Source organism: Primulina tabacum, chromosome 10, assembly GCF_025594145.1.
Source record: "Primulina tabacum isolate GXHZ01 chromosome 10, ASM2559414v2, whole genome shotgun sequence".
Classification (NCBI taxonomy): domain Eukaryota; kingdom Viridiplantae; phylum Streptophyta; class Magnoliopsida; order Lamiales; family Gesneriaceae; genus Primulina; species Primulina tabacum.
The window spans coordinates 6,833,693-6,896,513 of NC_134559.1; the positions used below are offsets into that span (position 1 = coordinate 6,833,693).

General features: G+C 32.9%; 5 protein-coding genes and 1 long non-coding RNA gene across 7 annotated transcripts; 2 read left to right on the plus strand and 4 right to left on the minus strand.

Moving 5' to 3' along the window:
- Positions 1-1,832: 1,832 nt before the first annotated feature.
- Positions 1,833-11,872, minus strand: LOC142504789 (ABC transporter G family member 32-like). The gene is made up of 24 exons (XM_075617596.1): positions 11,196-11,872; positions 9,891-10,011; positions 9,722-9,810; positions 9,556-9,640; positions 9,307-9,466; positions 9,167-9,243; positions 8,471-8,524; positions 7,904-7,994; positions 7,520-7,821; positions 7,165-7,446; positions 6,651-6,967; positions 6,411-6,571; positions 6,212-6,315; positions 5,828-5,987; positions 5,581-5,703; positions 5,346-5,437; positions 4,932-5,264; positions 4,577-4,867; positions 4,168-4,251; positions 3,939-4,072; positions 3,620-3,847; positions 3,176-3,347; positions 2,680-2,934; positions 1,833-2,367 (listed from the first exon to the last, which is right to left on the minus strand). Exons 1-24 carry the CDS (start codon positions 11,468-11,470, stop codon positions 2,095-2,097), a joined length of 4,263 nt encoding a protein of 1,420 aa, XP_075473711.1. The 5' UTR covers positions 11,471-11,872; the 3' UTR covers positions 1,833-2,094.
- A 1,798-nt stretch (positions 11,873-13,670) lies between these two features.
- On the minus strand, positions 13,671-15,078 carry LOC142505721 (peroxidase 5-like). The gene is made up of 2 exons (XM_075618825.1): positions 14,826-15,078; positions 13,671-14,674 (listed from the first exon to the last, which is right to left on the minus strand). The coding sequence occupies exons 1-2, from the start codon at positions 15,069-15,071 to the stop codon at positions 13,922-13,924; spliced, it is 999 nt and encodes a 332-aa protein (XP_075474940.1). The 5' UTR covers positions 15,072-15,078; the 3' UTR covers positions 13,671-13,921.
- Positions 15,079-18,775: 3,697 nt separating this feature from the next.
- On the minus strand, positions 18,776-19,996 carry LOC142504870 (peroxidase 5-like). Its single transcript, XM_075617714.1, has 2 exons — positions 19,760-19,996; positions 18,776-19,608 (listed from the first exon to the last, which is right to left on the minus strand). The coding sequence occupies exons 1-2, from the start codon at positions 19,994-19,996 to the stop codon at positions 18,856-18,858; spliced, it is 990 nt and encodes a 329-aa protein (XP_075473829.1). The 3' UTR covers positions 18,776-18,855.
- A 4,134-nt stretch (positions 19,997-24,130) lies between these two features.
- Positions 24,131-25,360, minus strand: LOC142505790 (peroxidase 5-like). The gene is made up of 2 exons (XM_075618899.1): positions 25,116-25,360; positions 24,131-24,964 (listed from the first exon to the last, which is right to left on the minus strand). Exons 1-2 carry the CDS (start codon positions 25,350-25,352, stop codon positions 24,212-24,214), a joined length of 990 nt encoding a protein of 329 aa, XP_075475014.1. The 5' UTR covers positions 25,353-25,360; the 3' UTR covers positions 24,131-24,211.
- A 20,733-nt stretch (positions 25,361-46,093) lies between these two features.
- On the plus strand, positions 46,094-48,123 carry LOC142505525 (RNA-binding protein involved in heterochromatin assembly dri1-like). 2 transcript variants are annotated; one of them, XM_075618541.1, is made up of 4 exons: positions 46,094-46,229; positions 46,551-46,883; positions 47,451-47,521; positions 47,966-48,123. In XM_075618541.1, the coding sequence occupies exons 2-4, from the start codon at positions 46,558-46,560 to the stop codon at positions 47,977-47,979; spliced, it is 411 nt and encodes a 136-aa protein (XP_075474656.1). In that variant the 5' UTR covers positions 46,094-46,229; positions 46,551-46,557; the 3' UTR covers positions 47,980-48,123. The 2 variants fall into 2 exon arrangements, with proteins under 2 accessions (XP_075474656.1, XP_075474657.1); XM_075618542.1 differs by having other exon boundaries at positions 46,148-46,263.
- A 3,201-nt stretch (positions 48,124-51,324) lies between these two features.
- Positions 51,325-52,513, plus strand: LOC142504735 (uncharacterized). The gene is made up of 3 exons (XR_012804337.1): positions 51,325-51,964; positions 52,232-52,300; positions 52,399-52,513. It is a non-coding gene; the product is annotated as an uncharacterized LOC142504735 (long non-coding RNA).
- Positions 52,514-62,821: the final 10,308 nt, after the last annotated feature.

Consider the following 62,821-nt stretch of genomic DNA (forward strand, 5'->3'; position numbering starts at 1 on the left):
AAAATAATATTTTTTCATTAATCGAGTACGGTTGAAAGACGGTCTCATATGAGTTTTTGTATTATCAAAATTATAAAAAAGTAGTGATTGTGCAACCTAAAAATTTTAAATGAGTATGTTTCTTGTAAGATCATATTACGAGTCTTTATCTGTGTAACGAGTCGACCCAACTCATACATAACATTAAAAGTAATATTTTTGACATTAAAAATAATATTTTTTATGAGTTGAAATAAATAGTCGATGACTTACAGTTCATCTAACAATTTCTGACAAATTTCTCCTTAACAATTTCTGACAAATTAATACAAAATAAAAGCGAAATAATATTTGAAAAAATTTGGCCTCTACCTCACTTTTCTAATCTATCAACTCAATAAATAGTCGATGCCTTACAGTTCATCTAACTCCAAGTTCCAAGTTCAAAACGAGTTCTAAGGTTCGAAACTTAATTGTAATTGTAACGGTAACAATCTCCTCCTCCAACAAAAAAAAAAAAAAAAACCTAACTACTATGTCCAACTTCTATCCAAAGTGACAATAAAAACAAGTAGTTAAAAAAATAAACATAATTTTGGAAAAATAATAAATGTTTAAATGGAGAGTAATTTAAATTTACAATAATATTTTAGTTGAGATTTTGAGGAGAAGCCCATGAAAGAAAGTTAAGGAGTGAAATTTTTTGGGTTTTTAAAATTCGGTTATAAACATACAAATAGATCATTTTAATTTTCTAAAATATATTAATTTGACATAGACTAAAATGTAAATTACAGACTCGAGAAACCTTGGTCAAATATTTTATTTATTTATTCTTCTTTTACTAAAACAAATAGGATCTAATTAATGTATGAGACAATGACTATTTTGATTAATGTCATCGGTTACATTTTCCCAAAAAATTATGCAATTTGGAAGCCGAGATGAACGAGTCAAAAGGACAATTAGTTCAATCACTCTACACAACCTTTTTTTTCTTCTTTTGTCGAGGAGCGGAAGCGATTTATCATTGGAATTCTCGTAAGAGCCCGGGTCATAGATGACCCAGTATATTAAATGGATAGTCCAAATCAGGGTCAATCTGCTTCTTCTAAAGCCGGGCAGGTGGATGCCCGGGACAAATTCTCTCCGGACTACCAGAAGCCCGAGCTCTCATATAAGCTCCCGATGATGTTTACCTGGGTACCTCGATAACAGTGCCGCACTCGAGTGCGAGAGCAGGTAAAATCTTACCTCGATAAGCGTTCCTGACAAAATCCTACTGACGTAACACGATGGAAAAAGTAGGACGGCGTGACAAAAAGTCAACATCTAAAATTACAAGTGACAAGTAAGCATTGAAAACAATGTACTCATCACTTTCTTTCCTATAATAAATAGTATGTATGATTTACATTTCAAGGGGTAAGATATTCTGGTTTCCAAGCTCTTGGCATTCACGTATATTCACATATATACACAACCTTTTATCCATTCATCTTAACCTGCCGACTTAAGCATCGGAGTGACCACTTCACACTCCTCCGGTGCCCATTCAGGAGTTCATTTCCTTGTTTGCATCTTACAGTTGAAACCATAATCCTTGCTCATTTTCCTAAACAAATTCTTATCAGATCCGATGGATTGTCCCCACCATGCTCACCCAATTCATCCGGATCACATCTATCATAATTAAATTTCAAAACCCAAACTTTATCTCAAACTTGAGACATTAGTATCAGATTAACATACAAATTTGAAATTAAAAGTATGAGTGATATTTGTTGAAATATAATCGAAATTGTGATAAATTCAATCATATGGTGAATAGTAACATTCAGACACACACTAAGTACAACAAAATCATATATATTATTTATCTTAATCTAATGTTAAAACATATTCATCAACACAAATCTATATCATCCTCGTGGTCAAGGAACAATTTCACTGTATTTATGGATGGGAGAGTAAGAAATGTTGCGTCTTTTGCAACAACAGGAAAAATAAAACTACAAATTTATTACAATGCAAGAGTAAAAAGAATAAAAAAGATATACCGACGTATGTAATATTTACCGGTTCGATCGATCGATCAATAACCAACTGACCAGTTTATCTCTTCTGGAAGTTAAAAGCTTTGATAGCATAAGCAAAAATCACAGCAAATAACAAGCAGAACCCGACCACCATAACTCCCGCTATGCCGACGAAATCGTGCCTAAAACCAAAGACATCCTTGACTAATAGCCTTGTTGATATTAACTGGATTCCATCAGAAAGCTTCACCAATTTCTCACTGTCAGCATATTGAGAAGCTAGGAGGCCATACAGACTCCACGCAACGGGGTTCGCCCAATAATACCATCGCCACCATATCGGAATTCTCTGTAGCAGTAGTAAAAGGATATTCACATTCAGAATATTGGGAAAGGAGGGCAACTCAGGTTTGGTCTATGTCTATATTACACTTCGAAAAACAGTTCTTGTGAGGTATGTACATAAAAACATGAGTAAGTCTTACATGAAATACATACGAAACTCGGACATCCAATATTAAATGTTATACAAGAAGTGTTTCTCTCCCCACATTGTGTTTGATCATAAGTTGGTTAACTAAGCAAACTGACTTCCAAGTTTTGACAGATTAAATAAAAGTAAAAGAACGTAATTTTGATCGAATCGGCGTTACTTTGTTACCTTATGAGGTATCATGAATCCACTAAAGAGATTCCAAAGCATGTAAAATGGGGCTGCAATAATGGCCGCAAGGTTGTGGTTGGGTGTGACAGCAGTTGTCATCATGCCATAAAAGGTGAAATACAACATTGTGAAGTACATGAAGAACAAGTACCACAAAAATTTGGAAACAGCCCACTCAAAGGAAGCCATTGAATAGAAAATTGCACAGTAAATAATCGTCTGGGCGAATACGTAAGGAAACTCGAGAGCAACCTGCAGGAGAGATTGACTTATTAAACAACGCCTTCTAGTTTTATTTTTTTAAAAAAAAGCGTAACAGATTTTATATTTAGACATGATAATTGAAAAACAAAAGTTCTTATATTCTCTAAAGAGAAGTTAAAGGCACAGCAGTACAAGGCCACAGTTTCTGGCTTCATAATTCATGCATTTTACAAATCTATTTTAATATATATTTTTTAAAACTTGTTCTAAATAATAGCGAAAGCAACACCTGAGCGAATGCAAATGGCAAAGCCGAATACATTCCTGCTGCTCTTTCCCTGTATGAAACAAATCTTTCAACAGAAACAACTGGTTGAACGGCAGTGCCATTCGTAATTCCGATGAACAGCACTGCTGCATACATTGATCCCATAGCGTTAAATATGTCTTGCTGTGTGTCCCTACAATACATTAAGAAACATATAATTGGGAAACTATAAGATACAGTAGATATATTTTAGTAACACGGGGAACATTTTAGCGTTAAGTTGCTACACTTAAACAATGATTGTCAAAAAAAAAAAACGATAATATTTTATATTTTATTATCTAAATGAATCTAATCTTGTTGGAGCAACCTTGGCTTTTTTTCTTGAGACATGATCAATATCAAGCAAGCTTGCTCCAGCTGTACTATTTTATACTAATAGAATCACAAGTGTGATGTACAGACCTTTTTGAACCAAATCCCCAACATATGGATCCCAGCATCAATGATATTATTACTGTATAGAAGAAGCGAACTGCGGTGTATTGTGGGTTTCGCCAGTAAGACAGGTTCTGCTTCCAAAGGCAAGCCACAAATTGGTCGAAATATGACACAGAATACTTTGAAGGAAAATTAAGCTCTTTTGAATCGCCACTTGGCTTGCTCAGCCTCTCGACCAACTCTTTATTATATCTAAAACAATAGAGAGACAAGTTTGTGAAAACACTATGAATGCCCACAAAAATTCAAATTCAATGGTAAAACTATTTTCGGTTGGACGCACTGAAATAGTTTTGATCTTCGGTAAATTTCAGCAAAATCAAAACCCAAGCGGCTTTCCTCTATTGGTGATGTAACCTCTAACATCCATGTAGCCGGATTATATCCATTTTTGATCCTTGGTATTCCGTCAATATCCTAACAAAATAAAAGTACAGAGCATGAGTTTGCAATGACAGTTGCATGATACACTATTGTACCAAATTGAAAAGACAAAACACATAATGTCAGACCTCAAAATACTGGATCAAATCGCAAGACTTTGGACCAAGTGGACCGGCATAAATGAGCTCTCCACCCCGTTTCATAAATAAAAGCTGCAGCGTAGGACGACATAATTACAACCAAGGCATAACACCTATCAATATGATCAACAACACAAAATCTACAAGTGAAATGCATCCAATCAATACTAAAAGCTCCTAAAAAAGCCAAAACGAAGAAGGTGACTTTTAGAGCTTCTACTCTTTAAAAAAAAGGTTTGTTAAAAAATAAATGTATTTTAAATGGAACTACCTGATAAAATGTAATTTTTAGATTAAATACTCATGTATATGTATCCTTACTAGCCAAAAGTAGAACGTTTGTACGTAAATAGAGAGACAAAAGTCAGATCTCTGGAGAGATAGAGATAAGTAGAACCTCGTCAAAGGATTCAAAGATGTCAATGCTAGGCTGATGAATCGTACAGACAATTGTTCTTCCAGTGTTCACTATATTCCTCACTGTCCTCATCACAATGGCTGCAGATCTCGCATCTAAGCCTGATGTGGGCTCATCCATGAATACAATAGAAGGGTTGGCTACCAGTTCAACGGCAATAGTAAGGCGCTTTCTTTGCTCTGTTGATAATCCATCAACTCTGGGTAGGCCTACTAACGCTCCTCTCAATGGAATAAGTTCCACAAGTTCCATCACCTCCTCAACAAATGCCTGCAAATGTGACTGATTATTAACTCATAAAAGATTTACAAACAGCAATCACCATTAATTATACCTTTTGTGTTTCCAACTCTATATCTGGGGACAACCGTAGCGAAGCAGAGAACAGAAGTGATTCATGAACAGTTAAGCAGGGAGAATGAATGTCGTTTTGTTCACAGTACCCTGATATTCTGGCAAAAGTCTCTTGTTTTTTTGGATGACCCGATAAACTGATGGTTCCTTCAATAACTCCACCAGTCTTTCTCCCAGCTAATACATCCATAAGGGTGGTTTTTCCAGCACCACTAACTCCAACCAAAGCTGTGAGCACACCAGGCCTAAATGCTCCAGTTATGTTATTCAGTAATTGCAATTTATCCACTGGAACTCCTTGCTGCCTTAGTTCCTGAAATAATTAGGATACAGTCTATTGTAAGAAAAAAAATTGAGATGATGATATTTGATAATTGATGGAGAACATACACACCATGGGCACATCCACGTAGTAATTAATATTGCTGAAAGACATAGAAAGTGGCTGGAAAGGAAGCACCATTCCTTTTTGTTTAAAACTCTTCTCTGAGTTGCCAAGTAAACGAAGGTGAGCAAATGTTAGAATGCTACTTATAAACAAACACAGTGAATAGGCAGAAAACGTGAAGTGCAAGTAAAGTGAGGCCTGTCCACCAGGCACGTAAACTGAGAAACTTGAATAATCTTACTAGCAAATGAGCCAGAATGCTGTAGAAAGTCTCTAAGACGGATGACAATAGGTTCTCCTTTCCGCGTCTTCTCTCTCTCATGGAGTTCTTCTTTAGAGACAACAGCTTGACGCTTCCCAAGAGCTTAAGGGTATTTTAAAATAAAGCAGAACAAAAAGAAACTTTAATATCATTATTCTATAGAAGGATGGTGCTTAAAAGATAAATCAAGATGTGATTTAGAGTATTAAAGGAGGTTAGAGCTCACGGTTCAGGTTCCAGAGGAAAATGGTAAAAAGGATATTGAATAAGCCTATGTAACCGATCAATGCACCTACACCAATCCAGTACCAGTAATTTTCTGGGAACACACTTCTAGCATTGAGTAATGCTTTGCCTAGTGACAAATTCGAATTGTCTCCACTTCTCTACATGAACAAGAGATTCAGTAAATCGGTTGACAGTATATTCAAGATGGAAAAGAATTTATAACATGAACATGCATAATTTAAGTATTTAGTCCATGCTCATGGTATCTCTGTACTCTTCTAAAATTACTTTCTTCAAATTCATTGATATAGAACAGATATAATTGGTATTAGACATCTCAAATACGGGTTATGTTCAAATCCCGACGATAAGAAATAGGTACCTTGTCCCAGGCATGACCAAGGAATTCATTCACAGAAACAGCATCTTGAGCATAAGCTAAAGGCGAAATCCAAAATCCCCAGATCCACCAACTAGGGATCCTATCTATCAAAGTTTATTGAAGAGATGAACTATCAAATTTTGGTCATCTTAAGAAAGGTCAAAACATCTAGATGAGGGAGCCATAGAGTGTTTTTTACCTCTTGAAATTATATATCCCCCAAGAGTCATGACTATCAACATCGCAAAGGATCCAAAAGTATTTGCCACGATCATGTTACGGCCCAAGGAACCCATCACACGGAAAAGAGCAAGAGACATTTGATGCAGAAAGAAGAAAAGCAAGAATTGTCGAAGAAATCTGCATGATTGGATATTAATGGTGGATTGTCAGCATGCTGTTCATCATCATCCATAAAAATTTTAAAAACAAGTCTCACCTTGTAATATTTGGATCAAATCCAACGACATAGTACGTCACTGCCACCCAGAAACCTGATTCTACTAGGGACGTTAGAATGCTCAACAGCCAATAAGGAAATGTAAAAGCCCAACATGGATAGAAGTGTAAGTCCCTGTACTTGTACAGAACTGGAAGCTTGACAACAAGCATGGAAACCTCTGTGAAGCCATTGAAAAGCATAATGATCATGGAAAAGTACAATTCTCCTAAATAAAGGCCCCCGTCATCAATTGTATCATGATGCATGGTATTACGGCAAAAAACACTCATTGTAATCAGAGCAACCAGAAGGAGCTGGAAAAAGCAAGTCCAATACATGTATCAGGTGAACATACGTCATAAAGGATTTCACATATCATCATTGTAGAGAATCAGTAAAAAAAGAACTGAAGATCTAAAGACATGATCAAAGACCATGTTTACTCTCTAACAGTCCGACTGAATATATTTCTACAGATATGCTTGTCAAAAAACTTTAGTAATGACATTACCTGTATAAATTTAAATACATAGATAAACAAATTCCGTTTCATAAGCAGCAACTGCCAGTCGAAACAGATTTTAAGCAGTTCAGTTTTCCTGACACCATAACGAGAAGTCGTCAAGGCTGCCGGATGACTGTAACGCTTATCAAATGGGGTATCCAGCTCTTCAGATAAGTTCTTCCCAATGTTGTATTGGCGAAAAGCTTCAGCAAATTTAGCAACTGGTATGTACCGATACGGAAGATCAAGACGAGCCCAGTATTGCTCTTGGTCCTTCTTTGATACGATCTGCAAAAAAGAAAAATCTTTTGAATAATTAAAATCCCAGGGACCATCAACCTACATATAATCTAACACCCACTTCTTGAAGAAAGTCCGCGAGATTTTTCCTCTCTGGGCAATGAAATCCCATGCATGAAAAGAACTCTGGGGCACCTTCACGATGTCCCTGGTACACCATTTGGCCCTCAGACATGAGAATAATATCATCAAATAGCTCGTATGTCTCAGGTGCTGGTTGAAGCAGAGAAATCACAGTGGTTCCATCAAGCGCGTGGGTCGAATGCTTAAGATACTTGATTATTTGGAATGTAGTGGCACTATCAAGACCTGTTGATATCTCATCCATGAATAACACTCTTGACGGGCTGACCAATAATTCACCTGTCATATGGATATGGTAAATGAGCTTGTGTTTGCATAATCTACAATCATCAACCCAAAGAAATTATAATATCAACAAAACCTGTTGTCAGGCGCTTCTTTTGGCCACCAGATATCCCTTTAAGCATTTCATCTCCAACAAAGGTATCCGCACAAAGGTCCAATCCCAAAATCTTTGAGAGCGAAATGTTTTTAGAATGACCGTTAATAACTAATAAGCATATATGAACTTAAAAAACACACTTTCAAAAGTCAATCATCTTACATTTCGTATGCTATTATTTACAAAAAATTAAATCACGAGTGTCACAGATTAGCAAAATGTGTCCTAAAAAGTTGAAATGTAAAGATAAGGGGATGAAAAGTGGACAGAATTTTATCATAGATCTTGAGGATGGCAGGAGACAGAATAGAAATGTGCAGCGAATGGAAGCAGTAATTACTATACTCGGTAAATCAGCAGCTTTAATGAAGACAAAGTAAAAAAAATTAAATTTCTACAAGCTTATAGCAAGATGTTTCTCCCATTGTCAAAAAAAAAAACTAAATTTCTACAAGCTTATAGTAAGATGTTTCTCCCATTGTCAAAGGATAATATAAATATTTTAGCAAATCCAAACATTATTAATGGTTAACATCAAGAAAATACCTTCAAGATGTACTCCACCGCAAGGCCTGATTCCTTCCCCTCCAAAGACAGCGCCTGAATCATAATAAGAAAGCTACTTTAAATATTTTTTAGGTGGGATTGTTTCAACTCACATTAAGTGACTGCAAAATAAGCTGCTGAAATTGAGAACATTATAAAGTTAAAATATATTTAAAGAAAACAACAAATAACTACTAAATACTCTACCTTCAGCTTTGTGGGTACTTCGAAAGTGGGATTTGTCGAAGTGAACACATAAATAAATATGATCAATGAACTAAAGCGAATGGGGCCAAGTTAAATTGTACAGAATTGTGCATGTAACTAGAGGCTGGAATTTATTATAGAGTGCATCATACGTAAATACTGATGTTAGAAGTTTTAGTTTCATCTGCTCTACGACTCATAGGGTCTCTTAATTAGTAAAAGAAATCTCTTAACTGCTATCTTGAAAGGTATCGAACTGAAGACTATCCAAGAGTGGATAATGAGCAGGAATTATAACGATTGAATATAACATGAAGTGATCGTCGATGTAGGAAAATATATGATGTGTAGGAGGAATTTGAACAAAAGGCAGATCACAGACTGTCTAGGTGAGGCTGTTTTCCTATTGTCTGTTTGATCAGACAGTCTCCCAAGTTTTAGAAATTTATCTCTTAGAAAAGAAAAGCTACATCTTGCATATTCATCTACCTTCATGAATATATCAAGATCTTCATCAGGCTTTATTCCAGCAAGCTTTTCTCTTCTTGAAAGTTCCAGAAGCATATCTGTCACAACTTTCAGGGTCAGCATGTACCTGATCTAATATATAAGAATACTATCTGGCTTACCATATTTATACCCAACTCCTTGACAACGAGATGAAAAGTTGAGGGTTTCTCTAACTGTCATCTCTGGTATGTGCCAATCTTGTTGACTAACATAAGCAGATGTTCTTTGCGGAACAAACTCATTCAACCCATGCCCATTGTACGTTACTTTACCTGACATCTTAAACAGATCAAATTTTTTCTTTCAGAAGTCAATTCCATGTCGGTGAAAGTATTATATATGACGACATTACTAACAAATTAATGTACCTGAAGATCAGAGTTGAGACGTCCAGCAAGGGTGAGAAGAAGAGTCGTCTTTCCAGAGCTTGGAGGACCCAATAATAATGTTAATCTAAAGAGGTTATAAAGCAACAACATTAGACATATGAACAAATCCTCTAGTAGATGAATGGGAAAAAAAACCAGGACATGCCTTCCAGGTCGAATTATCCCACTAACATCATCTAAAATTGTCAGCTTTCTCCTCTTACCAGAATATATCCTCAGCTGTCTAAATAAGGCCTTAAATAGCACAATTAGAAACAAAAGTCAGACAATGAACACGATCATCAGGTACTAATTCAACATTGCGTAAGTCGTACCTCTGTCATATTGATGATAAAATTCGATATTGTGGGCAAAGCTCTGCTACCAAGGTGAACAAATGATTCAACTGTCAAATGCTCAAACCTCACTTCAACTTTCGGGAAATCCAAGTCAACTCTGAAATGCCATAATATAATTCCAGTTGAAATAATAATCAGTTGTGAGCAGTTTCAAGTAGTAAAACTCCACTACTGGTTCCGGTACGCTAACAGTTTATCTCATAAATTGAGCTATTTTCCAACGAAATTGTTCATAAGAACTAAGAAATATGTGAGATCATCCAACATTGTGTAGTGTGCAGTGATAGTTATGAAATACATTAGGCTTCCAAAAGAACCGAAGATTTATTAGCATCTTGTTAATAAAGATCCATTACTATCTTATTATTGAAAAACGGGCACCTGTATAACAGATTTCCATTCAGGATTTGAGTCCAATTTTTTTGTGATGTTGAGGCCTTGCCTTGCCATGCCATGTCGACTGGATTATACACTCTCGTACTCGTTTGAAGGAGCAAAGATAGATTTACTGGTTATATTACGCATGCCTTAATCAACCAGAACATTGAAGAATATATGGAATAGTTATCATTCCTATTGATCGTTCACCCTTAATCTTCTCTTGCTCACAAATGATACATTATGATCCAATAATGATTCATAAAAGGTTAATGGGTCTCCAATCTTCCATATTAATTAGAAATCCAAACAGCAGATACGCGGAAACGAGACTAGCAATTTGATAATCGACACCAGTTTTCAGTAGGATGAAAGCCATCCACCAAACTGTTTACACAGAACCACGATTTGATAATTCTTGATCAATGGAGGAAATCCCATTAAAGTGAGTTGTGACAACTTTAGTTTCCTGAGAATCTAGCACCCAAAATCATATAGTTCAAGAAAATCTTCAATTTGTTATTTGATTATTTTGCAATAAACCTTGGCATCAAATTCTACCAACTACTACTTACAAACTCATGTTTTTCAAAATCTATTGCCCAATTCTGTAAAAACCCAATTAGGAAATTGGACCATAATAAAGAATCAAACGATTATTATTATTATCATAATTCCAAAGAAAATAGCCCAGTCTAATCCTACCACAGTCAGAAAGAACAAATAATCCAATATAAGGTCAACAACCAAATAAGTCAAAAAGAAAAAAATTTGTGTGTGACACTATACCTATTTTATGATGTTTTATTTGAATCATCTATGAATCAAAATCAAAATATCGGGTTCAAGAATCAATTATACAGTTCTTCCCTTTTTTTTAAAAAAAATACTTAGATAATATACCTATCGAAACGGCGTCGCATGCGAGTGAAGAACTTCTCCCAGTCACTATCAACCGACTTAATCAACCGATCCAAGATAACATTTTGCTCTGGAGCTTCGAGCTTGTGCACCTCAACCTCCTTCGAATCCCCCACCACATTGCGGAAAATGCCGAGCCTCACGCGGTTGTAAGTCGGCAACCGCTCTAGCGCCGCCCACCGCAGCGCCTCCTCATCGTCCCCTTCCTCCCTAAATGACTCCGAACGCGCGGCTATATTCTCTGCCGAGTTCCACATCTATCCACAGCTGAAACCAAGAAAATGGGCCAAATGGGAAATGATAATGGCCCTGGCTATATGTAGAGACTTTCACAAAGAAAGTACGTCGGTGTTGAAGAGAGTAAAGGGACTTTACGGCTGGCTCTGTTAGGTGGATTCATTAAATGTCAGTAGAAAAAAGCACATGAGAAATGGGAAAATGCAGTCAAACGAGTTGGTTGAGTAATGCATCGCATTAACGGCTCCTTAAATTCTCTTCTCTCTGCCAATTTACGTAATTATTTACATAATCCAATTTGCTTTCTGATTTCTCCTTCTTTTTGGGTTTTTTCTTGATTCTTTTCAAGAAACTGCCCATCACAAGAGCTCATGCATTCGGGAAACCTTCGCCATCGCAGAATTTAATGTTAGCAGTACCGAGTTGTTGAATTTTAAGGCCTTAAAGGGGCGTGGGGGAAGGGGATCGTGGTTAGGAAGGAGTTGGGAGTAATATTGAATACAGTTAACTGGACAGTGAAGCATTAAATGCAGCTCTACTGGAGGACAAAATGGCGGGCCGCATGCAGCTCATGCATTTCTTTCCTAATTAGGCTCTTTTTAATTTATACTAATTATTCTATACACGTGTGCAGTTTTTTTTATTATTATCGATGAATTAAAGTGAAATTTCACAAATTATGAAGGGACTAAATTGATATTTGAATGTTTGAAATAAAAAAAATAAAAATAAAAATATATGTTGAAATTTTTTAAAAAAAACAAAAAATAAAAGTGTAGTATTAGTATCATATAAGGGTAAAATTGAAAAAAAAATTGTTGTCTTTTCTAGGTAATTACTATTATGTCTTCGATTTTAATAAAATAGAATATATATATATATTATTTACATACTATATTATTGTTAGTTAGTTACTATTATGTCTTCGATTTTAATAAAATAGAATATATATATATATATATTATTTACATACTATATTATTGTTATCTATTGGTTCAATAAACTATTTTTAATTATTTTGAAATAGATGAAGATAGGGATATTTTCCTTCTTTGCATGAACTAGCCATATCTACCAACAACCATGTTCTCAAATTCTCAGATCTTCAAATTTTCAATTTTTTTATCCTTGTATAATTTTTCAATCGTAAAAATTAGCAGTTCCGGGTACATAATAACATATGAATATAATGTGTTGTATATGTTTTTATAATACGAATATTATTGTTTTTTTTTTTTTTGGGCGGAATGAATATTATGTGTTTCATGATGAATTTTTTGCTATCATGAAATAATGAAAAGGCGTCAATAATGTACTTAATGGTATAAAGACAACTAAAATAATGAACGAAGAACCAAAAAAATAAGCACATAGATAACGAAGAACAAAAGGAAGGGGAAAATGATTATAGCATCATTTATATGAGTAAGTCTCTTGTAAGACGATCTCACGAATTTTATCTGTGAGACGGGTCAACCCTATCGATATTCACAATAAAAAGTAATACTCTTAGTATAAAAAGTAATACTTTTTTCATGGATGACCAAAATAAGAGACCCGTCTAACAAAATACGACCCGTGAGACCGTCTCATACAAATTTTTGTCCATCCTTATATATAGTCCGTGTTGTGTAATAATTGTCCCTAGCTAATGAGACAACGATAAAAACGTGGTACTTGAGCTGTAAAATAGTTTAAAATATTTAAGTTATACATTTACTATTCCCTATAAATTAGTAAAATGACAAACGTTCAATCTGACAATTTGTGTATGGACTATGGAACGAGACAAAACTAGAAATATTAATTAGGGGGGCGAAATTATAATTTTTTTAGTAGTAGTTAGCTTTTAAAAACAAAAAAAGGTATATAAATTAAAATATATATTAACTTATAAAATTCAAAATATAAGTAACATAATCAAATATCATAAAAAAACATTCTAGAGGTTGACCTCACTTCTTAATTATTGGTATCTTTCATGGGATCAAGTTCTCTATTCACATTAACTAATTATCTCAGTTGTTTCTCCTATCGGCATTTTGTTTGATTGCAAATATTTATCAATATTTTAACCAATCCATTTTCAATATTCAAATTTGAATAATCAATTTCCTAGTTGAATATCATATAATTAGGTATATTTCTGCAAGGTTATGAACCTATGATATAAATGGTCAATGTTAATGGCGGAATCTGGTTATGAGCAAAAGGCATACGTAAAAACGGTAGAATGTAAATAGATTTCACTTGAGGCCAAATATAAAAGTACAAAACCACTTGAAAATCGACAATGATATCGACTCGGTATTATTCCAGTCCTACAATTGAGTAGAGACCGATGAAAACAGAATTAAAATGCAAAGCAGAAACTGGCATGAACAAAGAATACAAGACAAATAATCAAATCATCAAACAATAAAGCAAATTGCGAATAAATCCTAAAATTGCAGCTCCGAATCTCGGATCAGTTAATTCACAAAATGGCAGTTTCTCCTGATCTGACCCTGAGTTCCAGTGAGCACTTCGATCTTCCCCATCTTCACCATGGCGGCTGCGAACTTCGTAGCCCATGTATGTCCATGTTGAGCATTGTTCAAGACAATTTTCTTGGTTAAAGGGCTGTCATACAAGGTTTGGTCTGTGGTGAAAAGACCCTTGTTCAGTTTCAAACCCACGTAGTACTTGTTGTCCAAAACATTAGGGGTGAAAGAATCGAGATTTACTGCAGGGTTTGCTGTTGTCGTTCCATTAACTGGGGGAGGACAGATTCTTTTCAAGAATGCAGCATATTTAGGGTCGAGGGTCGGGTCGACGGTAGGGTAGAGACGATTCAAGAAGGAAGAGCATTGAGAAATACCGATGGAGTGTGCGCCGGAGAGTGTCACCATTTCATCCAGGGACAGCCCTTTTCTGGCGAAGTTGTCTCTGAGAGCTGAGGCATTGAAGAATGGTGGGGGCAGGTTCAGAAGGGGTTCGAGTATTAAGGAGACGTTCCCGTCACGCCGACCAGATGGGACGTCGTAGTATATGTTCCCGACTTTACAGGCGCTGTCACGAGCTGCGAATGTGAGAATGTCCGCACAAGACACGATACCGGGGCATCGGATCTCCAGTTCGGCTTTGGCCGCATCTATCACCTCGAAGCCGCGCAGGCTTCCCTTATTTGGGATGCTTTCCTGTTCGGAATTTGGTCCATCCAACAGCAGAGAAGCATCACATCCCTGCAATGTACGTAAACATGCATGAGCTGCATAGGATTAGGTTGTAATACAATGATACACAAACACATTTAACATCATGTTTATTTTAACCAATTGAGGACATTTAAAATGAAGATTAATGGTGATTAAGATCTAAGACGAGAAGCCGTACCCGGACGAAACAATCGTGGAAATGCAACCTTATAAGGCCAGCAGCAAGGCCAGGGTTAAGCTTAACGAATTTGCTCACGTACTTCTGCACGACGAATTCTGCCTGAGGACAAGATTTGCTGTAGAAACCCACCCTAAATGGCGACTGCAACTTCGATGACACCGCAGAAACCGAACAAGATAAAATGAGAACGGAAAGAAACGTGATCAGTAATTTGCTACTGTAATATTTAGCCATTTTGTTCATGTATTAATTGAAAATATATATGTATATATATATTTATATATATATATATATATATATATGTATATATATCTCAGGCTCTAATTTAGATAAATACTTCAAGACAAAAATGCGATGCAATATGGAGAATTGATTGCTAGTATTTATAAGCAGCACAGGCGTATGCAAAACATTTTGGTTTTAAAAAAGGACTGACTTGTGTGGATGTCACAAGTTTCAACCATTTTTTATATGCTTAAATCTGAGCTTGATGCCCACTAACATCCAACTTGTCTCTGCTGAATCGTATATTTTATTTTAATTAGACTTATTGGGTACCATTATCTGTAACTAGCTATTATTGTGTATATATATAATAAGTCAACCGATTATTTTTTTATTTTAAAAACTTTGGTATTTTGAATATATCATGCTTGCACATGATTTAGCTTTGACTGCGTAGAGAGGAGGGAAAGTTGGCAAAAATGATTCTATCTTGACCATTTATAAGTGAGTATTTGCGATCACTGAAAAATTGATTCTTATTTTTAATTTTGTTTTAAGAATAAGTTTTTCGTATTTTCTTCCAATTTACCCTAAAGTTTGTATTTGTATCTATGCAATCTATTTAAAATATCAAAGTTTATCGCATGCTGATTTGATTCTTCGAAAGTGATTATATATGATATTTTGGTAAATAAATAATTTTTTGTGAAAAATGTGATATCCAATATTTTTGTATAAATTATTTAATTTAGAATTAAATGAACCGGAAAAAATATATGAAAAATAAATAAATAGGATTTCAAACGAGCACGAATCACTATTTTTTTTAAACGACAATATTTTAGCACATACATAATATATATCATTACAAATCCCATATAAGGCTATTGCGACTGTAATTAATGACATTTAGGACATCTCCGACCTTTGCACCAAAACGGTGCTCCAATGGAGGTTGTGTTACCCACCTATGCGCCGAATTGGTGCAGAGGCACTTTTTTTTTAAATTTTTTAAAATTTTTTGTTTTAATTATTATAAATATGTATTAAATTATTTATTTATTTTTAAAATATAAATATTATTTAAATAATAACAAAATATTTATTTTATTATTTTAATAATGAGATATCTAAACATAAAAATTAAAAATATTTAATCAAATAAATTTATAAATAGATTTTTAAATAATATTTATTTATTTATATTAACTAAAAATATTTAATTAATGGTTTGGTTTAATGATTTATAAATAATATAATAACTCAATACAAATGAAAATTTTTAATGCAATAAAATACAAAGATAACAATTGAAAATGTTAATTCTAACACAAATATAAATACAAAATATAACGATTAATATAAGTAAAATAAAAAATATTTCGAGAATATTTTTTTTGGTGTAAGATTTGAAATAATGGGATGGAGTTGGATATTGAATTTGATGCAAAAATTCAACTATTTTAGTGCAAAACTTGCACTAAAATAGAATTAATGGTTGGAGATGGTCTTCTTTATCATTTCACATCTGATAAATAATTCATTTATAAAATATCGTAAATCTCATTCATTGTTAAAAATAAGCGAATAAGTATCCAGTAAACGAGTTGACTCGATCCATATTTGGAGTAAAAAGTAATATTTTTTATATAAAAAATAATATTTTTTCATGAACCATGTGGATATGATTTGTTTCACAAAATTGACATTTAAAACGATCTCATATTAATTTTCTTGTAAGCCTTAAGTGGTTAATAACAATTGCACTAAGTAAATCGATTGATGAAAGGTGAGTTATCAATTTCAAATCACCACTTTTTTGCGTCAATTTCAATATCAATATCAATAAGAATTTCAATTTTTATATACATATAAAAATATTCTGACAAATTTACGTCCTATCCAATTAATTCAACAAGGATTGCACAAAATAACATCCTAAATTACAAAGGGTTGCAACCCTCTATTCAAAAATCAGCACTTTCTCGAACAAGGGATGATTCAATATAAACATTTCTAAAGTTGATAGGATAATAACCAAATTGATGATGTAAGTTTGTCCGTTTCGATTTTGGTCCTTTGAATAGTTAAAATTTTGTCTCAAAACACTAACTTTGTGTGTGTTTTTTTGGAAGAGGTACATTCTTGTTTCACCATAGTGGACTAGTGGTGACATAACATTATACACTTTAACAAGTTTTTATGTCATATTAGCACTCTAGTTAAATATGCCCAAAATAAAAAATAATAATAATGATTATAAAATTAATGTACCAAGACCAAAATTTATTTATTTAAATGACTAATTTAAATATTTTCCTGGGTTAATAGCTAAAATAGTTTTGTAAGTTTATCTATTTTGTTTTTGCTCAGGTAAGTATTCAATTTTAGGTGTTGATCATGAAAGTTATGTTATGTTTTTGTTTTGAGTCGTTTTTCTATTGAAGGTTGACATGGCGCCAGACACATTAGCATTTTTCGGTGTCGCATCGGCATTTTTCGATGTTATGTCGGATTTTTCGATGTTACACCAGCAATCTATGAAAAAGGACTAAAAATCTAAACATAATCTAACTTACATAATTAAAATCAAAATAGAATACTTATAGGACAATAAAAAATGGACAAACTTACAAGACCAATTTGATTATTTTTTCTAAATTTTATTTAGGTATCATATGCCTACTCATTCCATCATTTCAATATTGTGTATTACTATAAGAGGTGTCAAAAAAGAACTCAACCCGCCAACCCAACAAGAGTCGATACGAAAAAGGGTTAGAGTTGGGGGTTTATTGATTTAGTTCGGATCGAGTTTGACACGAAAGTTGACCAAAAAAAATTTGGTTGGATTGGGTTCGGCTTGATCTGAATTGAGAATCGGGTTACCCATCAACCCGAACTCACCTGAACAACCGACCCATTTATATATTTTTTTCAAGGTTTGACTCGTACTAAATTGTGTAGAACGATGAAAAATGGAGTTTGAAACTTGAAAGTTATTTTGTCATGATGTTTGAATGTTTTTTTTATTGTATATTGATATCATAAAATTTTCATCATGTATATTTATTTTGGGAAATATTTGTATTTTTAAACTAGTGTTTCTTTTGTGGAGTAACTAATAATTTAGATAATTATATTCTTAAATTTAAATAAACCTATGAAACATTTTATCATATTTGTGCGATATTTTTTATTATATTTTTGAATTAAATATTATTATGTTTTTGAATTTTATATTTAATTATTCATTAAACAATAAAAGAAAAATGTTGCATGGTAAAAAATCATATCGGGTTGATAGGTTGCTTTCGGGTTTGGATTGAAATTTTTTTTAATGCCGTTACTTCATCCCAACCCGAACTCCTAATTACCATCATAACAGTGTGATTAATCTACTGTCTATTATCTATCATTTATTAATTATCGTCTTTAAAGTCATATAAAAATAGATTGCCAGATACGTACCTTCTAGAATTTTCATTGATGGCAGGCTCACTTATTTATTTTTTTATTTATTTTGTATAAATTAAATTATGCTGACTTTTTACGTTTGCTCATTGTTTACTCACGAGCCAATATTAATTCTTGTTAAATTAAACCACTTGATGATCACAAAGTCGACAATGATAATGTTTAATTCAGTCGCACAGCTGAGTAAAGACTGAAGATTATTGAAAAAGATTAAAATGTTTAAATGCAAAGTTTCAGGCATGAACAAAGAATACAAGACAAATAATCAAATCATCAAACAATAATGCAAATTGCAAATAAATGCTAAAATAGCAGCTCCGGTCAGTTAATTCACAAAATGGCAGTTTCTCCTGATCTGACCCTGAGTTCCGGTGAGCACTTCGATCTTCCCCATCTTCACCATGGCGGCTGCGAACTTCGTAGCCCATGTATGTCCATGTTGAGCGTTGTTCAAGACAATTTTCTTGGTTAAAGGGCTGTTATACAAGGTTTGGTCCGTGGTGAAAAGACCCTTGTTCAGTTTCAAACCCACGTAGTACTTGTTGTCCAAAACATTAGGGGTGAAAGAATCGAGATTTACTGCAGGGTTTGCTGTTGTCGTTCCATTAACTGGGGGTGGACAGATTCTTTTCAAGAATGCAGCATATTTAGGGTCAAGGGTCGGGTCGACGGTCGGGTAGAGACGATTCAAGAAGGAAGAGCATTGCGAAATGCCGATGGAGTGTGCGCCGGAGAGTGTCACCATTTCATCCAGGGACAGCCCTTTTCTGGCGAAGTTGTCTCTGAGAGCTGATGCATTGAAGAATGGTGGGGGCAAGTTCAGAAGGGGTTCGAGTATTAAGGAGACGTTCCCGTCACGCCGACCAGATGGGACGTCGTAGTATATGTTCCCGACTTTCCATGCGCTGTCACGAGCTGCGAATGTCAGAATGTCCGCACAAGACACGATACCGGGGCATCGGATCTCCAGTTCGGCTTTGGCCGCATCTATCACCTCGAAGCCGCGCAGGCTTCCCTTGTTTGGGATGCTTTCCTGTTCGGAATTTGGTCCATCCAACAGCAGAGAAGCATCACATCCCTGAAATGTACGTAAACATGAATGAGCTGCATAGGATTAGGTTGCAATACAATGATACACACACACATTTAACATCATGTCTATTTTAACCAATTGAGGACATTTAAAATCAAGATTAATGGTGATTAAGATCTAAGACCAGAAGCCGTACCCGGACGAAACAATCGTGGAAATGTAACCTTATAAGGCCAGCAGCAAGGCCAGGGTTAAGCCTGACGAATTTGCTCACGTACTTCTGCACGACGAATTCTGCCTGAGGACAAGATTTGCTGTAGAATCCCACCCTAAATGGCGACTGCAACTTCGATGGCACCGCAGAAACCGAACAAGATAAAACGAGAAAGGAAAGAAACGTGATCAGTAATTTGCTACTGTAATATTTAGCCATTTTGTTCATGTATTAATTGAAAAAAAGATATATATATATATATATATATATATATATATCTCAGGCTCTAATTTAGATAAATACTTCAAGACAAAAATGCGATGAAATATGGAGAATTGATTGCTAGTATTTATAAGCAGAAGAGGCGTATGCAAAACATTTTGGTTTTAAAAAAGGACTGACTTGTGTGGATGTCACAAGTTTCAACCATTTCTTATATGCTTAAATCTGAGCTTGATGCCCACTAACATCCAACTTGTCTCTGCTGAGTCGTATATTTTTATTTTAATTAGACTTATTGGATCTGTCACTATTATTGTGTATATATATAATAAGTCAACCAATTAATTTTTTATTTTAAAAACTTTGGTATTTTGAATATATCATGCTTGCACATTTAGATTTGAGTGCGTATCCAATGGGTGAGTGACATCTTATCGGTGCTCACATAGGTGTGCACGGTAGGTGTGCAGCATATCAAAACTGTATATATATATATATATATATATTGTTTTAATTATTATAAATATGTATTTATTTTTTATTTGTTTTTTAAATATAAATATTATTTAAGTAATAATAAAATATTTTTAATAATGAGATATCTAAAAATAAACATTAAAAATATTTAATAAAATAAATTTATAAATAGGTTTTTAAATAATATTTATTTATTTATATTAATTAAAAATATTTAATTAATGGTTTGATTTAATGATTTATTAATAATATAATAACTCAATACAAATGAAATTTTTTAATGCAATAATATGATTTGTAAAAATACAAAGATAACAACTGAAAATATTAATTCTAACACAAATATAAATACAAAATATAACGATTAATATAAGTAAAATAAAAAGAATATTTCGATAATATTCTTTTTGGTGTAAGATTTGAAATAAATTGGTTGAAGTTGAATGTTGAATTTAATACAAACATTCAACTATTTTAGTGCAAAACTTGCACTAAAATAGAATTAATGGTTGAAGATGGTCTTACTTATCATTTCACATCTTATCAATAATTCATTATAAAATATCGTAAATCTCATTCATTGTTAAAAATAAGCGAGTAGGTATCCAGTAAACAAGTTGACTCTAGCCATATTTGGAGTAAAAAGTAATATTTCTGATATAAAAAATAATATTTTTTCATAAACCATGCAGGTATGATTTCTTTCACAAAATTGAGATTTAAAACGATCTCATATGAATTTTCTTGTAAGCCTTAAGTGGTTAATAACAATTGCACTAAGTAAATCGACTAATGAAAGGTGAATCTAATCAATTTCATTAATATCACCAATTTTCAGCGTCAATGTCAATGTCAATTTCAATTTTTATATACATATAAAAATATTCAGACGACTTTATGTCCTATCCAATTAATTCAACAAGGATTGAACAAAATAACATCCTAAATTACAAAGGGAGCAGCATTCTAATCAAAATCAGCACTTTCTAGAACAAGATAACCAAATTGATCATGTAAGTTTGCCCGTTTCGATTTTGGTCCTTTAGATAGTTAAAATTTGGTCTCGAAACACTAACTTTGTGTGTGTTTTTTGGAAGAGGTACAGTCTTGTTTCAACGGAGTGTTGACATAACATTATACACGTTAACAAGTTTTTATGTCATATTAGCACTCTAGTTAAATAGGCCCAAAATAAAAAATAATAACAATGATTATAAAATTAACGTACCAAGTCCAAAATTTAATTATTTAAAAGACTAATTTGGATATTTTTCTGGGTTAATAGCTAAAATATTTTTGTAAGTTTATCTATTTTAATTTGTTTTTGCTCATGTAAGTATTCAATTTTAGGTGTTGGTCCTCAAAGTTATGTTAAGTTTTTGTTTTGAGTCGTTTTTCTATTGAGGGTTGACATGGCACGAGACACGTTAGCATTTCTCGGTGCCACATTGGCATTTTTAGGTGTTATGTCAGATTTTTCGATGTCACACCAGCACTCCATGAAAAAAGACTAAAAATCTAAACATAATCAAACTTACAGAACCAAAATCAAAATAGAATACTTATAGGACAATACAAAATGGACAAACTTACAAGACCAATTTGATTATTTTTTCTAAATTTGATTTAGGTATCATATGCCTACTCATTCCATCATGTCAATATTGTGTATTACTATCAGGGGTGTCCAAGATGAACTCGACCCGTCAACCCAACAAGAGTCGATATGAAAAATATCGGGTTAGAGTTTGGGTTTTTTGGTTCAGGTCGGATCGAATTTGACACGAAAGCTGACCAAAAAAAATTGGTTGGGTTAGGTTCGGATTAATCTGAATTGAGAATCGGGTTACCCATCAACCCGAACTCATATGACCAACCGATCCATTTATTTATTTTTTTCAAGGTTTGACTCGTACGAAAATATGTAAAACGATGAAAAAGTGGAGTTTGAAACTTGATAGTTACTTTGTGATGTTTGAATGTGTTTTTAATTGTATATTGATATAATAAATTTTTCATCATGTATATTTATTTTGTGAAATATTTGTATTTTTAAACTATTGTTTCTTTTGTGGAGTAACTAATAATTTAGATAATTATATTCTTAAATTTAAATAAACCTATGAAACATTATTATCATATTTGTGCGATGTTTTTTATTATTTTTTTGAATTAAGATATTATTATGTGTTTTTAATTTTATTTGTAGTTATTTATTGTTGTCCAAAATATATGGAAAACAGGACAGATAGCTATGTGTAAAACCAGCAAATCAGTATAGTGAATCAAAACAGTAGTATAATGCTTAATTAAATCAAATCGATGCATGTAGCTTATACAGTTTCCTTAAAACAGATTCGCCCCCCAGTACGTGCTCCGAGGATTCAGCGGACGTCTGTTTCCCAGGATACAATGGGCAAACCAGCAGAGTTGCAGCACAAAGCACTATGCTAGCGAACAAAAGCAGTACCTGAACTTTATCAGTGAACGGAGCAGAAGCAGAACAAGCAGAAGCAATACTGTAGCAGCAGAAGCAGAAGTAGTACTGCAGCAGAAGCAGAAGCAGTACTGTAGCAGAACAGAAGTACTATAGCAGAAGAGCAGCAGTACTATAGCAGAGGTACTACAGTAGCAGAAGAACTGTTGCAGTAAGAGAAAGTGGATTTTTCGGTCTCTTTTTCTGGCCTTGACACATATCCTATTTATACATACCTATACAAGCCATACGAAAGGCCAAAGGTTGTCATAAAGATGCCTTTAAGATGGTAGATGAAGCATCAACAGTTGGGGAGATGAAGCACCAACAGTCATGCCATGCGAAAGGTCTCAAGGGCATGTGAAAGATCTCAACTGAAAAAAAAAATTAACAAAAGTTGGCATAGACTGCTAGGCGATTTTTTGCCTTGATCGGTCCGACATTCGACGCACCCAAGTCGCGCTCGTACGCTTGCACACAAGTCAAACCTTTTTCCACTGCAAATCGGGCCCATGATTTGGGCCCCCCTGCGCCTGTGTGCGCGAGAGAGAGCCTCTTGACCAATCATTGTTATACCTCCATAAAGTGTAACACAATAAAATAAACTTATCTATACAACTTCAATTTTTCAATGTGGGACAAACCCACCTTTTCAAATTTCCATTCACTCACATGCAAAATCCATAAGCCTAAAAGCCCACCTTTAATCCAACATTTATTAAATAATAAAAGAAAAATGTTGCATGGTAAAAATTCTGATCGGGTTGATCAGGTTGGTTTCGGGTTTGGATTGGAATTTTTTAATACCCTTGCTTCGTCCCAACCCGAATTGACATTCCTAATTACCATCATAACAGTGTGATCAATCTATTGTCTATTATCTATCATTTACTAATTATCGTCTTTAAACTCAAATAAAAATAGATTGCCAGACACGTACCTTCTAAAATTTTCATTTGATGGCAGGCTCACTTATTTATTTTGTATAAATTAAATTATGCTGACTTTTTACGTTTGCTCATTGTTAACGCACGAGTCAGTATTAATTCTTGTTAAACCACTTGATTATCACAAAGTCGACAATGATAATGTTCAGTCGCACAACTGAGTGGAGACTGAAGATTATTGAAACAGATTAAAATGTTTAAATGCAAAATTTAAGCAGAAACTGGCATGAACAAAGAATAAAAGACAAATAATCAAATCATCAAACAATAAAGAAAATTGCGAATAAATCCTAAAATAGCAGCTCCGATCAGTTAATTCACAAAATGGCAGTTTCTCCTGATCTGACCCTGAGTTCCGGTGAGCACTTCGATCTTCCCCATCTTGACCATGGCGGCTGCGAACTTCGTAGCCCATGTATGTCCATGTTGAGCATTGTTCAAGACAATTTTCTTGGTTAAAGGGCTGTCATACAAGGTTTGGTCCGTGGTGAAAAGACCCTTGTTCAGTTTCAAACCCACGTAGTACTTGTTGTCCAAAACATTAGGGGTGAAAGAATCGAGATTTACTGCAAGGTTTGCTGTTGTCGTTCCATTAACTGGGGGAGGACAGATTCTTTTCAAGAATGCAGCATATTTAGGGTCGAGGGTCGGGTCGACGGTAGGGTAGAGACGATTCAAGAAGGAAGAGCATTGAGAAATACCGATGGAGTGTGAGCCGGAGAGTGTCACCATTTCATCCAGGGACAGCCCTTTTCTGGCGAAATTGTCTCCGAGAGCTGATGCATTGAAGAATGGTGGGGGCAAGTTCAGAAGGGGTTCGAGTATTAAGGAAACGTTCCCGTCACGCCGACCAGATGGGACGTCGTAGTATATGTTCCCGACTTTCCATGCGCTGTCACGAGCTGCGAATGTGAGAATGTCCGCACAAGACACGATACCGGGGCATCGGATCTCCAGTTCGGCTTTGGCCGCATCTATCACCTCGAAGCCGCGCAGGCTTCCCTTATTTGGGATGCTTTCCTGTTCGGAATTTGGTCCATCCAACAGCAGAGAAGCATCACATCCCTGAAATGTACGTAAACATGCATGAGCTGCATAGGATTAGGTTGTAATACAATGATACACACACACATTTAACATCATGTCTATTTTAACCAATTGAGGACATTTAAAATCAAGATTAATGGTGATTAAGATCTAAGACGAGAAGCCGTACCCGGACGAAACAATCGTGGAAATGCAACCTTATAAGGCCAGCAGCAAGGCCAGGGTTAAGCCTGACGAATTTGCTCACGTACTTCTGCACGACGAATTCTGCCTGAGGACAAGATTTGCTGTAGAATCCCACCCTAAATGGCGACTGCAACTTCGATGACACCGCAGAAACCGAACAAGATAAAACGAGAAAGGAAAGAAACGTGATCAGTAATTTGCTACTGTAATATTTAGCCATTTTGTGTATATATATATATATATTATATTAATGGAGTAAAAGTGGATGGAATATGGAGAATTGATTGCTGGCTAATATTTATAGGCACATGGCAGCGGGAGCAAAAGATAGTGGATTTACGTGGGTGGAAGTAAGCAAGTTGCAAATTCTTGTATGCATAAAGCTTAACATGATCTCCACTAATATCCAACTCGTTTCTTAATTAAGTATTTGAATTCTTCTTCCTTTGGTATATTTAAATTTGATTGGAGTTGTTGTGTAGCATTATCCGAGAATATTGTTGTTGGTTTGGTTAAAAGTAATGGGCATCTTTTGGTTTGAATGTTATAAGGAGTTCAATTGAATTTTCCATAATAAAAATTATTTTGGACGGAAAATTATAATTTATATCATATAATTTGCATTTTTCTATTTTTAGCATATTACCGGTGAATTTACATTTTTAGTTATGTAACTTATGTGTTTTTTCTATTTTTTTCTTGTTATGGTAAATTTTCATTTTTAGACTTGTAACATGTATCAAAAATGGAAAAAAAAAAACAAACAAACAAGTTACAAGACAAAAAATGAAAATTTATCATAACAAGATCAAAATATAAAAAAAATGTAAGTTACGTTACTAAAAATACAAATTCATTAGTAAAAAAAAATATAAAATATATACGGGAAGACGATCCAACATCATATTAATTTCTGAGGGCTATCTTTTCCTCTTGAAAATTCATGTTTTCTTTTTCAGCAGATCTAACGGTTCCGATGCATTTGGAGCATTTCTAAACATGTAGCTAGACTCTTGTGAGACGTGTCAATCATCTCCATATTTACAATAATAAGTAACACTTTTAGTCTAAAAATATTACTTTTTCATGAGTGACTCAAATATGATATCTATATCACAAAATTGACTCGTAAGACCGTCTCACAAAATTTTTTGTATTGAAATTATTAGATCTGGCTGAATGATATTAATCTTCTGCCATGTTGAATTAACTCTTTTATTATTATTTTTGGAATCATCATTACGACCAATCAAAACGAGCTATTACAAACATCACAAGTAAATTATTAATACCACGAATAATCGAATACTACAACTAACAATCAGTGAGACTCGAACCTAATACTTCTAGGGTCTCGAGGCCTCCCATTGTCAATAGATCAAGAGATCATTAGCCAGATCGAATTAACTCTGGTTCACTTACAACATGATACATTGTACTCTCATATCAAGTCCAATCCGATTCAATATCATATCTATTAAATTTGGGTCAAGTGTGGTTTTACGGACTCAGGTGACCTGATTTATGTTTTAAATAAATAAAAAATAAATCAACCCATTTTTTTATCATATCAATTTTATCATGATATAGTTTTTATTTTAAAAAGTTTGATAAATTTTTAAAATGTATATTTTTTAAAATCGTGTTTACGAAATATTCTCAATTTATTTATGAGTAGATCTCTTGTGAGACGGTCTCACGGATCTTTATCTGTGAGGCGTGTCAACCTTACCGATATTCACAATAAAAAGTAATACTCTTAGTATAAAAAGTAATAATTTTTCATGAATGATCCAAATAAGATATCCGTCTCACAAATACGACCCGTGAGACCGTCTCACACAAGTTTTTGCCTTTATTATTTTGATAGGAAGCTATCTAAATCATAGTACACAAATCAAAACGTTTTTCAATATAATAAAAAAATGTTTTTTTAGCAAAATAAAAAATTGAAATTCTGAAGAGCAAACTTTACCTTGTTTTCCTCGTATGATTTATTAATTAACTGTTAGATATGAGAAAAAGACTTGTAATCTTATGAAAACTTTTAGTGATTCAACAACCAAAGTGGTTGAAAAAACAACTGCAAATTATTGAAATGTTTTAAAACGTAGAAATCATACATTTACTTATTTAGGCCCGGACCAAAGCATAAAGGCCCAAATCCAAAACCCATCGTCCAATTAATTTATCAAATGCATATCATTTGTGTACTATATCAGTTTTCCTGTGTATCCACCATATGTTCAACTTCTGTGTTTACCAATGAGATGGTATTCTCCTAACAGATATGATGAAGAAAGTCAAAATTATATATCTAATAAACGAGTGTCAACTCATTGGTGGACACAGGTTGACATTTAATATGAGAGTGTCAATCTCATTGATAGACACATAGATTAGTACGATTGGTAAACATAATAGCAAAATCGTCTAATATATATCAAATATAGTAAACATTGCACTGCTAACTCATTTAATCAATGCTAGATAATTTTCCAGAAAAAAATTTATAAATTTAGAAAATAGAAATAAATATGTATTAAAGTATTTCAACAATACATTAACACACCATCCAAGAGTCCAGTTTTGATTATATTGTGAGGTCTATATATTTTTATGGACGGTGTTTATAACCCATTTGACACCAAGATATTACACTTGACACAAAATTTTAAAATCTAGATTTAATAACAACATATTCTTCCCCGACTCAAAAGATATATTAAAGGTGTGTTTGGTTGAGTGGATTAAACAAGGATAGATTAATAATCAAACACTTATCAAATGTTTGGTTAAAATTATAAGATATTTTAATAATCATTTTGACCTGATTTAAGATTCAATTTTGTGGATAAATATTTGATTATTAATCTAACAAATCAAGTGGGATACACTATCAAACCTCAATAAATTACATTTTTCTCCTCTTATTTCCTAAAGTGTTAAAGTTATTTATTGAATAAAAAGTTTATTTTAAAGTGTTGTACGTTAGACGTCGATCCTGATATTTAATATACATCATTATTATTTAATTTGATTTAAACTTTAAAAAATATAAAGATATATTTTATTTTGAAAAAAATAATCTATTTGTATATTTTTTTAATAAAATAATAAAAACTAAATTTTAATGTTGGTTATGCTTTTCAATAATATTTTTTATTTTTATTATATTTAATTTTATGATATTTACACTTATTAATTCAAAAATTATTAATCTCTTTATTATTAACATTATTAACATTATTATTATTATTATTATGTATTGCTTCTATATGTGTACAACAAATGATTAAACTTAGAAAGTGTATAATAGTAAATTTATTAATATTTAAAAACTAATCATATATTCAAAATGTTGAACCAAACAATCTTAATAGTATCACATAATGTGGGGACCCGGATGCTAATTCCAATTTTAATCATTCTTAGGAATGAATCAATCAATTATTATAAACAGGGTCTAAATTTTTTTTTAAAATACAAAGCGGAAACGTAATGTAATTTATTTCAAATTACATATTAAACATAAACATACAAATCTTGTATTATCTACAAGAACTCAACTAGGTTCAACTATATATTAGTGCTGAATTCTAAGTTGCTTTGGAGCCCGGATTTTCACGCTATCTAGTCCAGCCTCGTTCTCTTCATGACCCTGATCCTATCCCACCCTGTTGCCATGCACACATACAAACAAGACAACAGCCGAATAACTCCGGTGAGAATTACATTCTCAGTATAAATCATGTATACATGCAATAATATAATCAATATAAACGCATATAACCGACATTCATAACATGTATCCAAATCAGATTATAAATCCATATCAAGAATAAATCATATTCTAAACATGTACCATCATCAGGAACATAAATCGACATGTACCATACTCAGGAACATAACCAACATAAATCAATATAAACTGTCAATCGTACTCGTGACTCCACGACTCAGACTAGACTCAATACTCGTCTAGGGATCCCGGTTTCCAGATGTGGGTATTCCTATATCGACCAACAGTAATAGAAAATACTCCAGTTCTATCCACGTCGATATAACCAAACATCCGGTGTCCTGACCTAACCGTCATGGACTGTGGCCCTATCGCCAATATCCTATCTTGTGACATCGTGCAATGTGCCCGTGGCGATCCCACCACTATCAGGCACATCTGTCCCAAGATTCCTATACTATCTTGTGACATCGTGCAATGTGCCCGTGGCGATCCCGCCACTATCAGGCACTTCTGTCACAAGATTACTCGTCGAGACTCGTCTAACACATGCTCTCTATAAATCCATAGAACAAGCATATCAAATCAAGTCAATGCAAATAATAACAACTAGTATGTGATTTAGGGAAACTCAAGTCCAAACCTCACTCGAGTTGTGCAATCCCAACTCAACATTAAGTTATACCTTTATCTTCTCGGTCTGACGAAGACGAAGTCTCGAATTCAACTCTGTCCATATCCAATCTGATAATGACAATCGAATAGATACAATATCAGTATATAACTCAGTTCAAAACCTGTTCTGATCAATACTCAAATCAAAACATAATCTGATCAATGCCAATCGACATATGGTACCACAATACAATCTCATCCAATACCGAATCTGATCAATATCAATTTACGGATGTTTCGACGGTATAACAATACAATCTCGATAGCCCCGTCAGTCCCAACATCACAGATATAGTACCAGAACTCATAATCAATATCAGTACAAATCATAATCTCAACGATAATACAAATCTGATATCGATTCTTAATCAAATCGACTCCAAAAATCATAACAATTTCATACGGTATCTGTTCTTCGATCCGGTTTCGATTATACAATGTCTGATGTCGCAAGAACACTATATATGAATCCTATTCAATTCTAACAATGCCATAATTTCAAAGCATGTCAAAACGTAACAAAACTTACGTCCAATTGTAGCTTGTGTCGATAGGAACACAGTAAGTACTGTATTCGGATTGGAATTCTGACGGTTTCTCGACTCCTATTTCTTTTTCCTTATTCTGAAATGCAAACTTATTTCTTATATATATATATATATATATATATAGACACACACACACACACGTACACGTTGCCAGGTTATGGCAAGTGGCTTGTTCTTGTTTTGCATGTTCTATCCGGAAATCAGCTGCTGACTGCTCGCGCATATGCGCGAGACCTACTGTCTCGTGCATTCCACCACCCGCACATATGCTCGCCTTCTGCCGCGCATGTGCGCCGAACTCTCTGGAGTTCTTACTTGTGCTACCTCTCACCTCGCGCATATGCGCGATCTTACTCCGCGCATATGCACCGGGTCTTCTGGCCAAATTGCGCATAGCTCGTGCATTAAGTCGCGCATGTGCGCGAATGACACCTCCATCGCACATATTTTGCGGCTTTCCCAGTCTAATCCATACCGTCCATATTTACCTTAATTAACCCAGAAATCATCTCAGATTAATCTCAGATTACAGTAATTAAAATCTCGGGCATTACACATAATGTTTGAATAATAATATATCAATATTGTTATCTATAGCATAATCAATCATTTATTTATCTCATCACTTGTACCAAATACATCCTAATAGAAAACAAGAAAACTATGTTGAACAAGTCCACAATGCCTCGGGACTCATAAGCCCACAAAGAAAGGACAGAAAACACATCTTTTTTACATCATCGTCCACGTTACATTAATATTGTATCGAAAATGAACTAAAATTAAAAAAAACAAATATAACAAATTGAAATTGAAATTTGACAACATAAAAAATCAAAATCATAAAAAACATAAATAAATTACCAAAATTACAAAATTTTCTTTATTGATCTATATATCTAAACTTTTATACTATGTACTATATTATTAAGTTTGAGACACCTAGAGTTATTGACTTTGGTGTAATGATAAATTTTTTAAAATACCAGTAGTATCTTTATAGAATGATAAAAGTACTATATTTTTATTTAATAAATAATATTATATAAATCTATTTTAGTAAATGTGTACATTCCCTTTTCGCTATTATATTCACTTTTCAAAAATTTTAAAACTAATAAAATATTTTTTAATCTTTATATAAATTTTTGAATTATTGTATCATATCTAATATAATTTTTTTTTATAAACCATTAAATTAAAATAATAAAAAAATAACACAAGCAATGAGTACTAAGAGTCACATTATTAGTTGAAGTTAAACCTCCAAGAGTGACTAACTTAATATATTAGTGAAGAATTTTTATAACTCCAAAATACCCTTTAACCATTTATATTCCACAATTTTCTATTCGTGCTACTTTCTCTCGCATTATTAGAATTTTCAAATTTGATAATTTTATTTAAAAAAATATATAATTCTCATTTTTAACGAATCATATATATTATGTGTATCACGATCCACTAATTTTAATAACGTGATAAGAATGTTTTTTACATCCCTATAAACTAATAGACTAAACTTTTTGCATTTCCAACAATATTAGATTTAATATTATATATTTCAGAATATTGTCTATTTCACGGTTCATGGTACAGACCACAGAGCATGGCAGTTGAATATATAAAAGGTCTTTTGTAAGACAGTCTCACGAATCTTTATCTGTGAGAAGGGTTAATCATACCGATATTCACAATAAAAAGTAATACTCTTGACATAAAAAATATTATTTTTTCATGGATGACCCAAATAAGAGATCCGTCTCACAAAATACGACCCGTGAAACTGTCTCACACAAGTTTTTGCCTATATATTAAGAGAGAAAAATCCAATAAGTTGGCCTAATTGTTATTTTGATGGATTAGTATAATTTCAGTTTTAGTCCGAAAAAGTTTATTGAAACTGTAGTTTTTTTCTTCCGAGTGGCTGACATGGCCATACTCAACATCACCTAAGCAACAATAGTATTTATATCAATTTTATATGGTGTCATGTCAGTATTTCGGAAAATACCTAAAATTAGGAAAAAAATAAAACAAATTTATTGAACTAAAACTAAAACTTGACCAGTTAGGAAACAAAAAATCACGATCAATACTACTTACATGACCAAATTTGTAATTTTCCCTAAAGATTTTTGGGTGTTAAAATTCGAGAGCTGCGATGTATTTGCTTTTGGTATTATCAGTCGATAACTATCCGATGCTTAAATCTAACCTAGAGTTGAGTTGCCTTTGTCAAAACTTAGAATTTTGAAGAGAAAGAGTCCTTAACTGGAAATGCAACATAGCTTGGAGTAAGATTGTGTCTGACGAATAGAAAAAAGTGAAGATTCAAGTTTCTTGTCAGTTTCGCGGATTTTGAAACGAGTCAAGTCTATTTATATTTATAATAAAAATAATATTTTTGACATAAAAAATAATATTTTTTCATAAGTGACTAAAATAAATATCTGTATCAAAAAATTGACACATTAGATCGCCTCACATTAATTTTTTTAAAAAGTGAAAAAAACTCAAACTTTGATTCAAAAAGCAAAATTAAAGGCGCAAAGGAAGGTTGTACCCCGAATGTAACACGTAGATTTTGGCTGGAAAATTATTTTATTTTAAATTTAAAAATGTATGAAATTTGTGGGCCCATGAATAGGGATGTAATCGAGTCGAGCCGAGCCGAGCTCTTGAATGTTTGAGCTTGGTTCGTTTATAATCGAGCCGAGCTCGAGCTTTATTTAACGAATATATGCATGGCTTACGAGCTTATTCAAGCCTTTATCGAGGTTAAACAAGCTTAATAAATATGAATTATACATTTAAATTTTCATTAAATTAATTAAAAAGTAAATTATATATTTTAAAAAATATATATTATTCTTATTAAAATTTGTAAATTTATTATAATAAATAAATTTAATAGATTTTTTTTATATATTTCATAAATAATATGCAAAATCAATAAATTAAATATCAAAACTATTATTTTTTCATCTAAAAGATTACTAATGAACTTACCAACGAACATGTTCACGAGCTAACGAGCCGAATACTGTAAAGCTTGGGTTTGGTTTGTTTATCTTAACGAGCCTCGTTAAACGAGCTCAAACGAGCTTTTATCGAATCGAGCTTCGAATAGCTCACAAACGGTTTGGTTCGTTTACATCCCTACCCATGAACCTATCCTTGTGATATAATATTTATCCTTGATTTATATGACCAGTCTTTTCTTATGATCTAGAGGATGAGACAATTTTTTTTTAAAAAAAAACCCATTAACAATTAAAAATAAACCGAGACGACATTTTATCCATTGCCTACACAAATGAGTTCTTTAAAATACCTTCAAATGGTCCCCTAGTTGTGCTTTTCACTTGGACACATGCATGCATCCGATAATTTGGGTAACACTTTGCTTATATGTGAAACGACACTTCGCCACTAAGATGAAAAACGATTAAAATTCACGCGGTTTGTTGTGACAATTCATCAATTAGTTAGTTGGAATATTCCATGATTGCAAAAGCAGTGACCATTTTTGCATCACCTCTTAGGATGTGGATTCTTGATAGTGCATTATTGAGGGGGATTGGTTCCCTTTAGAAAATGTTCACAATAACATTTATTTAACATCTAAAAAACGGGGGAAAATAATAAAAAAAAAAAACCATCATCCCATGAGTTGTGGCTTATTTTGTGTTTTTGTTCCTTTAGGTAGTTAAAATTCAGTTCTAGTATATAGGTTTTTTTAATAACTTTTCGATTGAATACTAACCCGATGCTGAATATTGTTGACATGTCACAAAATATCACTGAGATGACGTGCAACATTGTCGAAATGTATGGGATATTGATATTTATGTGTGTTTTTTTAAAAATATCAAGTCACGTAACTCACGTAAATCTTTACCCTCGACTCTACCCTTTCTCCCTGAGCTTCTCATAGAATCCCGGGTCGACCCTATTTGGAGAAAAAATCATCTATAACATTTCCTGTTACATAAATAATTGGTCACCCCATGTAAGATGGTTTTTATTGGTATAACAAATTTATAAATATGATTTAGTTAGAAAAGCTCTGTAATTTGACACACATAACAATCAATTGTTAATGTAACAGAGAATGCTACCGAACCTTAATTTCCTATGATTACACAAATCAGCGATGTAAATTGGGCGAATGGTTTGTTAACAAGTATTGTAATTTGATAAATATAGCAATTAATCGTTAACGTAACAGAAAATATTGTATAGTTTTAAAAGTATATTTTTTGGAATTCTTTTAAATAACATGTTTATTTGAGTAATGAAAATTATGGAATCCAAGTGGTAGGAAACATTCTCAATTTGCTTTTTCTTTTAGGGGGTGTCACTCATGTCCCCTAGCATGAAGATTAGGGGAATAACCAAAGTAAATCAAGAATATGAAACCTGGTCCCTACTGGAATCCTTCAAGGGAAACACGAGTAATCCGTCAGTTTTTATCTTACTAGTTGAACAATTGTTAAGAACAAAGATGAGTAGACATGCCAATTGTAATGATCAAAATATTGAATTAATACTTGAATATGTATCGAGAAATCATGGTTTATTCAAAGTACTTTGGTAAGAAAGAAATAATGATATCAAAGATAATAATAGAATTCAAAAGTAGAAACATTTTATGTTTGGTACTACACTATAAAAAAGGTGGATTTCTCGGAAGATGCATACATTTTGTATGTTCGTTTTTTTGGTCTTCTATATTGTCAAATATATGTCTTAGTCAGCTATCTTTGTTTTTTCGACAATTTTATTTATTTTTCCGATGTGATACTGATTTTGCACCAATCCGTTACTAATGTGCTGCTATATGTTTATTATCACATCAGAACCAAAAAGATATCGTTCAGATTCCTTGAATACGTTTATTTTTTACTTGATAAATTAAACCATTAAACGTACATGAAATGGTATCCATGAGCTATACAAGTAACCTATTATTACAAATGCATGCATGCAAACAAGGTAACGAAGGATCAGTTGGAGGCAAATTGGCATAATTGTATATGTAATTATGGGGATCCAACTTCAAATGGATATTGAATTATTGGAAGAAAAAGAATGACTATTTATCTGATTCATGCATGCAAATAGCGACACAGCGAGAAATATAGCTCTGTCCGGGCTAGAATTTTAAATTATAGAATATTTTAATATTTTAAATTGATTTACCGGGCTAATATCATATTATTTCAAAATTATACAAAATTTACATATAATTTCTTTTTTGGACCACCCGAGCTAAACATGTGGCTCCGCCACTACATGCAAAGTAGCAATGGTACTATATTCGTCAATGACGGTGTTGTGTATGAAAATGAATTGATTCTTATCTCTTGCTTAATTTTTCTACCAAAAACTTACTGGGATTGATTCATTTTATGGTACGAGAATTAAATCAACGCCGGAGCAAAGATTGATACATATTTATATAATATATTAGTTAAAATCAAGATTAAAATCATCATATCTACATATGATATTTGAGTTGTTTGTATACTTATTAGGAAAAAAAACATTTCAAGTAAGTTGTTTTTTCCTTAAATTTTGTTCATTTTCCGCCAAATGCTAGTATGGTGTTGGATATCACGTTGCTCAGATACTACTGATATGTCGTCGGATATTATTGAGACATATTGTGATATGAAAGTAAAAATGGCTGAAAGTAAAAAATAGAAATCGACTTATTGAACTAGGACACACCAAACTTTCACACTACTAATATAACTAAAAATAAAAATATCATTTTATAGTATAATTTTGGTCATTTTTTCCGAGAAGACGATATGAAAGGGGCAGCCCAGCCGCCCGATTCACCTGTCCTCGCTCGACTCTAATACAAATTTGCATCCAACCTCGGAAACGATATCACTCTAGCTCCTAATGCGTCGCTAGAAATGGAGGCAGAATTTTCAAATATTTTCCGTAGTAATGCATAGGGAATCATGGGAAAAGGTATAATAATTGACTTATTTTTTATTAACTTACTTCTTCTACAAATTCACACTAAAGAGTCCGCTACTTTTACCCTCCCCTCGTGTCCCCAAGTCCATAAAGATCAAAATATATGAATCCAACTAACTAAAGGTCTAACTATCAAAATCTTTTAGATTCTCTTTTGACATATATCCCATCTTACGGAAACCATATTATAAATCCACATCGACCCAATTTTGTGGGTTTTATTTTTTCCTCGAAACCACTAAATCCACCAATATTACTTATTTGGAACCGATCGAATGTAACCGCTATATGGCCTCGCCCCTTTAGAGAAGTAAAAATTAGGGACTGATATCATTAAACCATAGAAGGTAGAGGAATCTCAGCGCCTGGTAAATGTTATGCATGTGATATGAATGATGTTATGCAAGTTATGTGATTTTCGAAATTATGCATGTTGTTATATTCATGTGCTCGATACGGCCTCCACTTGCTGAGTATTTACCAAAATAATCACCCCCCTTACAACCCTTTCCCAGATATACCCGAGGAAGAACTCGAGGAAGAGGAGTTGAACCAGTTTTGAGGCTCGTGAACTTTCAATATTTAGTTTAAGTTAAGATTATTGTTTTTATTCAGTTGTAACGTTTTCGCATTAGATTCTGTCGTTTTTCGGTTATTGAATTGTAAGGACAATTGTTATTTCGTTTGAATTATGATATATAAACTGGTTTGCTTTATATTGGGCTACGAGACTGGTTGTTTTTCGATTGTGTGATTGTTAAATAACGCCGGTGTCAATCCTGAGTTTCGGGGCGTGACTTTAAGTATACATAAACAAAAATACTTTAAGTATACATAAACAAAAATAATGAGATACAACAAACATTTTTGTTTCATTTTGAAGTATTGAGGTCATTTTGCTATATTTTTTTTCCTTTTTTTATGAGATGAATTTTAATTTGAGTAATATGATCTTAATTCTAGCAGCATATGTCAAGTAGGAGCAAATCCGTACCAAATAAATCATATTTGATGCATTTAGTGGCTTCATACCAAAAAAGTCCAAAAGAAAACAGAAAAAAATCAAGTAATTGAATGAAAATCAAATTTTGACAAGTTACATAACTAAAACTCATAACAAGTCAACTTACAAGACTAAAATTTCAATTTTCTCTTTTTATTACTATGAAATGTTACATGAATTTAATAATCAAACTTAATAATCAAAGATAGGATCACGATATTGTCATATTTTCTATTCTTCTATGAACCAATAAAGTTCGCACTAAATATTCATTCCCTAAGTAATAATATTAGGAAAATAATCAAATTCGTATTTTGTGTTTTGCTCTCCCATAATACATCCCATAAATGGCGGTTTTTCAAATATCTTTGTGGTAGCTGTTTGAATCGGTTCATAAGATGACCATAGCGATACAATATAACTCACTCCTGTCGCAATTTGAGTTAACCATTTACATATGTTAAACCAGAATGGGTATGGAATAATTTGTAGCGGAGATTATAGTTTAAAGTTGCGTTCGCGTGGGCTTATTGTTTGATCACGGGGCATGACATCGTTCTTTATATTAAATTTTGAAGGTTTGCAACGAAGGGTCATGCTACATGTACAATTGGAGTTACATATTGAGTTATAAAGTGTATTTGAAATCATAAAATGCTTTTTTTCGAAAGATTTTTACAAATAAAATGGAATGATAATTTTGTAATTTTAAATGCAGTTTGTAAACCAAATGGTAAGCTTTATTGTACATATATCATTTTCCTTCAACGAAAATGTCAAGTTTAAGAATAATTAATTAAATCGTACCATGTATATATACTAATTTAAGAGAATAATCATAACAATTAAATTGATGTTATGCAATGTTTATTAATTTCTAGCTGACATGAGTTTAATGTTGGCCACATTTGGATGTGGCATGAACAATTATGCTAGCAGGATAGAGAGCTATAAATGCAAGATACCTAGAGATTTTGGTGAGCTGGTGTATCTCGAAAAAAAATCTTCTGCAACATTCTCTTTAACATTTATAATTAACGAGGTGCGACTTATTTTAACTTTCTATAATCAATACATATGTTAAATTATATTGGTGGTACACAGATTATTACATAAAAATGTTAGTTTAAGATTTATTCTCGGTGTTTTTCTTTATATGTCCTTATTTATCATTCTAATCAATCAATATATCGTTTAATTTTTTTAATTTTTTATTTTATTTTCGTTTGTAGAGGAGCCGTGTGACGGAAGTTTAAGGGAAGAGGTGTTTAACCCTATGTATGATGCAAGATGTATATATTTTTTATTTTCATGAATAAATAAAGCTGAGGAAATAACCCAACATGCATGTGTAGTATTTTTGTGATACCCTTTATCCCACGTGGTATAAAATAAAAATTTGAAATGAGTTTATATAGATTACAATTAACTTCTATAACAACTTGGGTTAATCATTTTCGTAAATCGAGGTCGAATATGAATTAGTTGCTATAGGGACTCATTGTGCAAGTCGCGCGGGCCTGGACTCCGGGCGTGACAGAATGATATCAGAGGCAGTCACCGGCAAGGAACATTAGGAAATAAGCATTATGCCGGGCAAAATGCTGCGTGCATGGGAGCTACCTCTTAATCCTGCGGGGCAAAATGCTACATGACGGGAGTCACGTCTTAAACATCTAGGAGTCATGACCTTTAGATTCTCGACGCTGAGGGATCGAGGGTCAGGTCGCGACGAGAACGTCCCGTTCTGAAGGTGTGATACCTTTTGTCTTACATAGTAAAAATTAAAGATTTAGGTTTATAATGAGCTAATAATTTGAGAGTCCAAAAAGTTTGTAGAAATAAGGCAAAATTGTGATTTTGGTTTCATATATTTGTTTCTCTGCAATTTAATCTCTATCATGTTGTCAAATCTCACTCTTGGTCCATTATCATTTTTTTATTATTATCATTTGGCCATTTCTTCATCGTGGCTTATATATATATATATATATATATATATATATATATATATATATATATATACTAGGTAAAGACACGTGCGACGCACGTGAATATACATTTCTATTATCAATAATTTTTGTTAAAGAAATGAGATCAAAAGAGATTAATTTACAAAAAATTATATATTAATGATTATGCTATATTAGTCGATAGAAAATGAGTAATGCTACATGTGCAACCAAATTTGTACAATAATTATTATAATTCAAAAAAATCAATACAGAAATTTCATTTATCAAAATCTCATGATAAATTAAATATAAAATCTCATTAGATAATAACAAAATCTCACTATATAATTGTTGTAAATATCGCAGTACGATATATTGGTTGTACCTTTAGCATTATCCGTAGGAAATTCAATGTAATATAATTTGTACTACATGTATTATAAAATGAGTGCAAAAGATATTTGTTTAAAAATTTTATGTGTTATAAATCTAAGGTTATTCTTGAATGGAAGGATTTCAAATCCATGGATTTCAATACATTCAAATGTATTTTTGTTATTTAGAGAAGTAACATCATAAACTTCAAATCCACTCATTTCATGTTTATATAGTAGTATTTCATGTTAATTATGATATTTTTCAAGTCCACCCAATAATAATGTTATTTGAAATTTATTCTATTTTATATAAATAATAATATGTAAATAAGTAATGTGTATATTCAATATTTGATATATTATTTCATTGTTAACAATAAAATTATAATTCTAATCCATAAATTTGAAATCAATTTATCCAAGCGCAATCTAAATAAATTAAAAATTGTTGAAAAACATAGTAGTAATAAATATTATAATTTTGTATAAATTAGACATTGGAGAAAATATAATATAAAATTGATATAACTATAGTTATTAAAATTAAATTTGAGAGAAGAATAAAGTATAATACATAACGTTGACCACTTATTTTACAACGTGTTATTGATTTATGAAAAATAAAAATATAATATAGATAATATATTCTAAACCTTAAATTAAATTATTGCGTCAAATGTTTTTTTCTTTTATATTTTCAATTTATATTGCTTTCACGATTTTTTTTTGTCATCAGTTTTTTCTTCTCTGTGAAAAAACAATATTCTTGCTATCTTCATTAGCAAATCTTATGAGAAGAAATGTATATTCTTCTCTAATTGATGCCTCTACAAATCTCCACACAAATTAAATGTTTTGTAGAAAAAAAAAGTTTGTTTCATCAAGCAAATAAAACCAAAGAATTTTGTTATTTCAGTATTCTACAAATTATATTTATTTTTTATAAATATTTTAACTTAATCTACAAGCAAATAAAATCAATGAATTTTGGTTACTCTATCTTCTAGACAACTGACAAAATATGATTTAATTAATATTTTATTATATTTATCAAAAAATGTTCAACTCTTAATGATATAACATATTTATGCAATATGTTATTTAAATACAAAAATTCAAAATTACGATAACATATATTTTTTTATATTTCATACTATATTATTGGAAGTATTAAATTTGTATATATTAATTTTTTTTATGAGAAAATTCTTGCATATATAACTCATTCAAAAGATTATAGATTTACAAAATAAAATAAATCATATTCAATTTAATATTTTGTGAAAAATATATGTTCACTTCATCTACAAGCAAATAAAAACAAATAAATTTGACATTTCTTATTATCAATCATAACTCATAAGGAGAAATATTAAGCAATAATGAATAATTTTTGTAAAGATTTATTCATAATAATTTTAAAAATTTACCTTCAAAGATATGTCATTTCAGATTACATAAATCTATAATTGATTTATATCCATCCTTTATAAAAATACATCTTCGTCAATTGCAAGATCATCGAATAAGTAATTATTATAGTTTATGATCTTTACAAAGACGAAAAATAGTCAAAATTAGTAAAACTGTATGTATTCAATCATATATTGTTAAATTTTAATAATAAACTAAGGCTTTGAAAAATATTAGTTGGATTTTTTTATAAAGAAAAATAGATAGAATAAATACTCACGAAATATTTATAAGGTAATCTTTCTTTTATATCCAATAATGCTTTGTATCATTTTTGTAAAATGTAATTAACCGTCGAACCTTCTTCATAACACCAACCCACATGATTTAATTATTTGGCTTCATTATTTTAATTCGTCGTTTTAAATTAATTATTCTCAATTAATGCAAAATAGAGGATATTTAATATCATGTCCTTAGACAAATTATGTTTTTTGTGGAAAAAAATTCACTATATTTACAACCAAATAAAACAAAAGAATTTTGGTTTTTCAATATTGTACAAACTAATTTTTTTGGGAAAAAATTATTTTCGCTTCATCTATAAACAAATAAAACCCATGATTTTTTGTATTTCAATATTCTCAAATTAATATTTTGCGGAAAAAAATATGTTCAATTCATCTACAAGAAAATAAAAACCAAAAAGTTTTGGAGTTTCAATCTTCTTGGCAATTTGATCATTGCTACGTAGATTGATAATCTTGACATCATCATAATAATTGATTTACAAAAATTTCCTCACCAAATTAAAGTCATAATGAGATCCTACCTATGTGGGCACTACACTCACTTCATTTCAACGGGTAAGATTTTGCCACACATACAATTTCAAAAAAAAAAAGTGGGTCCTATATATGCATGGGCAAATCTTGGCCATCCATCCTATTATGGGGCAATACCCACATGGCTAGGATGAAATAAACCAAATTGAAGATAAACTTCTTGCATATAAAAAATCATTCAAAAGATTATAAATCTACAAAATAAAATAAATCACATTCAAACAAATATTTTTGTGAAAAACATTTGTTCACTTTATCTACAAATAAATAAAAATCAAATAACTTTGACTTTGTCTATGGAGAAGTAGTGAGTATTGCTAATTGATAAATTTTATAAAAATTTATTTATCATAATTTTAAAAATTTACATTCAAAGATATATCTTTTAATGTTACAAAGACTATAACTGATTTGTCAATATATATCTCTTATAAAAATAATCATTCGTTAATTGCAAGAATCTCTCATAAAATAATTGTTATAGTTTCTAGCCTTTAAAAAGAGAAAAATATAGTTAAAATTAATACAAATATATTATTCAATCTTATATCGTTAAAATTTCATAATAAACCGAGGCTCTGAACAATATTAGTTGACTTTATTTTTGACAAAGAAATATAGATAAAATAAATATCAATGAAATATTTATTAGGATTATCTATATTTATATCTGATAATTATTGTATCATTTTGTAAATGTAATTAAATATCGAAACTTCCTCATGACACCAACCTTGTTAAAACAAAAACAAAATTAGTTTAATTATTTGAGTTCATTAGTTTAATTCTTCATTTTAAAATAATTAATCTTAATAAACGTAAAATAAAATATATTTAACATCATATCGTTATATAAACTAAGTTTTTGTGGAAAAAATATTTTCACTTTATTTACAAGAAAATAAAACAAAAGAATTTTGTTATTCTAATCTTCTACAAATTAACTTTTTTGTGAAAAAATCTACAAATTAAGTTTTTTGTGAAAAAATTCTTTTTCACTTCATCTATAAGCAAATAAAACCAATATATTTTGGTATTTCAATCTTTTCAAATTAATATTTTTTGTGAAAAAAGTTTGTTCAATTCATCTACAAGAAAATAAAAATCAAAGAATTTTAAAGTTTCGGCTTTTTTGACAACTTGATCATTATCTAAAAAAAATGTAGTTTGAAAATTTTGTCCTTATCATAATAACTGATTTGACAAAAACATCCTCACTAAATTTTTACTGTGTGTACAAACTAAGGACAAAGTTGACAATACACAATAGAAAAACTTTGACCTTGATTCACACTTTTATAATATGTATAGATAATATAAAGCCCGGGGTGGTCCCAAAAAAATTTTAAAAATTTATATGTAAATTTTTGTATAATTTTCGATAAATTTGATATTACTCCGGTAGATCAATTTAAAATATTAAAGGATTTTAGAGTTTAAAATTCTAGCCCGGGTAAAATCGGATTCCTAGCTCCGCCACTGTATATAGTGATCCATTGGATATTGAATTATTGGATGAAAAAGAAGGAATATTTTAACTGACCAAAGCATGCATAGTAACAACGGTGGTGGTGTGTGAAATCGGAATAGATTCTCTCTTGTTTTTTCACTGTATGTTACCTGAACCACATAAGCCTACCCATCAGCTTACTAGGATTGATTCATTTATTTGCAGCACGTGAATTAAATTCATGGAGAAAACAGATATTGTACACCCGGGGTTGAAAAAAGTGGGGTGATCGTCGATTTCATAAGGTTGCACTGACAATGAGCAGCTTCTGACAGGCTTTCAGGCGAAGGAAACATGAATGAATATATCCCACACCGGAATGAAAAGGATTCCAAATATGTTCAGATATGAGACTATGCAGTTGATGATTGCTTAAAAAATTTGATAGACGTTGTTCATGTGTATATTTTTTCAGGAGCTCATCACATAAGAACTTCAAAGTTAAGCGTGCTAATTAACTTGAAGCGATTTTGGGATAGGTGATCAACTGAGAAGTTTTTAGGGTGTGTGTGAGTTAGAACATAAGCACGCTACAAAGACTCATCTTGGTACAATGGAGTCAGTCATATAATTTGAGGCGTTACAGTTGGTTTCAGAGCTGCCAGATTCATAATTCAGTGGAGAAAATTTTAATAAAATAAAAATAAAAATATAAAATATCGGCCAGATTATGCGAAGGGCCGACTCGTGAGTCCCCTCTGGAACAGACAAATGAGTAATATTCATAACTTTGTTGTGAGACTGGTAACGATGATGAGCAAGCCATGTTTTGGGGCTGGTGATGAAGAACTAGTTCAAGATCAAGTATAGTTAATAATTCGGTTATGTTAAGATTTTTTTTTATTCACTTCCACATTTTTTTTAACAACATTGTAAAAATGATTATTTATTTTTATCAAATAGACTGGTTTGGATAAGAATGAGCAGTCCCCCTCCAAACGCTCATCCCTTACTCTCCATCACCAGATAAGAATGAAGAGCAATTAGATGATAATGAGCAAGCCATGTTTTGGGGCCGGTGATGAAGAAATAGTTTACAAATTGTGTGATGGTGAAACGTAGATCAACCCTGTTCTCGGGCATGACGTTTGCAAAACTGAATTTGTAAAAGAAAAATTCATAATCATTTTTTAAACATTTGCAAACATTACCTTTTTGTAGTTAACGGAAAAAACCCAAAATTGGCCATCTAAGTACGTAATTGGCTTACATTTGCTTAATGCAATAGCCTAACTTGGTTTCTTTAATATATTTTTTCTTTGTGAAATGCTGAAATGATATACTGGATATTGTTGGCATGTCGTCAATAATTACTGACTTAGTGTTTGGACTAAAAATTGTGGCATGATTGATTGTGGCTTCGTCTATGCTACATACTCCCGGTGTACACAAAAATATATATGTTCATATAAACATCTAAATTGAAAGGAAAAAAATATTGATGAGCCTCACGTTATTTGTTATGCAAGATCATGTTCATACATAATCTTGTATAAAAATACACCTGGAATAACACTCTCGATGTAGTTTACTCAAGAATATGTTCATATGAAAATCTAAACCGAAAACAAAAAAATATTAATGGACCTCATATTGTTTGTTTTTATTTAAGATCATGTTCATATTAACATCTTGTATAAAACTACATATGCAATAACACTTTCGATATAACATAGACAAATTCATTAATTGCTCGTATACATATATTGTTTGATCTTGAGTAGGGATGTAATCGAGTCGAGCCGAGCCGAACTCTTCAAAGTTTGAGCTTGGTTCGTTTATAATCGAGCCGAACTCGAGCTTTATTTAACGAATATATGCATGGCTCACGAACTTATTCAAGCCTTTATCGAGCCTAAACAAGCTTAATAAATATGAATTATACATTTAAATTTTCATTAAATTAATTAAAAAGTAAATTATATATTTAAAGAAAAATATATTATTCTTATTAAAATTTGTAAATTTATTATAATACATAAATTTAATAGATTTTTTTTATATATTTCATAAATAATATGCAAAATCAATAAATCAAATATCAAAACTATTATTTTTCATCTAAAAGATTACTCGTGAACTTACCAACGAACATGTTCACGAGCTAACGAGCCGAATACTGTAAAGCTTGGGTTTGGTTTGTTTATCTTAACGAGCCTCGTTAAACGAGCTCAAACGAGCTTTTATCGAATCGAGCTTCGAATAGCTCACAAACGGTTTGGTTCGTTTACATCTTTAATCTTGAGTTGGGTGGAAATAAAACAAAAACAAAACCAAGAAAAGCAAAAAAAGATCCAAATTTTCTTTCTCAAAATTTCTAGCTCATATATATTAATTAACATCGTGGAAAACATAATTAAAGCACCATTCAAACCAAAATAAACATTCTGATATATTCAAGCCCTCGACAAAAAAGGTTGTGGTCGATCTCGAATTCGAGTCCTGTTGATTGTATCTTATTCATAAAAAAAAATCAACGGCGGCAATCATCTGCATTCATACCCACCCTCAAACCCAAATACAAAGTTGCCTAGCTGCACCACTCAAGTAATGTCTTCCCCTCGTAATGCCTGAAAGAAATGGGAATAGAATACAGAACAAATTTTTTCAATCTTTTCAGTAATAATGCATAGGGAATCATGGGAAAAAGATACATACATATATATATAATTGACTTATTTTTTTTGTAAATTGATCTTTAACCAATGCACACTAAAATGTCCACTGCTTTTACCATCTGTCCTCATGCATGTCCCCACATCTATGAGATCAAAACACGAAACCGAGGAAAAGTATATTTTATCAAAATCCTTTAGATTTCTCTTTTGAAATATTCCCATCTTAAGGAAACCATTTTATGCTAAAAAAAAAGAGCTTAGGGTACCATAAAAAAGGAGAACTCACTGGTATATAAACCCCTATCAACCCATTTTTCAAAATCACCAATTTCGAACAACGCTAGCAAGAACTTCCTGAAAAGATATATATACTTCGATTCTTACGTCGATATTGTTTTGTTTTCATACAAGGTGATACGGTGTTTATTGGCTTTCCCTTGTGCATGTACGTTAGACTTCTTTCGTGCCGTTTGTTTGACAAAATAGTGTTGTCTAAGACGGAAATGTACTTTAAATTAAATAATCTTGAATTTCAAAAACTTAAGAAATATTCAAGGATAGAGTTGTGTGTGTTCTCATACGTTTTGCAGCTTGATTATTGCCATCATACTTCAAACATCATGCATGATTCACATAACGCAGATTTATTAGATATATATATATATATATACTCTCCATTTGATCTGCTGCATTCTTAGTGTTGCTAACTTTGCATTCTTCATAAAATATTAGACACACAATGAATAAGGAAGGAGATTGGTTGTGTCCCGCATGCCAGCACCTCAACTTCAAGAAACGAGACCAATGCCAACGATGTGGCTGCCCCAAGAATGCTACGGCAGCCGAAGTTTCCTCGTACATAATACAGAGAACCGAACTGATGCCTGGAGATTGGTATTGTGGTGGCCAGAATTGCGGTGCACACAACTATGCCAGTCGAACGAGCTGCTATCGATGTGGTTCACTGAAGGACTACTGCGGTTATGGGGCCGGAGTTATAGCTTCTGCCGGTTATGCATATGATGCCATCCCTGGTTGGAAAAGCGGAGATTGGATTTGCACCAGGTTTATTCGAAGAAACCATAGATTAATGCATGTTCTCCTTTAGATGCACGTTGCAGTAACTTATGTGGGATCATAATATCATCCACGATTCAAATTCGACAACCGAGACCAGCCAAGATGGATTAATGGATAGCATGCATTAATCCATCAGTATTCGGTATACGCATTTTAGTTCAGGCAATAATTAACCATACTATTCTAATGAGGGAACCTTCCTAGGCAAACGGGTAGATGTTGGTCTGCAACCGTGTTTGATCTAGTCAAAAGGAAAAGGGAACAACTTGAGATATTCATTTTCTTAAAAAAAAATAGATACGTATGATACGATACGAATGGTTATTAGTAGAATCTTTTATTTGTTGCAGTGCTCACACGGGCTTACGACTGGAGGCATGACATGACATCGCATATAGTTTTATTTTGTTGGTTTTTAAGGAAAATGTCAAGCTTAAGATATAATTTTAAAAAGAGGACCAAGAACTCAAAAGGTTAATTTATTGGATCGTACTATGTTGATTAGAATTATGCAGTGTTTATTTAATGGCTCACATGTTTAATGCTGGTCAGACTTGGATGCGGCATGCATAATTACGCTAGCAGGACGGAGTGCTATAAATGCAAGACAGCTAGAGATTTTGGTAAGTATCTCCGCGCGCGCGCATATATATATGTATATATATATATATGTATATGTATATGAAAAAATTGGTTTTTTCAATTTGTTTCATGTTCGTGATTTTGATAATCTACGTTGTCAAATTTAAGTTTTAGTCTTTTTTATTTTTTTCAATTTTAGTTATGTAGCGCTGATGTGACATTGATGCACCACTGATGTGACATGTGATGCTTATATGTTCTGTGCCACATCAGCACTCCCAATAAAACATGAGTAAATTAATATTTCAAAAAATCGAAACATACGCGACTAGAACTGAAATTTAATAACATGAAGAATCAAAATGACCAATGAAACAAATGTAAGAGACCAAAAATACAATTTTTCATGTCTATATACACAATCACACACACATATACTCATTGTAATTAATATCTCATTTATTCTTTATTTTTTAACCTTGTAGGAGGAGAAGTCTAAGGGAAACCAAAGAGATATATATGAGTAATGCAATATGTAATATTTTTCTTTTTGCAAGAATAAATAGAGCTGATGAAAGAGCTCGACATGCACATTTTTCCCAATCAAGTTTAGTAGATGTTAATTGTTTTCTTTTCTGGATTATATATTTTTAAATATTATATATATTGTTTCCTCTAGTTATTTAATTTGTGTTATTTGGAGTGTGATTTTGTAATAAAACACGAGCAAATAAAAGGCTGTATTATGGCATATATATGTCAAAATGATCAAAAGATTCATGGAATCTCTAGAAATATATAGTTCAATTCAGAAGTCTCCATCGTTTCGAAGCAAACAAGAAATCGAGGTTTTAATAATGAGAGTAGATAAGAACCAGATGCTCCCACTTTGGCAACAGTACTACTTTTTGTTGATTGAATTGAATACAGAAGAGGACTCGGGGTTAATAGATGACTCGGGGTTTATTTTGTATGTATTCGTGTTGATCTAATTATAAGTATGTATTTATATATGTATATATATATATATATATAACATGTATCTATATAAATTAAATTCTTCATAATACTTTTTTCAAATAAAAATGTGACTTATTTTTAAAATTGTTCTCGTTCATATTATACAAAATATAACAAAAAAAATTGCATTAAAAAATTTAAATTTTTAACGTCTAGCCCACTCTATTTTAAAATCCTGGCTACACCCCTGTCGGGAGGTCATTCAAGGGCTCATCTCGGGCAACATTACTAGGTTCACCGGGAGGCCATCTGGGAACCAATCTGAGCTGACCTACCAAATATCCTTATTGTGTCGATTAAGCAAGTCGTGGACGACCTCCTAGCCGACCTACCAAAGGGTTCTAGGAGATTTAGAATATTGTAAAGACTAGAATTTTAGCCAAGGAAGAACTCTACTCACATGACAACTCTCGTGAAAACTATGCATCTTAGGACATGTAAATTTTAAATTAATTATAGATATGTATAAGCATATAATTTTTAAATTATATTATTGCTGTAAAAAAAATAATTTCAAAAATATTAAATAATTATACATGGAATCCGCTTAAAGCCAATATATATATGAAATTCGAATATGAGCAATTGAGCATGCATGCATTTCAAATTTTAGGAAGGAGGGGGAATTAAATGTGCCATTTTTGAAATTAAGGAGAATATATTAAGGTTTTGAAACCACCTTGTTGCACTCAATTAAAGAAGGTTTTGACCAACTTGGTGAGCCTCGTCAATTTCGAAAATATAAATCCAATTATGCATGCTATATTTCAAGAATATGGAAGAAAGAATTCAAGAGGGATTTTCTAGCCAATCACACACACATCATGGGGTATAACTGACACTTAAGTGCTGCAATATAATCTAAGATTGTAGCTGTTTTCTGAAACAATTAATTGCTGTTTTGAATTTGTCAATCACCAAAACTCTTAGGTGATTTTCATAACACTCTTTTTATTTTTCCTATTTTATGAACCGAGTGTCGGAGGAGTTACGCCGAAACAATCTTCCAACCCTCTTATAAAGCTCTTGTTCGTGTTTTCAGGTCACTCGTAATCCGAGCTGACCTACCAGAATATAATCCGACCTCTCGACAGGTATCTATATTTTCAGTAACATCAATCTATGGAAACATATTTTGTTGATATAATTTATTAGCTAATAATGATAATTATTAATAACAAATAAATTTTAAAAGTAAGAATATTATTATCAATAATAATAATTAAATCATTAATAACAATAATAACAATAATAACAACAACAATGACAATAATAATAATAATAATAGCACATGCTAAATTTTACATAAAAAATAAAATCAATCGTACCAAATTAAAATTAATAATCTCAGTTAGTATAAAAAAATAAAATAATGACAGAGAATTAAAATTCGAAGTTTTTTTTAATATAATATAAATTTTAATTGATAAAATTAAATGATAACGCAAAATCAATTTATTTGGTTTGTTTGATTTCTATTAATTTTAAAAAAAAATAGGTCTCTTGTGAGACGATCTCAAGAATTTTTATCTGTGAGACAGGTCAACCATACTGATATTCACAATAAAAAATAATATTATTAGCATAAAAAGTAATACTTTTTCATGGATGACTCAAATAAGAGATATCTGTCTCACAAAATACGACTCGTGAAACCGTCTCACACAAGTGTTTGCCTTTTAAAAATAACCGAAGGATTGATTTCTTAAAAAACTAAAACCTTATTACGGTTTAATAGATTTTGTACTCAACCCTAATTTTTAAAATATTTTTAATTATATTTTTTTATTGTTATTAATTTTGTTTATATTAAATTTTATTTTAAATATTTCTAATAATATGATTCTTAATTTATTTTTTGTCATACGTATTATCAGCATAATTATTTTTAGTTATTCCTTATTAATAATCAGATATAATTTATTTATTTTCTCTGAATACAAATTAGTTATATTAATTTTAAATTAAAGTTTCATATATTTTATTATAATATAGAGCCGGGGTTTTGTGTCACGAATCTTTATCTATGAGACGGATCAATCATACCGATATTCACAATAAAAAATAATACTCTTAACATAAAAAATAATAATTTTTCATGGATGACTCAAATAAGATATTTGTCTCACAGAAGATGATCCGTGAAACTATTTCACACAAGTTTTTGCATTTGTTGTGTTAAACCCCGCCTTTTTAGAAATTTATAAATGTTTTGTTTTTTTTAATATTTTGGTTTTTTTTTTCATTGTTTGTACTATTTATAAGGCTTCACTCGAAATTCATAACCCTGGTAACCGTTCAGATCGATCAGAAATGGCAGTGTTTTTCAGAAGACTGACAAAATCTGCAGTCGCTTTCGAAGCCAGACGAAGTCCAATGCTGGCATTCGCTTCGGAAATCTTGCAGCTGCATCCGCTGGAATATCCTCTTATTACTACTTTCTCTCATCAAATTTGGTAATATGTCACTCCTTTGATGATTTATGGCGTTTTTTCCTGGTTTTCTACGAGGAATACATGTTTAATTTTAGATCAGAATAATGAAAACTACGATTCTGTTGGATTCATGCACTTTCAGCTTTGTTATTCTGCTGCTGTTCTTAAGATTTATCTGAATTTAGAGCTGTTGTGTTTATTGGGTATGAAGGAGCAGTGTTTCTTTAAAAACGACCTTTTTTTATGAATCAGCGACGGTCATTGCCTACAACTTTTGACAAAACATGTGTACGCAGTCTCAACTTTAGAAAATTGATATGCGTATTAGCGTAAAAAAAATATGGGAATATGGAAGTACACATGATAGATGAAGCATGTTTGATTGATTTGCTATTTTATGCACAGGAACAATTAAGTTTTATTAGCTGGAGGTTTATGCTTTTTATGATAATTTGATTTTAATTTTGATTCTACAATTTTTGTTGAAACATTCTTTATTATTTGTTATAAATGCAAGTTTTTCGACCATTCAAAGTAGCTGCAAGCTATAGTTGTAGTGTGAGATGGGGTTCAAGGGAAAGATCTCTTTGTTGATAGTTGCCACCTCAATATGAATCGGTGTGAGGTTGAAAATCAAATTTCTTGTTTTTTTCCTTGGGGTCTATACTTCAGTTTTTCATTTTGAAGTTGCACAATACCTATAATTGATGATTGTTCAAATTGAATAAATCAAGACTGAAAATACCATTAGTTGAACGGTAAGTTCCACTCAAATTTCTGCTGTTACGCGCATTTTATTACATCAACTTTACAAACAATATCATCTGCATTACTGTCAATACCACATCTCAGTCTCCAACTCCACAAATATAATTACTAGTATTTCTATCTGCTTCAATGTGGTTTCTTATGTTTTTGGGAGACAAGTCTGGTGTTGTTTTCTGGGACTAGGGGATCTCAACTGGATACTCTGCGAATGGAGAGGAGTTAGCACGGTGAATGATGGAAAGGTGCCAGCAGCAAAAGAAGGTAGAATTTTTATTAGACACAAGAGTGACTAGTAGATGTCTGTTTGGTGGCATCACTTGTGTGAACCCATATCAGTAATTAATTAAGGTGCATCCAGTATCAGTTACTATGTGTTGTTGGTGGTTCATGTATCCAAATGTTTCAATAATTGAAGGAGCAAAAGCAATGCATATATCGTGGGTCGAAATTAATATTGACCTCTTCTACAGAACTGATCGCATAATTTTACGTGTGAACTTGTTTCACTTGTTTCTGTTGCTTATCCAGGTTTGTGGCCCTCCTGAAATGATGAAACATATGTCCAGAGATAAGGCAAAGGAGCGGTCAAAAGGCGAGGTATGAATTTTTCCAAGGAACCAAAATCTCCCCTCTTTTGCCACCTTTTTCTCTGCTTGTAATGATTTCCATTGCCTGATTTGTTTCTCTCTTCGCAGCTGACTGGCATACTCATGGAATTTGGCTTCACAGAAAACATGGTTTTCAAATTCTGACTTCCAATCTTGATTATCACGAATGAGGTGGTAATAAATGTACTTGTATAGAAAGGGCTTGCAAATTACACAAAAATATGAGAACGTAGTTTCCTCCACAACGGTCATGGATGTTTAAGTATCTGGAATATATATCTATGGACGATGAATATTTTAAAATAATTGGGATTCGTTCGTTCCATCTTCTTTGATATTTATTTATATATGATATGATGAATGTGGAAAATGAGTTGTCTTGAATACATCCTCAGAAGTGTCGCACTCCAAGAAGGAAGATGAAGAGTTAAGCTGCAATTCACACGCTGAGATTAATTTTTGTTGTTTTTCTCCGTTCTTGACTTTCTGATTTCACATTGTTGATTGATTTTGCTTTAATATTTTATCTTTCTTTAGAAAAAACATTAGGGAAGGTTTGTTATAATTGAACATCGAATATAAGATTTTGTCCCATCATGGAGCTTTGATGTAGAGACTATACGTCACGTATCATTTTGTGAGAAGTTCTCCAATTTGGTCTATGAAAAAAATATATTTATATGTTAAAAGCATTGCAATTATGGACCTGTTCGATCCATCTCACAGATACCTGATGATTTGATTGAGTGTTTAATGAATAAAAAATCAATTTTTACATTTCCATCTGGCCATCAAACATATAATGTTTTATGATGTACAACTACTCACTGTGTTTTCAAAGAGAACGCACAATCTCTCAATATAAGAGAACAAACACATCATAAATATTATAGAACTAAACACTCAAATGCTATAAGAGGAGAGAAAGAACTCGGTGAAGAGATGAATGAAATGGTCGAATTATATCTCTATTTATAACCGAACTCCGAGATATGAAACCGCGTTTTTTTTCTTCGATAATTTTGCCAACCCTCATTAAATCTTTGTCTGCTACCAACCTAGCATATTACCGTCATTTTTTTGGTGTTGCAAATTGATTTGGTAATGATTAACTCCAATTTTCTTTCCAAACTTGTGGTATATACATGTTCATGGTGTTAAAGTAGATGCCCTACAAGTCAACTGTTGACTAGGGATTTTATTGACTCAAGTGTAATAAACAATCTTTATTTTAATATAATTCATTATTTCATGGTTTGTTATTTCTTTATCTGTATACCCATGTTATCAAACATAGATAAAGACCTTGATTATACTTTAATACAAATGAATCGTAATTCGATGTTGAAACTCATTTGTAAACACTGTATGATCTAAATTCGTTCCTAGTCGATTCAGCCGCCTAAAACATGGATAAAGGTCGCTTGAGCTCGAGACTAGCATCTGTGATGTTGTGTACTGCGTTTCTTGGTAAGGGCATAGAGATGTCCAAACATGCAGATGGGTGGTCATATGATGATTATACCGAACAACCCTCCCTCGGACTTTCCAAGTGGTTATCATTCATCGAGAGGATAAGTCCGTGGTTATGATTGTACACCATTAGTCCTTACGACCCGGGACAACACTGAGGCTCTATATGCTAGGGCTGTGCTTTGACTCGTTTACCGGCTCCATTAGAGTCATCAGGTGGCGAGGTTGGGTACAGTTGCGACACATATAGGAGCCAGTGCATTGTAGTCGGGGATTCACCGCTCACCTACGGGTGTGGATATCCTATGTGATCTGATGAAATAATAGTGCATGGAATCTCTGGCCAGAGTACGAGATGTACGTTAGAGAAGGAGTTCTCAAAATAGTACACGCGATGTCACTATTATAGTTATCACATAGTTATCGAATTAATATGCAACCCTCGATGAACCAATGGTTGCAGATTCGATCGTGATATATGAGATGAAGGGACCGTACTGTACGTTAATCATAACCGACTGGTTCTTGCAGGCACTATCAGTGATACCTGGGGGATCATGGGGCGATGCTACTAGACGCTCTTACCATGATCCGATGGGTGCAATCAGAAATGAGTTCTGACATTCTTGATCAATGTGTTGATGAAAAGAATGGGGCTAACTACGGTAAGCCCGAGTAAAGGATTATGTCCTGAATCACAAGGAGTTGTGAACCCACGGCTAGCTGTATCCCTGAACCATTGAGGGTCACACAAGTACAGGATTGTTTGTTCCCGTTGAGAGAATAAATTCAAGGAGTTGAATTTATATTATGATATAGTAAATTCAAAGAGTTGAATTTATGATAATTAAATCTTGAGAAAATAAATTCAAGAAGTTGAATTTATGAGATAGTAAATTCAAGAAGTCGAATTTATGAAATTTGGAGAGAATAAATTCAAGGAGTCGAATTTATAAAATTTGATAATTTAATTTATTAAACTCAAAAGTTGGGTTTATTAAATATTAAATTTTGGAGGTGATGAAAATTCAAGTAGTTGAATTTATAATTTAAATAATAAATTCAAATGTTGAATTTATAATATATTTAATTTATTAAGCTCAAAAGTTGAGTTATTAATTAATAAATTAAATATGGTGGATAATGTATTTAATAGGCTTGTAGGAGTACAATTCCAACATAATAAATAATTAAAGTTTTAATGGACCTTGATTAAATTAATTAAATTAGTTGGACTAGCCCAATTAATTAAATTAGTTGGACTAGCCCAATTAATTAAATCAAGTCCATTAATCTTAATTATGTATTAGGTCATGTGTTAATTATATATAGGGATTGAGAAGTCAAAACCCTAGCCTACCACACCATAAGTTTTCGAAAATCAGCCTCCATCCTCCAAGCAAAAATCGGCCACCTCTTTTGAGAAAGAATTTTGAGCCGTCTCTCAAATAATTTTCTCCTACGTTAAATATCTTCCAATATTTCTAGTGCAATTTGGAAGAGGATCAAACAATCCAGTCGTGGACCTAATTAGAAGAAAAGAAAGGAGTCTCTTGAAGAAAGATCGTAGGGATTCATCAAGAGCCAAATCCGTTTATAACGGATTAGTTGGAGCCAAGTGATTTAATTCACTAAAGGTATAATTCTAACACCCTATGAATGTTTTTGTTAAAATCATACGAGCGTCCAAAGCAAAACATATTTTGATTGTCAAAATAAAATAAAATTTTTAAAACTTCCGCTGCGTTTGGGCGTGTAGAAAACCGAGATCCAACAGTGGTATCAGAGCAAAGGTTTTTCTAAATCGTATGGTTTTGATATTGAATAATTTATTTCTAACCACACAAGAAAATTTTTCAGAAAATTTAGCACCACGAAAATTAATTTTTCCAGATTTTTGAAATAAAAACAAAAAATTAAATCTGCCCGGAACTGTTCCGGGCAGTCCGCGTCGGACGCCTGCGCGCACGGCGCTAGCGCAGGCGTCGGACGCCTGTGCGCCCTGCGCGCGGCGTCGGCGCGCCTGTGCGCGTTCTGCGCGCACAGGGCCGCAGCCGCTGCCCGAAACGTTCGGGCAGCGGGCGGGCAGTGGGTGGGCGGCTGCCGGGGAGCGTCTCAGGAAGCGCGCTGAATAATGGGCTTGAATTGTTTGGGCCTAGGGTGCGATTTTCTGATTTTTCAAATTTTTGGGTAAAATTGATATTTTTGAAAATTGGTTCAATTTTTATTTTGGAAATTAATTTTTGAAAAATTAATAATTTTCTTGTGAAATAAATAATTAGAATATGATTTTAATTATTTATGGTAAACATGAGTTTTACAAGAAATCAATTATTATTGATTTAATTGGAAATTAAATAAAGTGATTTATTTAATTTATTAAATTATTTAATAATTGTGGTGGTTAGTGATAAATTATTAGATATATGGTTGATCAGTTAATTAAATTTGTTTAATTAATTGATGTTAATATTTGATATTAAATGCATGAAGGATGATCGAGAGCCTTGACCAATGTGTTAGGTGTATGTTAGGATATTTTACTGTTTTATTCGTTTTGTTAATATTTGATATTATTAAAGTGGGTCTGGTTTATGGCCTATTCCCACCCCATGAGATGTATCTCTTATGTGCCATGGCTATTTAAATGTAATTACTAGAAATAGTGGGAGATCAAGACCGGAAGATGGTGGGCCCGATGATCGAGATGAAGACATGTAAAATATTGGAAGTTTTTGTAATTGTTGCATTTGCATCCCTGCATTCACCTAGGTTTTGGACCTGGATCCATGTTTGGCTCACATGGATCTAATAGTGTTGGCAATCGATCATCCTTATTTATTGTTGAATGTCATATTATGATATATGTGATATATAGTAGTATGCATGTATGTATATTATTATATAATATAGTTGCATGAATCCGGCAAACATACAAACTCGTGGCACGCGTTTTTAAATTAAAATGATGAGACAATTTTTGAAATTAAAAATCTCTCATTTTGAATAAGATTCAAAATTTATATCAAACCGAAAAAGTAAAAATTAAAAGAGTTTAATTTTTCCTTGCCTTCCATCAACCGTGGTTGCATGTTGATCGCTACCCGCGGACAGTGTCTGGCTCATATTATTGGGGAGGCCTGTACGCCGGAAAGCTGTGACTTCCACCGGACATATGATGTGAATTGAGTGGAACTCCCATGACTTCGGCTCATATTATTGTGGGAACTCATGTCGACCGTCTATTACAATTCAATATTGATGAGTTGGTTTGACACGTGAAAATAAACGGCGTCATATTATTGGGTCCTTATTAAACGTGAGGCAAAACACGCGGAGGTTGCATATGGATGCAATTGGACTCTACCTTTTAGAAATTATAATTGGACTGATATTATTCGGGATTATAATTGGCTAATTGGACTCTACGTGCCTACTAAGGAAATACGATTTCCCTTTTTCATCAGAGGGTGGTGGAAATGTCAAAATAGTGGGAGGGAGATTTATAAAATAAAATCCATATTTTATATCTTAAAATTATTTTAAAATAATCAGCAACATTTATTCTGTTTTCATATCAGTATATTTTTCGATTTCGTCACATAATCCTATTTTGTTATTAACAAGCTAACCGAATCTAATTTCCAAGACTGGTTGGGAAAATTGTTCTAAGTTCAGAGAAAATGACATACACACTAAGGTCAGTCTTGTTGAACTGACAATGCATGCAAGATGGTAGGACCATAGTATGCAAGCTAAAGTGTGATGTGCTCGCTTCTATGTCAAATGAACTGTAGGGACAGTTTGAGGAAATTTTGAATGCTGCTGACATTCGAATGCACGTGCAAGAGTTGCATGGTGCATGAAACTCATACGATGATGCACACTACTTTCAAGGAGCTCATGACTACACACATGCAAGATGGGGCTCTAGCCCATGAACATGATGTACATATGACTGTGCTTATTGAGAAGCGTGGTGGGCCTGGAATATGTGATTCCTAACGAGTTAATTGATGATATCGATTGTTGTCTTTCTCTTCCTCATTTGACGGGGTTATGGTGAACTTCAAGATAGCCTTGATGAGCTAGTCAATACGCTTATGACTTATGAGATCACCATGAAATAAGAAAATCGTTGTTTTTATAATGGGCCTCTCGTCGGACGAAAAATGACCCACAAGGTAAGGGAAAGAAATGTTCTGCCCCTCACAAGAAAAACAATCCCAATAAGAGGCAAACTCTGGAAGATACTTAAAAGGCCTACAAAGCCCGATAAGTTAGAACATATTTATTTCACTTGCAAGAAGTTCGGACATAAGAAATTATATGTGCCAGAAATGTTCTGGAAATGATAAGTGAATGTCCAAGTAAACATGATTTCAACAATAAACAAAAGAAAGTTAGATGATCCAAATCCCACACAAATATGGCACACTAGACTGGGTCATATTTCCCAAAGAAGGATGCACAAGCTAGTGGGAGAAAACATGTTTGACTTGTCAGACATAAATTCTCTACCTACTTGTAAGTCATGTCTAAAAGGAAAATTGACCAAGACTCCATTCAATGGAAACGTGGAACGTGCGCATGGTCTACTGGATTTGATCCACACAGAGTTTGTGGCCCGCTAAGTGTTAGCACAAAATATGGGCATTCCTACTTCATTACCTTCACTGATGACCATTCGAGGTATGGATTTGTTTATGTTTATGAAACACAAATCTGAAGCATTTGAAAGGTTCAAAGAATTCAGATCTGAAGTAGGAAAACAACTAGAAATGAGTATTAAGACACTTCGATCTGATCGAGATGGAGAATACTTGAGTGCTGAATTTTTGGGTTATCTAAAAGAGAATGAGATTCTCTCACAGTGGACTCCACCAGCAACACCACAATTGAATGATGTTTCTGAACGTCGTAAGCGAACCATGTTGGACATGGTTCGATCCATGATGGGATTCACTGAATTGCCTACATCGTTTTGGGGATTTGCGCTTGAAACTGCGGCAATGTTGTTGAATAATGTCTACGCTAAAGCAGTTGATAAAACACCATATGAGATATGGATGGGAAAAACTCCCAAATATTCTTACAAGAGAATATGGGGATGTCCTGCTTACGTGAAGCAGACAGTGGGAGACAAATTGGATAGTAGATCCATTTTGTGCTACTTTGTAGGATATCCAAAGAATTCTGTTGGATATTATTTCTATCATCCAAATGAATCAAAAGTGTTTGTTTCAAGAAATGCCATCTTTTTGGAAAAGAAATTTCTATTAGATAGAAAAGGCAAGATGATAGAACTTGAAGAAATTCAAGATACTCCCTCAACTATAGTAGTTGAACCTAATCCCCAACAACCAGTAGTCGAAGTACAAGCTTCTAGAAGGTCTGATAGGGTTATTAGACCACCTACAAGATATACGCTTCTTCATGAACAAGGCCATGATGAGTCTTGTGTTGGATGTGATACAATGAATTTCAAAGAAGCAATATCTGATACTGATTCAACCAAATGGCTTGAAGCCATGCAGTCAGAAATGGACTCTATGTATTCAAACCAAATCTGGACATTAGTAGATCCACCTGAGGGAATCGTTCCCATATGATGCAAATGGATCTACAAAAGAAATCTTGGGGCGAATGAGAAGGTAGTGACCTTCAAAGCAAGACTGTTTGGAAAAGGTTATACTCAAAGGCAAGGAGTTGTCTGTGAGAAAACTTTTTCACCAGTTGCTATGTTTAAGTCCATTAGAATACTACTAGCCATAGAGCATCATGGTATGACTATGAGATATGGCAAATGGATGTAGAGACTGCATTCCTCAATGGAGACATCAAAGAAGAAATTTATATGTCTCAACCTGAGGGATATTCCTCAGTAGGAAGTGAGCATAAGGTATGCAAACTTCAGAGATCAAATATGATCTCAAGCAGGAGTAAAGGAGTTGGAACCTCAGATTTGATAACACTATCAAAGAGTTTGGTTTTGCAAAGAATCCTGAGGAACCATGTGTGTACAAGAAAGTTAGTGGGAGTGCAGTGACATTCCTAGTACTTTATGTTGATGATATCCTGCTCATTGGGAATGATGTAGGATTACTGCAATCAACCAAAGTATGGTTGGCCAGTAAATTCTCCATGAAAGACATGGGTGAAACATCTTATGTATTAGGAATACAGATCTATAGAGATAGATCGAAGAGGATGCTGGGACTCACCCAAGCCACTTATATCGATACCATTCTTAAGCGATTCTATATGGAAGAGTCCAAGAGAGGATACTTACCAATGTGTCATGGTATTACTCTATCTAAAGCTATGTGTCCCAAAACTGATGAAGAGATAGAGATGATGACACGTATTCCATATGCGTCGGCTATTGGTAGTATTATGTATGGTATGATATCGACACGTCCTGACATTGCTTATGCTTTGAGTGTTACAAGCAGATATCAGGCGAACTCTGGTCCAATGCATTGGAAGGCCGTGAAAGACATTCTTAAGTACTTAAGAAGGACTAAGAATTTGTTCATGGTCTATGGGGGTGGAGAATTAAAATTGGAAGGCTACACTAATTCTAGCTTCCAATGTGACGTAGATGATTCGAAATTGAACTCTGGATTTGTATTCATGCGTAATGGTGCGGCTATCTCTTGGAAAAGTTCCAAGTAAGACACCGTTTATGATTCCACCACCGAAGCTGAATACATTGCTGCATCTGATGCAGCCAAAGAGGTAGTTTGGATGAGGAATTTTGTCCAAGAGTTGGGCGTCATTCCTAATGGAGTTGATCCAGTCCCGGTGTACTGCGACAACACTGGTGTCGTTGCGCAAGCAAAGGAACCAAGGTCTCATCAGCGGTCCAAACATGTACTGAGGAAATTCCACATCATCCGGGAGATTGTGGGAAGGGGAGACATATCAGTCGAAAGAGTCCCCTCTGCAGATAACGTTGCCGATCCACTTACGAAGCCCTTGCCAGGACCATTGTTTGAGAAGCATCGCGAAGCAATGGGATTAAAGCTTATGGGTAGTTGGCTCTAGGGCAAGTGGGAGATTGTTAGAGTAGATGCCCTACAAGTCAACTGTTGACTAGGGATTTTATTGACTCAAGTGTAATAAACAATCTTTATTTTAATATAATTCATTATTTCATGGTTTGTTATTTCTTTATCTGTATACCCATGTTATCAAACATAGATAAAGACCTTGATTATACTTTAATACAAATGAATCGTAATTCGATGTTGAAACTCATTTGTAAACACTGTATGATCTAAATTCGTTCCTAGTCGATTCAGCCGCCTAAAACATGGATAAAGGTCGCTTGAGCTCGAGACTAGCATCTGTGATGTTGTGTACTGCGTTTCTTGGTAAGGGCATAGAGATGTCCAAACATGCAGATGGGTAGTCATATGATGATTATACCGAACAACCCTCCCTCGGACTTTCCAAGTGGTTATCATTCATCGAGAGGATAAGTCCGTGGTTATGATTGTACACCATTAGTCCTTACGACCCGGGACAACACTGAGGCTCTATAAGCTAGGGCTGTGCTTTGACTCGTTTACCGGCTCCATTAGAGTCATCAGGTGGCGAGGTTGGGTACAGTTGCGACACATATAGGAGCCAGTGTATTGTAGTCGGGGATTCACCGCTCACCTACAGGTGTGGATATCCTATGTGATCTGATGAAATAATAGTGCATGGAATCTCTGGCCAGAGTACAAGATGTACGTTAGAGAAGGAGTTCTCAAAATAGTACACGCGATGCCACTATTATAGTTATCACATAGTTATCGAATTAATATGCAACCCTCGATAAACCAATGGTTGCAGATTCGATCGGGATATATGAGATGAAGGGACCGTACTGTACGTTAATCATAATCGACTGGTTCTTGCAGGCACTATCAGTGATACCTGGGGGATCATGGGACGATGCTACTAGACGCTCCTACCATGAACCGATGGGTGCAATTAGAAATGAGTTCTGACATTCTTGATCAAGGTGTTGATGAAAAGAATGGGGCTAACTAGGGTAAGCCCGAATAAAGGATTATGTCCTGAATCACAAGGAGTTGTGAACCCACGGCTAGCTGTATCCCTGAACTATTGAGGGTCACACAAGTACTAGATTGTTGGTTCTCGTTGAGAGAATAAATTCAAGGAGTTGAATTTATATTATGATATAGTAAATTCAAAGAGTTGAATTTATGATAATTAAATTTTGAGAAAATAAATTCAACTTATGAGATAGTAAATTCAAGAAGTTGAATTTATGAAATTTGGAGAGAATAAATTCAAGGAGTCGAATTTATAAAATTTGATAATTGAATTTATTAAACTCAAAAGTTAGGTTTATTAAATATTAAATTTTGGAGGTGATGAAAATTCAAGCAGTTGAATTTATAATTTAAATAATAAATTCAAATGTTGAATTTATAATATATTTAATTTATTAAGCTCAAAAGTTGAGTTATTAATTAATAAATTAAATATGGTGGATAATGTGTTTAATGGGCTTGTAGGAGTACAATTCCAACATAATAAATAATTAAAGTTTTAATGGACCTTGATTAAATTAATTAAATTAGTTGGACTAGCCAAATTAATTAAATCAAGCCCATTAATGTTAATTATGTATTAGGTCATGTGTTAATTATATATAGGGATTGAGAAGTCAAAACCCTAGCCTACCACACCATAAGTTTTCGAAAATCAGCCTCCATCCTCCAAGCAAAAATCGGCCACCTCTTTTGAGAAAGAATTTTGAGCCGTCTCTCAAATAATTTTCTCCTACGTTAAATATCTTCCAATATTTCTAGTGCAATTTAGAAGAGGATCAAACAATCCAGTCGTGGACCTAATTAGAAGAAAAGAAAGGAGTCTCTTGAAGAAAGATCGTAGGGATTCATCAAGAGCCAAATCCGTTTATACCGGATTAGTTGGAGCCAAGTGATTTAATTCACTAAAGGTATAATTCTAACACCCTATGAATGTTTTTGTTAAAATCATACGAGCGCCCAAA

What these genes read in the sequence shown, in the direction of transcription:
- LOC142504870 (XM_075617714.1), bottom strand. Translation starts at nt 19,996, where the DNA reads ATGGCTAAATATTACAGTAGCAAATTACTGATCACGTTTCTTTCCTTT. An exon ending in TCCACGATTGTTTCGTCCGG is followed by an intron (nt 19,609 to 19,759) that starts GTACGGCTTCTG and finishes CGTACATTTCAG; the next exon opens with GGATGTGATGCTTCTCTGCT.
- LOC142505721 (XM_075618825.1), bottom strand. Translation starts at nt 15,071, where the DNA reads ATGAACAAAATGGCTAAATATTACAGTAGCAAATTACTGATCACGTTT. An exon ending in TCCACGATTGTTTCGTCCGG is followed by an intron (nt 14,675 to 14,825) that starts GTACGGCTTCTC and finishes CGTACATTGCAG; the next exon opens with GGATGTGATGCTTCTCTGCT.
- LOC142505790 (XM_075618899.1), bottom strand. Translation starts at nt 25,352, where the DNA reads ATGGCTAAATATTACAGTAGCAAATTACTGATCACGTTTCTTTCCTTT. An exon ending in TCCACGATTGTTTCGTCCGG is followed by an intron (nt 24,965 to 25,115) that starts GTACGGCTTCTC and finishes CGTACATTTCAG; the next exon opens with GGATGTGATGCTTCTCTGCT.
- LOC142504789 (XM_075617596.1), bottom strand. Translation starts at nt 11,470, where the DNA reads ATGTGGAACTCGGCAGAGAATATAGCCGCGCGTTCGGAGTCATTTAGG. An exon ending in TTGGTCATGCCTGGGACAAG is followed by an intron (nt 5,988 to 6,211) that starts GTACCTATTTCT and finishes TTGTTCATGTAG; the next exon opens with AGAAGTGGAGACAATTCGAA. An exon ending in TTTCCTCTGGAACCTGAACC is followed by an intron (nt 5,704 to 5,827) that starts GTGAGCTCTAAC and finishes AATACCCTTAAG; the next exon opens with CTCTTGGGAAGCGTCAAGCT.
- LOC142505525 (XM_075618541.1), top strand. Translation starts at nt 46,558, where the DNA reads ATGAATAAGGAAGGAGATTGGTTGTGTCCCGCATGCCAGCACCTCAAC. An exon ending in GGAGATTGGATTTGCACCAG is followed by an intron (nt 46,884 to 47,450) that starts GTTTATTCGAAG and finishes AATGCTGGTCAG; the next exon opens with ACTTGGATGCGGCATGCATA.